Here is a 60,837-nt window from a genome sequence, read left to right on the forward strand (position 1 = left end):
GTATGTTTGTGTATAGATAAATCGTTATATTAAAATGTTTGCAACTGGCCTATTTATATAAAAATTTAAGAACCTAATCAAAATTAGTTCCACGTATGCATAAATGTTAGTACCCTCACTACGGAAACAAAAATGTTGTCAGTTATCTAAAAACTATATAGTTAAATGGGTTTTAATAAAAAGTAGCTTGCTGGTGGAGTGTATTTAAGATTCGTCATAGTCGAATATAGCACTCTTACTTGTTATAAACTCATTTTAATAACATAATGATATCATTTGACTTATAACAAATATTTTGTTAACTAAATGAGAATTATTGTTAGTATTCGGAATAATTCTTGTCCTTACAAGTTCAGAGCTTGCTTGGTTTAATCAATTCCGTTTTATATCGTCGCATAATTTTGAAGTTTTTTTTTTTTTGGAAAATTAGAGTAACTAATAGGGTGATCGACTCGATTTTTCAACCGTTTTTAAAACCGGTTTTTTCTGCTTTACCAGTGTCGGTTTTTTCTTAATGTTGATTTTTCGAATATCGAATAAACCGATTTTTTCACTTTTTAAAAACCGGGTTCGAATACTTTTATCTGCTTTGTATTTAAAGATTATTTAAATGAAATTTTTAAGTAAATAATAATACGTCCCGTCTAAATTTTAAAAATATTTGAGTCGATGAACTAGCGTATATTTTTTTACAGCTCCTTTGGTTAAACTTTTTTGATTTTCCTAATTAATTAAAAAATTTATTTGTAAAATTGATAACTGTTTGATAAAATTTTATCAATCTTAAGATTATATTCCAATTATAATAATTAATTTACGGCTGAAATTGTGTATGTAAGTGTTGGAATGCCTATGCAAATTTCCTAAACAGGGCTTTTAAAATAAGCTAGGATTACATAGTACCTTATGTTTAACAGAAGTGTCCCACTTTTTTCCTAATTTTTTTATATTAAAGAAATAATGTAAATCAGACAACTAGATCTAAAGTTATAATCTTTTAAACTGTTAAAAATCATTTCGGACCATGTTTTATTAATCAAATTTAAACATAAACATTAAGTTTTTCAAATTAAAATATATTTTTTTTTATTTATAATGGAAAACCGGTTAACCGGTTTTTGGAAAATGTCGAATAATCGATCACCCTAGTAACTAATCTCAAGGTTCGAAAAAGTAGATTGTCGGGACCAATTTTATAATGTAATCTTTACAGAACTTTTATTAATAACATATGAAAACTGTTATTAAAATCTATTAAATACTTTTATTTCTTTACAGATTCATCATACAAATCCTCTTGGGGATCCCATAGTTCAACACAATCTCAAGGTAAGTGATAATTTCAAAAACTTTTTAAAGTACCTTTAATATATTAACACAAAATATTGAAAATTTGCTAAGTTTTTACGATATAGCAAAACACACACCCAATTGAAAAGAACACGCTCCCACAAAATAAAAAAAACATATTTCCATTTCCTGTGTAGATTGTAATAAATGTTAAAAAAATAACATATAAAACTGGCTTCAAAAAAAAGAAGGTGTCAAAAAGTATGATTGGCCTTTTTTGGGTAAAAGTTAAATATGTGTAAAAAGGTGTTCCACAAAAAAATCCACCCACCAAACAAATACATAAACATAAAACCACACATATAAATGTATATATTTACACCTAGGAATGTATGATGATAATTCAGGATGTAAAGTTGTTGTTTGATTTTTTTGCGTTTTCTATATATTTCCCAGGAGTTAGGGGGTGTTAATAATAATGATGAAATGTAATGAAGCGTTAACATGTTTATGTTGAACAATATTCAACAATCAACATACATATTTATTTATTGATTGTTAACAACTCATAAATATTTACACGTATATTTTTATGTCATTTACATGATTATGAATTGTAAGTGCGAACAGGGGTCTATTACACATTTGTTACGAAAGAGAAAGGGCTCTCCCTATGTCACATTACCTGTTATTTCTTGTCGTATTTGTTGAGTTTTTGATTATTAACCACCACAAATATACACCAGTCAATCTTATTAAATATTCAATGATCCTTGATATTCAATGCATGAATAAATGATAGTAAATCAACAGATATTTAAACACGATAAATTATTTTGAAGGTTTCAAAGAATAAATATTAAATAAGGGTGTTTTAATAAAGCTAGACACAAAACAAATTGTTTGTTTTTAAATTTATTAAAAATAATGAAAATGATCTCTTTGATGGTTTTTGTTGAAGCATCATCCTTATCAAAATTCGTTTATCCTAAGGCTAATTTAAGAAAACATAATAATAAACAATTGAAATTTTCCAAAAAATTAAAAAAAATCTCACTTTGAGTTTAAAAATTATCGAAGTTGTGTGTTGTTGTTTTGTTATTTTTTGAAGTGTGTCCTTTGACACTTCTCTAACGTGTCGTTTAATTTTAAAAATTTCTGCTTCGTTGCGTATTTCAAGCTTATGGGCAAAATAACAAAGCCACCAAGAACAACCAAACAACTTCAAAAAACCCAAAATCGCAAAATGAAAAATTTTACACACACTCTCTGAAAAGTATAATACGATGAGTAGTGGTACAATGCGATTGTTGTAAAATGGTCTTTGTTCGTTGTATCTGTGTTATACATGTCGTTGATGCTATTTTCTTACACTTGAGTAGCATTATTACAATACAGAATTTTTACTTCATGAAAAAGAGAACTTATAGATACATATTCCAAAGGACATACACACACACACACACAAATAATCACTGATATGAATGAACATAATCAACACAATCAAACAAACCATACTCTCATCATCTTCCAACTCCTGCTCCTCCTTCAATATACTTTTTGCTCATCTTTAACACTTTAACAGTTTAATGTTTTTGTAAAAGTGTTGGTGTAACTGGGTGTTGTGTGTGTGTGTGTGTGCCTTTAGTTATGGTGTTGTTCTTGACGGGTTTATTTTTCGAAATACAATAGACCATAGATAGCTACGATAGCTATAAAAACAATTGCTGCACTGATTTCGCACCATAACCCTGAGGCTGTAATTTGTATGATTGTGCTTTTTTTTCCAGTTTACTCTCTTTTAGTTCTTGAGGACACAATTTAAAATTTTTGATTTTGCCTTTAGGCCATTGTTTTGATTTCTTTGTGTTCGCAATTCATTAAAATTTCACAATGAAATGTTTTATGAAGGACTTTTTTTCGAAAGTTTGTAGAAAAGGATGATATTAAAATTTTAAGAAATGTTTGTGGAATTTGACTGTGAATTTTGATTGGAAAGACAGCTAATGCAATAGTTTTTAAATAGTTCAAGTCAATTTAATAATTCCTAAAAAAGATTTTTGGGTTTCAAGGCATTTTTTATCATAATCTATTTTAAGAGATGATATGATGCTCCTATATTTCTTTACAGATGGTTCTGAAATGAACTGTGATATTGGTTCTGATGATTTCTGTGAAGAATCTGGGATAAGCATATCTCACCGACTTCCCAATAACTGTAGTGTCCTTCAGGCTGAAATATTCGCGATAATGTCAGCTCGTAGGGTACTACATGACCTCAATATTCGAGACAACATAGGAAATTTTGTCGATAGTCAAGCGGCACTTCTCTCACTTAATTCTTATACTACCAATTTCCTATTAGTTAGACAATGCAAGAAAGATCTGTCAAGGCTGGGTCGCCTGTCTGACATTACCCTTGTTTGGGTCCCTGCACATATTGACTATAATGGTAATCAACAGGCAGATGAGACGGGATCTGCTCTTGATATCTAAAACGCCGTTCCAGTAGCAATCCCGTTAGGTTTTATCAAGAGTAGTACTCTCAGATTCTATCTTCAAAAGGGTAAAAATAGATGAAATAACCTAGACATGTGTAAAGGGGCCAATATATTGTGGCCCTCCTTCAATGAGAAACTTAAGCTTAATGACATCCTGAGATTTCTCACTGCTAAAGGCTGGATCTAATACTATACAATACTACATCTGACGAGTGGAGTGGTCCGCTCAAAACGGAGTCTCTTCGACTCTACTTGACTGTTCGTGTGCAGTGAACTACCATGTTAACCAACCAACCTAGATCAGGTCAGAGGTCTCCCAAACTCTTTTGGGTAACCAACTTCGGCATGATTTTCTCAATCTAAAAGATCATTTTCCATGTAGCTTTCTCATTAAATTTGGAAACTAAAAATATGTTTGTCTCACGCACCACTGGTGTATGCTTAGTTAGATTACGATCAATATGTTGTACTCTTATTTCTTTCTATCTCTTGACTGATACTTTGGAATGATGCCGTAATCCTACAGGGTCCCTTGAACCATTACATCCCATGTTTGGACTGGGAAAACTGAACCTTCTCTTACTACGTCTAAGATTTGAAATCATTACATAGATTTCTTTCCTCCGGTCGTATAACCTGATATCTGAAACTCAATCTCAATATCTGAAACTTCAATCTTTTACATTTTTCAATCGATCTTATTTACGTCTCAAATAAAGTATGGTTTCGAGCTTAAATCAAACCAGAAGTTCTCAAATTAAGTACATTGTAAGATCACTTCGGTCCTAAAAAGACTTAAATTAGGTCTTAACGGATCCGTACTTGAATCAAGTATTATGTACTTGATTTTAGTAAAACCATACTTATTGCACTATTATCACTGTTCCGGACTGATACAGGATCAATCTGATCAATCTTTCCCACTTGTTCGTTGTGATTCAATCGATACAACTTAATTTATATCGAAAAGATTAAGAATATACACTGAAAACATCCAAGCATAATATATGTATAAGAAAACCGTCGTAACTATTACGAAATGTTTCCGAAAATTTTAACAAAATTTAAAAGGTTTCCTCTAATAAAATAATTTCGTAAAATAAAAGAAAGTTTCTTGAATATTACGAAATAATTTTACTTTCTTTAAAAGTGCATGTATTAATGAAGAAGTTTTCTACTACTTACGCAAAAAGAGGTTACGGAACAATTTCTGAGTTTAGTTAAAACAAAAACAATTAAAAATATTTCGTATTATTTCATTCAAGATTAATACATTAACTAATGATATTTAAACTTAATAACTATTCCTACTCAAAATATTTCTCTTTACAAGTTTCTAAATAAATTTCATTTTCTTATTCTTTACAGGATACAGTTCAAATGCCTTAAGTAGTGTTGGTGTCAGTGTTGGTAAATCCTCATTGGATCCACACACACATCTAAGACAACCTGGTAAGTAACAAGTTTCAAACTAAATAAATAACATTTTAACTAATTTTTAAAGAATTCTACACAAACTTTTGCAAAATTCAAACAAATCTATTGATTTTTTTTCACATTTCTAACTTTCCCCCTTAAAAATTTCTGCCACTTTTTATTAAAGTTTTTTTTTTCTTCGTAAGAAACTCCACAAAAAAAATGTAGTAGTATGGGCTTAAGTGACACTTGAAAAGAAACAAATAATGCCTTAAATACCCCCTTCAACAAAAAAAGAAGCAAAATTCACATTCACAGAAGTAGAAGAAGCAACAACAATACAATCATGTGGCACTTGAAACGCATTTGCGGCAATGACACATAAAAATAATACGATACTCGTACAAATCATTGAAAAAATTTTAAACAATTTTTTTGTTGTCATTGTTCTTGTTTAAAATCATACAATCTACAAATGTTTTGAGTTGTTGTAGTTATTTTTTGTATGATTATTGTTATTACTAGAGAGACTGACTACATACTTTTATATGGTTAGAAAGAAAGGACCTTAAATATTTATTTCTATACAATAAATGCGTTTGAATATTAGTATGAGAGAGTGTGTGTGTGAGCATATTTGTGTGAATGTATTGAATTGTAATGAAATGGCAATTGAGCTAGAAAATAAAATGTGGCAAAAAGAAATAGAAAAACCTTAAATACTTGTACATGTTTACAATGTACAATTAGAATGGTAGAAAATAGAACAAAATCGTGTAACAACAACAACAATAACAAAACAATTGAAATGAAATGAACACAATATTGTTTAATACTCTGCTTTTTCAATGTATTACATTTGATTTCAGTTTTTTTGTTTTGTTTTTGTGTTTTGTGACTTAATGTGATGTCGACCTGTCAAATTTTGACGGTCACGAGTAACTTTTTACAATAAAACCGTAAAACATACAAACGGCGCGGCGTATGAAAAAGTTATTAAAGAAATTATTGTAGTTTTTGTAGATATACACTCGGTGACAAAAAAAAATTATAATATACTATTACATATGTAGTTGTAAATGAACTCATATTGGTTCTTCGGATCTACTTTTGTAGTGACAAATAACATTTGATATCTCTTTTACACAAGTCAGTTCTGAATCCTAATAAAAACATAGACTCGTTTTGATCAAAGACAATTAAACTTTTACATTGAATTGTATTAATGTAATTGATGTAAAAGTTTCTTCATATCTAACAGCAACCATTCAAAAATATTTAGTTGTTTACATTACTTGAACATATCTATTCGAAATATTTCTAAAAACGCTTGGAAATACCAACGATCAGTAGTTTACTAAGTCACTTCTGAATCCTAATAAAAACACAGAGTCGTTTTAATCAAAGGCGATTAAACTTTTACTTCGAATTGTATTAATATTATTGATGTAAACATTTCTGCGTTACTGCAAACATTTAAAAATATTTAGTTGATTACATTATAATGGCAAATCTTTTTGAAATGTTTTTAAATTCGCCTGGATATACCAAAGATCAGTCGTTAACATAAGTCAGATCTGGATCTTAATAAAAACAGACTCGTTTTGATCAAAGGTGATTAAACTTTTACATCGAATGGTATTAAAATAATTGATGTAAAAATTTCATCGTGTTCAACTAAAACCATTGAAAAATATTTAGTTGATTACATTACATAAATTAACTTATCTCTTCGAATCGTCAACGATCAGTTGTTTAGTAGTCACTTAGGTTAGGTTACGTGGGTTACTCGCAACTTAGCAAGTCCACTCGGAGGCCATGTAACCTATTGTGATACTTCTCCCTTCTTCGTCCAAACAGCTTCTACATTAGCTATAACGTAGGTAGCCCATACGTTCCGACATAGGTATGTCCAGTTAGAAGCCTAATCGAGTTCTTACTACGAGACAAGAGAGTCCTAGTCCTATTCGTTGTCAGAATGGGCCAGAGCAGTCTCGGTATTCTACAAGTGGTGATATTTGACCACCTGAGTTCCGTCTTACTCAAAGCTCAGTCATCTATCAATTTCGATAGGGTCACTAAGGGAGTGTGAATATCCCTTTGCTCAAGGGTTAATTCTAAGGACGACCCTTTAGTTGCGCACTCATCAGATGCCCTCATGTCCTGGAACCCAGATCAACTCAACATGACGTTGTATTGGTTGTGCCAATGATTGAATACAAATGAGAAGACATTTCGTCTTAATAACATTGGAGTTAAGAGCCTTGATTGATGCAAGGCTGTCCAAGTATATATGTATATATAGTGGAATTTTCGAGATTTAGTTCCCGGATTCTTCTCGCGGCTGTATCGATGGCATATCTCTCTGCCTGCCTTGGTCAAAACACAAAACTTCTTTGCAATATCTCTTATAAATCTTTCCACTTGGCTGTTTTACAGTCGCCGCGTGTAAAATTTAATATTTACCAGAAATAAAAAAGTGTAACCAAAATATTATACACAAATCAAAAAACTGAAAAAGAAGTGTGTGCGAATATATGATGATGATTGACTGACTCATAAATGCAAGATTGTATTGTGTTTATTTTCCGAGTGAGTGTGTGTGAAAGTGAACAAATATGACGCGTGGCAAAAAAGTGAGTTTTTTAGCTTTGAATACACGCGACACATTAGCTACAGCTCAGCAGAAAACAAAACAAAACAGAAACGCACTATATTAAACAATGAAAATGTTTAACAACTCAATGAAAAGGAAACAAAACTAACTAAATAGAAAACAAAGAAATATTCATATTTAAACACAATTTTTTTTGCCTGGGCAGGATTATGTTGGAAAATTTGCTTAAAAAACTATTTTACACACAATAATATAGTTGTTGTTTAATTTAAATTTCAAAATCCAACACAAAAACACAACTTTACCTACGACGAAAAAAAAAACCAAAACAAAACTAAAATGTTAAGACGGAGACGGAAACATAGTCAACGCGCGTATTAAGGAAATATAACCTTCCTGTTAAGTATTTTTTGTGGGTTTGTTGTTGTTGTTTTTGTTTTGTTTTTTTATTTTGCTAATGTTACTGTTTAAATTTAAAATTTATTTCACTAAATGTTAAATTCAGACACTGAAACGAATATAGAAATTGAAATGTAAATGAAACGATGCACTTCAACTTGTGTATAATACATAATAAGAAAACATGCAAATGTTGTTGCTGTTGAAAACAATAAAATAAAATAAATGTGTGTTGCAAGTATAATTCTTGCCACGAGTAGGTTTCTGCAAATGTATAAGAGTGAATGGAGTGTGTTACAAATGTATAAATGAATGATTGTGTACTAAACTTTTTAATAAAGTACCATAAACAAACACATACATACAAATGTGTAGGTAAATATTGTTGATGTTTGTTTCTTTTTTTCTGTAGCAAGCTTTTAAAAAAATGAAACAAAACATCAACATTCGTTAAAAAACTAACGAAACATTACAATAAAAACACTCGACAAACATTATAATACATCTATAGCTAAACATATACTGATATACATATTCATATTCATACATTCATATATTTAAGCTTATATGTAAATGTCTAAATGTGTACAAGTGCCACGCCCTAAGTGCTCTTGAAATGAAAATAATGTGTAAAATTGCTAAAAATTATTATGATTATTATTATTTGGTAGTATTTAGTTCAGCTTGGTTTCTTCATTTATTCCTACTTCCTATTGTTATCCATTAAAATAAAACAATTCCAACAAATAGAAGAGAACACAAAATATCCATTATAACACATTTTGGTTAAAATATACTCGTGCCACCACCGGCCACTTGTACTTATATGGTACTTGTGGACATTTCAAGTTTTTTTTTTTTTTTTTGAAACAAATTCTTTATGATTTATTTTCTGAAGCTTTCAAATACTTGTGCGTGATACTTTTAATTTAAGAGAGCTCTTACACCTACGCCAAAATATATTTTTCTGAGTGAGTTGTAATCCTTGAGTTATTTGGTACTAAAAAGTATGTTACACTTATTATAAGTTTTGGGGAAATACTGTATAATGGAAACTTTTTTTTGTTGTGACTACATTTCCTTTTAAACTATTTCTATATTGTAACAAATAAAACTCAAGTGTTCGTACTAAATAAGATTTTGTTAAAGGATTTTTGAAACAATGATCAAAAATTTGCTCAGTACACACTTATCAATGCAGATGGCTATGATGATCTTCATGAGAAAGTTATTACTTCTTATAGCTTTACGCTTGTATTTATAAAAAAATCTTATTTTGCTTTTAATGCACTCAATAGTTAAAGCACACTTTAGCCTTAAAAACCAATTATAAAATTGTGATATTCATAAACAAATAATAAACGTATATTAACTATTGTGCTGATTTATGTTTAAGTTGGCAGCACTGTACAATATGGCTGTCATTTTATGTGTTAGTGTTGCGTACAATTAGGATAAAATATTCGTTGATTCGGTTTTCTTAATTTCATATTTTTGTTTATAATAGATTTTTGTCAATAAAAACAAACTTTTAAGAAAAATAAATATATATATGGCTTTAATAAATGTCTATTTAGTTCAGATGTATAAATATAACATATAATTTCTAATTATTATTAAAAGTATCCGAATAACGGATATTTTGCGACAAAATATACATCACTATGACACATTTTCTTATTTTTACTTATTTTCCTTGTAATTTTTGATAAATTTTTGCAAATATTGATAAATTTCTTTGATATTTGACTAATTTTAATGCCGGCGAATATATTTTGCATTAGTATAACACTAATCAATATAATTTACATGGTTAATTACTTTATGCCATTATATTTAACCAACAAACTTTGAAAAAGCCAAATCAAATGATTTTGTCCATCATTTGGTTGACAGACGGGCACTTCCAAATTGCCTAAAAATAGTGCTGGACAATTAGAATATTGTCAAATATTCATGCATTAATCCAATAATGCCTAGATTTGAGTTTTTTCCTCAAAATATAATCGTTTAAAAATTTTCTGGGATTTTATTTACAAATTTGTAAACGTTAAAATTAGAATTTTTAGATTTTATTTTAAAAGAAACCATAATTAGTTTTCGCAATCAACCTAAAATTACCGGAAAAATCTTTATCTGAGAAAAAAATTGTTAAAAATCAAGTTATTGTTGGCTTAAAGAAGGGTCGAGCCTACAATAAAATTCTTCTAATTGTCAATGGTTTATTGAAGGTGTTTTAAGCTATTTCACGTTTATAAATACGATTTTCCTGAATTTTGCCTAAAATAAGTTTTTATAAATACAGCCGTTAAAAGTTAGTGCCTTCATTCTTAGAAGCGGTATTCACTCATCATAATTGTATATTTTAAAAATCAACTGTCCATCGGACTTATTAGTATTGTACTAATTGATAAGTATAATTTCATAAGTTTTCTCAGTTCCCGATCTCCTATGATATTTGACATTCTTCTCATGTGCTATCTGGCAAAGAAAGATGGGAATCAAGCTGAGGATGAAGAGTGCCGTTGTTTTCCAGTTCTAAGATTAACGACTCAAAGTATTAAAGATATCTGAAAGATAAAGGTGATAGATGATGAGTAAATTCGGCCTCTAAAAATGAAAGGACAAAACTTTTAAAGCTTGATGCCGATCTTTCTTAGTCCGATCGCCCATGAGAAGAATATCATTTAAAAATTAACTTGAACTTTGCCGGTTGTGATCGAATAATGTTATAAATAATCATTTCTTTTGAATAGTAGGATTGTTGTTGTAGTGTAGGTATTAATTGAAGTCACGATACCTAGACTGATAGAACTAGAATACTACCAATTAGTACAATAATGCGTTCCAGAGAGAATAATTTGTATTTGACGTTGATGGGCAACAAATGATCACATATTCCGTACCCACAGTTCTATATTCAATCATTCTGGTTCAATCTGAAATAAATCACATATATATCATTTGAAACACCTTACATTTGCCGTTTATTTATTTCAATTTCAAAAATTCAGAATAATCTAATTTTTTCAGATTTGATCTCATTTTTCTTAACAATCATTATGATGTTAATGAAAACCTAAATCGGAAATTCTCATGACTGAATAATACCAGAAAAAAGAGACCACTCTGCGATACACATCGAAAATTAACGCACGAAAACTTTTGCCGATGTACAAAAGAAGTCGTATGTGAAAGCGTATAATATAGAAAATTTGTTGTTGTTGTTGTGAAAGTTCAACTGTGGCCGATAGTTCTTTTCTGGTTATAAATTGCCTCTGAGAACTCTGGTCATACGCCCGTTGTAGTGAAAACAAACTGGCGGAAATCGAACTCACGGGCCCCAGATTGACTGGCAATCCTCTCCTCTTTTTGGAGAGTATATTACCTAACAACCAATATGATGTTAATAATAACTTCAATCGAAAATTCCTATGACGTAAATGATAACCTAGACATTGTATTTAGGTTTTCAGTCTGAATATTAACAGAACAAAGAAACCAGTTCATTGATTTCTAGTTCTAGTTCTTTTCTGGAGATAAATTTACTCTGTCCGCTGTCATACGCCTATTGTAGTGAAAACAAACTGGTAGAAATCGAACTCACGGACCCCAGATTGGCTAGCAAACCTTTCCTATTTTGAAGACTATATTAACACATTGATTTATACAATTAGTATGAAACCATATCTGATAATATCAATTCCTAATTTATTCTTATAATGACTCATTCTAAAAAATTCCTTAATTTCTGTTCAAAATTAAACAACAATAGTATTTTATGTAAATTAAGTTCATTCCAACATAATTAATACTTTTTCTTATATTACATTACAGATCCATATCAAATGTTTGGACCAACAAGCAGTCGTCTAGCAAGTTCAGGTAAGTTAAATCATTACCAAAAACCAGGTGCTTGAAATAAGCAAAGCATGACCAAGCAAGCAAGAGGGACACGTGCTAAAAACACTTGACACAAGGAATTTAACTTAACGAGGAGGTCTTAGAATGATAAAAACAGATTTATAGATAAAGTTTTTTACAATAAAAATCGTATATTAGCATAAATATAAAGCAGCTCCAAAAACTATTTACATGATATTTGAATAATAAGTTAACAGAAAGAAAGAAATCTACCCTTTTTACCGGGGAAATAGTTTTAATTTTTGTTTTAAACAAAAGTTTATGACTTTGAAAATAACACCTTTTTCTGGCTGTCTAATACAAACTCTGAATAATAATCAAATTATATCCCTTTAATAGTTGGAAAAGAAAGGTGTTTTTTGTAGGGCTGGGAATAGAAATTAAACGTTAAGGGTGTGTAGCTGAAAATACAGGCCAACATTATTATTTAATATTGAAATAAATAAATTTGTATGTATTTTTTATTGTCTTGTTTTTTTTTTTTTCATTCGAAAGAAACTAAATTAATGCAGACACGTGATCATATATGGATCGGCTTATTAAAGGGTTAAAATGCCCAAGTATAATTTTATTTGCAAAGTCATCAATTATGTTAACTTTACATATTTTATTATTTTTAAGGAGTGAAATTAATGATTGTGCTTTTGTTGTTTTTTTGCTACATTAAAAATTCATTACACCTTTTAGAAAAGTAACGGGTTAAATATTGCTTAAGAGATTCAACAAATCCTGTTTAAAGTGGGCGTGATTAACGGAAAAATACCAGTAATATTAATCATAAATCAAATATATAATAATTTTTTTTTAGAATTTTAACTTGGGAATATATAAGGCATAAGAAAATTTTCCCACAATTTTGTATGGGAAAATTATGTATTTAATGTGATTCAGTTTCAGAGATACAATTTTTGTTAAAAATTAAGTGCTCTAACAATACCAGTTTTAAAAACATCTATTTAAAATTTACTATTACATGTAAATATTTATTATTATGTACAAATGTATGTATATAAAAACTTGTTTATTTTTGGCCGAATATTTTACACAAATATATAGACCGGAATTAGCATAAAAACCAAATCGCCCTCCATTTTCCGACGCGACATATAAATGGTTTATTTCTCCCACAACTAAATATTATTTTCCTTCTACCATATTTTATTCTATTCATTTTATTTACTATTTTTAAACAAAAAAGAAATACATACTTAAGGTAGAGAAAACATTTTTGTATATGATTTTATTTTTCCTTTCGTTTTACAACACATTTTACATGAACTCTACGTGCTTTGCAAAATCAGTTCCCCATATAACACGCGAAATAAAGTTGCAAATACTAAGTTGAAAATTTGAAGTAAAACTATGACTAAATCACCTTAACAAACTAAAATCCAAACTACTTTCATGATTATATACTTATGTAAAGAGTTGTTGTACGCTTGTGATTGTTGGGTAGGGGAGAGATTTTAAATGTTTTAGTTTTTTTATATTTTTCTGTTCACATTGTAGAAATTGCCACTGTTGTGTTTTGTGAGAAAGAATGATGGTGGCAAAAATGCTGTTTTGATTAATTATAGTTTCCTTAAAACACGGAACCGCTTTGTTACCTAAAGTCCGGTGCAACAATAATACATTGTTATAGAAAAAAATAAAAAATAAGAAAAATTTTGAACGGGAAAATAACAGCCACAATAACATACTAAAGATTCAGTGAAAATTTAAATGTTTTAAACATGCAACATGCAGTTTGAACATAAAGAAACAAAAATTTAAATTATTGCCATTTCAAATGTTTTTTAAGCACAATTGCAACTTTCAACATTTTGTTTGTGGTATTAAGGTATTTCCATTTCCATTTTATGTTTTTAATAAAGAAATTAAAAGAATAAATCGAAACATGTCAGTTTTAAGAATAAGATTTTACATTCACTTAAGTGATTGCTGTAGGATAATACTATATCGTGGAATATTCAATGATTAGCTGTTCAGAGTCGATTTAGAACTTCAGTGGCATTCACTCGAAACATTTCTGTGTTTGATCAATTAGTAAAATTTCTCAAACGGTACATTTCTCTCGAAATGTTGTATATTTGAAATATTTTCCCATTTTTATTGATCATCGGTTATTTAACTAGACTATAGCCTATAGTCCAGTCTATAGAATAGACTATAGACTAGACTATAGACTAGACTATAGACTAGACTATAGACTAGACTATAGACTAGACTATAGACTAGACTATAGACTAGACTATAGACTAGACTATAGACTAGACTATAGACTAGACTATAGACTAGACTATAGACTAGACTATAGACTAGAATATAGACTAGACTATAGACTAGACTATAGACTAGACTATAGACTAGACTATAGACTAGACTATAGACTAGACTATAGACTAGACTATAGACTAGACTATAGACTAGACTATAGACTAGACTATAGACTAGACTATAGACTAGACTATAGACTAGACTATAGACTAGACTATAGAACTAGACTACTAGACTATAGACTAGACTATAGACTAGACTATAGACTAGACTATAGACTAGACTATAGACTAGACTATAGACTAGACTATAGACTAGACTATAGACTAGACTATAGACTAGACTATAGACTAGACTATAGACTAGACTATAGACTAGACTATAGACTAGACTATAGACTAGACTATAGACTAGACTATAGACTAGACTATAGACTAGACTATAGACTAGACTATAGACTAGACTATAGACAGACCTATAGACTAGACTATACTAGACTAAGACTAGACATAGACTAGACTATAGACTAGACTATAGACTAATAGACTAACTAGACAGACTATAGACTAGACTATAGACTAGACTATAGACTAGACTATAGACTAGACTATAGACTAGACTATAGACTAGACTATAGACTAGACTATAGACTAGACTATAGACTAGACTATAGACTAGACTATAGACTAGACTAAGACTAGATAGACTAGACTATAGACTAGACTAGACTAGACTAGACTAATATAGACTAGACTATAGACTAGACTATAGACTAGACTATAGACTAGACTAGAGATAGACTAGACTATAGACTAGACTATAGACTAGACTATAGACTAGACTATAGACTAGACTATAGACTAGACTATAGACTAGACTATAGACTAGACTATAGACTAGACTATAGACTAGACTATAGACTAGACTATAGACTAGACTATAGACTAGACTATAGACTAGACTATAGACTAGACTATAGACTAGACTATAGACTAGACTATAGACTAGACTAGTAGACTAGACTATAGACTAGACTATAGACTAGACTATAGACTAGACTATAGACTAGACTATAGACTAGACTATAGACTAGACTATAGACTAGACTATAGACTAGACTATAGACTAGACTATAGACTAGACTATAGACTAGACTATAGACTAGACTATAGACTAGACTATAGACTAGACTATAGACTAGACTATAGACTAGACTATAGACTAGACTATAGACTAGACTATAGACTAGACTATAGACTAGACTATAGATTAGACTATAGACTAGACTATAGACTAGACTATAGACTAGACTATAGACTAGACTATAGACTAGACTATAGACCTAGACTATAGACTAGACTATAGACTAGACTATAGACTAGACTATAGACTAGACTATAGACTAGACTATAGACTAGACTATAGACTAGACTATAGACTAGACTATAGACTAGACTATAACTAGACTATAGACTAGACTATAGACTTAGACTATAGACTAGACTATAGACTAGACTATAGACTAGACTATAGACTAGACTAGACTAGACATAGACTAGACTATAGACTAGACTATAGACTAGACTATAGACTAGACTATAGACTAGACTATAGACTAGACTATAGACTAGACTATAGACTAGACTATAGACTAGACTATAGACTAGACTATAGACTAGACTATAGACTAGACTATAGACCTAAGACTAGACTATAGACTAGACTATAGACTAGACTATAGACTAGACTATAGACTAGACTATAGACTATACTAGACTAGACTAGACTAGACTATAGACTATAGACTAGAACTATAGACTAGACTACTAGACTAGATAGACTATAGACTAGACTATAGACTAGACTATAGACTAGACTATAGACTAGACTATAGACTAGACTATAGACTAGACTATAGACTAGACTATAGACTAGACTATAGACTAGACTATAGACTAGACTATAGACTAGACTATAGACTAGACTATAGACTAGACTATAGACTAGACTATAGACTAGACTATAGACTAGACTATAGACTAGACTATAGACTAGACTATAGACTAGACTATAGACTAGACTATAGACTAGACTATAGACTAGACTTTAGACTAGACTATAGACTAGACTATAGACTAGACTTTAGACTAGACTATAGACTAGACTATAGACTAGACTATAGACTAGACTATAGACTAGACTATAGACTAGACTATAGACTAGACTATAGACTAGACTATAGACTAGACTATAGACTAGACTATAGACTAGACTATAGACTAGACTATAGACTAGACTAGACTAGACTAGACTAGACTAGACTAGACTAGACTAGACTAGACTAGACTAGACTAGACTAGACTAGACTAGACTAGACTAGACTAGACTAGACTAGACTACTAGACTAGACTAGACTAGACTATAGACTAGACTAGACTATAGACTAGACTAGACTATAGACTAGACTATACTATAGACTAGACTATACTATAGACTAGACTATACTATAGACTAGACTATACTATACTATAGACTAGACTATACTATAGACTAGACTATACTATAGACTAGACTATACTATACTATAGACTAGACTATACTATAGACTAGACTATAGTCTAACTCTGGTCAGATTTGATGGGAAAAACGTTAAATTGGCAACATTGGAAGTAAATTATAATGCCCGCCTGAAGAAAAGAAACAGAAATAGATTTGAAGGGGAAGTGTCCTTCGAAGAACATTTTAATAGCCATTCTATTCCTCCGACAAAATCTGGAACCCTAAGTTCTTCGTAGAGTCTTCTTCCTAGCAATCTTAGACTGTATACTGACGCTATGAACCTAAATGAAGTATAAATTGTTAAAAAATAACAAAACTAGACTGGACTTATGTTCATTTCAAGTTTCATTATAATATATCGGAAGTTATTTACCCTTGGCCTTTTAAATATGTATGTAAACTATTATGGTACCAATTTTTAATTTATAAAGCTAATTACTTTGTCTTAAACTTAATCACTACATAATTTTTGGACATTTTTAGTATTTTCTTATAGTAATTATAAAAAAACCATTTAGCTCATGTTTTTAAAACACTTGGCAGGAATTAAACAAAAAATGCAAAAAATTAAAAAACGAGTCAAAATAGCAAGATTACAACAACTAATTATTTCCGTAAAAGCATTTAAGTTAAACAAGTTTTTTCTTTACTATTTTTCCATTTACTAAAAATTAAATTAACATTTTTTTCCTACTTCCACAAAGTTAAGATCAAAGGCAAAGCCCTCTTTTAATAGTTGCTACCCATTTCTTACAGCAAAGTAAGTTTCCAGCAAACAAAGTCTAAGCAGTAGGAGGTAGCTACAAAAATATATTGTATATCTACTACATACATACAATATTTATACATTCGTATATACAACTCATACAATATGCTAATTCTTGGTAGTATAAAGGCAAAACAAAATGGCGTTAGACGTCTGTATAATACTTTAAAATAACTAAAAAGTTCCCACTACTCTTTGCCAACAAATATGGCGGGTGTATGAAATTTTAGCTTTAAAGCTAAAAGAAAAATAAGGAAAATGGAAAAAACAATTTGCCATAAAGACGGCTGAAAGAAGGCAAATAATGTTGCATGTTGGTAATTAAAATATTACCAACATGCGTTTGTTAAGTTAAAATTACTTTCCGTTTTCTTATAGACTTTAGGAAAAAACAAAGTTAAATCTTTAAATAGCAACAAAAAGAAGAGAAACAGCAACTAAACTGTATAAAGGACGGAAATCAAAATTAGTGCAAGTGTTGGTGAAATATTTAAATGAGTCCTGCCGCTACTGTTGCTTAAAAAAGGCAATTGCTTTCAACACTTTCATGTAACGAAATAGGTTTTTTGTGTAAAATTAAATGTTAAAAATATTAAAATATTTTTCAGGCCACATTAGAAACCATTAAATAGCACGTGCTTTATTTTACAAAATTACAATTCAATTGAACTAAACTTTTTTTAGAATTTATATATCTTTGAGATTTCTACAATTAACACAATATTCATACTAATTTTGTTGAATTGCACACTTGAGTTGTGTTTCAAACTCATCTAAGCATTTAGAAAACACTTAATTCTTACTTTACACTCTCTCCTCTCTGTTTCTTGCCACATATTTTTATTTATAACTGGAAGTTTGAAGGGTTGTTTCAAATTTTGTCCTATGTATTCATTGTCTGTCTTCTGTGCCACCCTTTAGGTACAAACTTTCGTACTTCTAATTGCCAAATGATTAAGCGATTTATGATGTTCATCAGTGAAGTCTTTTGAAGTGCGTAACGAATCGAATAATGTTTCATCAAGTTGTTTAAAATTATTTGCGGTTGCCTTTAATGTCTTTAAATATGTGTGATTTATTTAGCCTCGGGCTTAATACATTCTGTTTATTACTACTCACAAGTGTTTTGTAATTTTGTTTATACAGATTTTGTAAATTATATAAAGAAATACATAAACAAAACTATGGGTGGTCCAGATTTTTGGGAACACTTGTTGAGAAGCTTTTTTAAATTTCTATCTTTTTGCGAAAATATCTAAAGGTTTTGAAAAGATTTTCTAGGTTTGTTAGGAAAATAACATCTGTTGGGTTTACTTCTTTGTAACTGTTTTCCTTTTACCTTAATGGTGGAACGAATCTTGCAACGAATATCCAATAGTTATCATTATCAAATAAAAAATTGTTTCAAAATTTCCTTGGGTTTGATAAAATATTACCAAACTTATAAAACCTCGAAAATTATTAATCCTTTTGGGTTTGAACATTCAAAACACGCAAGAGAGGGAAATAAATTTAAAATGTAGGAGAATTACTGGATAGTTTTCAGATTATCATTCTGGAACCACAAACAGCTTAACAACTTAGAAAATACTGAAGACAGATTGTCAACCTTTATAACTATATAACTTCTGTCGAGTTTATATCAGATCTTTTTCCTGCAAGTTATGCAGACTTACGGAAGAATTTTCGACTAACTATAATACTTATATTCCAAATAGAACAGATGGGGAAGTATGTACTAGGAGATTATGAATTAAACTTTATGAAATGACTTTTTGTGAATGAATTCTTCTTCTTGCTTTCATACTTTACGGGCATTTTTCTTGGATCGGAAACCTAATGAACTTATTTGAAATTGTTGTCGCTAGTTCATATTCCATAATCTATATAGGCTTTATTATTACCCACTATTATTAATGATGGGGGAAATTTTATATTGTAATTCAGTTTGTAGGTTAGGTTAGGTGGTTGTTCGCTAGTTAGCGAGTTCACTCGGAGTCCATGTGACCCTTAGAATTATCATTCGCTTATGTTGAGAGTTTGTATATAATGAATGGTTTCCCTCCCGAATTTCGTTGAATATATGGTTAATGCGGTCCCCGTGATAAAAAGTCGGTATTTCTAATAAAACCGATCATATTTACTAGTGACGACTCAGACAGTCAAGATCATGGAAAAGAGATCTACCAATATTAAGTAGTCTGTGCTTTTGCAACATAGATGGTGTTGTACCTCTTATGTTGAGAGTTTGTATATAAAGCAGAATGGCTTCCCTTCCGAATTTCGTTGAATATATGGTTTCTGCGGTCCCCGCGATAAAAAGGCGGTGTTCCTAATAAAACCGATCATATTTACTAGTGATGTATCTCTGAGACAGTCCAGATCATTGAAAAGAGCTCTACCAAGATTAAGTAGTCTGTGCTTTTGTAAGGCTGGATAATCATAATAATAATCTTATCCAAACAACTTCTGTAATAGCTATAACGTGGGTGACCCATACGCTAGTCCTATCCATTGTCAGAGTGGGCCAGAGCAGTCTCGATATTCTATTCTAGTGGTGATATTTGACCACCTGAGTTCCGTCTCACTCCATGCTCAGTCATCTATCACTTTTAATAGAATCGCCAGGGGAGTGTGAATATTCCTTTACGCAAGGGTTAAGTCTAGGGACGACCCTTTTGTTGCGCATTCATCAGATATTTCATTTCCCCGTGCAGGTGTCACATAGTCGAAGATCCAGTTTTTCGGAGAAAATTTAACCCCCCCCCCCCCCTTGTTGTCTTTGAACCATCAGTATATATTGAGATCTCGTTATCCCTTAGGATAGTGTTTGCGGACCAATCATCCCTTGTCAGTACTCTGATCTTAAATGAACTATTAAACATCAGTGAATTCGGTTTGTAACATATCGCAATATTGATCGCAGACCAATAGCAGTATACATATTCTGAGTCCTAACTATATTCTAAGCCAAGCTAGCCATGTCTTACCGTATTTATGTCTATATATCTTGCTATTAAAAATACGATAGGACCTTTGTCGAAATAAATGTCAAAAGAACAGATCTATAAAGTCCTAATATAGGTCCGCTTTCCAGAATTCTCCATCAATTCACGACACATATTTTCATTTAAAGGTTCTTACTAGTTCATTACTTCTCGAAATGATGACTATTTCAAAAACTTTATATAACTGATTTTTAACCTAAATATAATTTTAAACTCTTAAATACTTTTTTACCATTTCAGGTTCTGGTCAAATACAACTTTGGCAATTTTTATTAGAATTACTTTCCGATTCCGGCAATGCTGGCTGCATAACATGGGAGGGAACAAATGGAGAATTCAAATTAACCGATCCAGATGAGGTAGCCCGAAGATGGGGCGAACGTAAATCAAAACCCAATATGAATTACGATAAATTAAGTCGTGCTTTAAGGTAAGAGAACAAAAGAAAAAACTAATTAATTACTTGTAAATTTTTAAATAATTAAGTGTTGATAATTACAGAAAAACAAACAATACAATCATAATAATAACAACAATAAAAACTATTTATATTTAAGGGTTGTTTAAATCAACATCACTAGGACTTAAGGGTATAAACCTCATTTAATAGCAAACAAGAAGAGAAATCATGACATTAGATAAAAAATACAAAAGCAGAATATAATGATGATAAACACTTAATTAGACAAGTTCTAATTTTCTTTTCTGCTTCAAAGAAAATGCGGTATTATTGTGACCTGCATAAATAATAGGGCATATGAAAAAAGAAAATCGCAAAATATGAGCATTTGTTTAGTCAAAGATTTTCCAGATAATTGAATCCAACCATTGATTAGTCTTATTGATTCATAATAGTGATTGCTATCTTAGTTTACACCCAAACCAAAAAAAAATCACATACAAAATAACTAATAAAATCCTATAAATTTACCCAAAATATTAGCAAAATTTAAGTTTCAGCTAAATAATAGAAATCCACCACTATTAAAGATTTTCAAACATGAAATTAGTCTCAAAGGATGTGTGAGCAAAGGTATACAAACTGAACCAAAGGGGGCATGAAATGTCATCATATGTCACAGTTTCTGTTAAGGTTTATTTATTTTCATTATTTGATTTGATTTTTATTTTCGTTTTATAGGTTAATGATAACAAATGTCTGGGCAACGTTTACATGTTCCTTGTTTTCGGTATTATTTGTACAAATCAAATTAGGCGGGCAACTGCTGAGAATAGAACTGGCAACTAAATTGAAATTGTAATGAAATTGCAAATGTAATAAAAATGTTTGTCAATAGTAGTAAAAGTAAACGTGAAATGAAAATAGAAAACAAAAATATGTTATTATAATGTGACCATAAATGACAATTTATTAAATTGTAAATGTTGTAATTATATTTCGAGCCGGGCAGAGTGTGTGTCTGTCTACCCATACCCCCCTTGATTTTTTTTTTTTTTTTTAATTTTGCAACTTTTGTTTAAAATTGATTGTTTTTTGCAAAATTAAATATCAACACTATTTCTTTGTCAAGGAACAGAACAACAAAAAGTTTACAAAAACAATTTCACCCGTACAGCAGCAACGAAAAAACATTGACAAACTATTGAAAAGCTCAACCCAACAACATTGAATGATAATTTATATCTTTTTTCAAAAAAAAAAAAATATTTTTCATTCACTCATTCATTCATTTTTTTATACCAGAAGCAGCAGCAGCAGTACTGTAGTAGTTGTAGTTGGGGGTCATTTCCGGTCCAAATGAATGGTTGAATGCAAAAAACAAAAAAGTGAACAGAGAAAAATTGCCAAAGAATGACAATATTTTTTTTATTGTGCAAATGTTTTCTCGTTGTTATTGTTGTTTTTTATTCAGATTTTTCTGTTTTATTTGTTGGAGCATTCCACAAAATTGGCACGAATTTAATTTGACATCAGTGACAATTATTGTTTTTATTTATATTTTAACAATAATGAAATTTTCTCCCCTCCGAAAAAGAAAAAAAAGTATAGTGAAAAAAGTTTTGTTCTTTTGTATGCAATTTAATTAAAACTAATTATGGAAATATGTTTGTGATAAGGAAGAAGGAAAACATTGTTGTTTAATATTTAAATCATGATAAATAAATTTAAAAGTATTCAAGGTTTAGAGATGGGAATAACAGCATAATATACCAACAAGATTTAGCATTTTATCCTTCATTTGGGATAAATATCTAATGACGAAGAATTTCACATGAAGATCTTGTATTCCCGACACTTCTCGACCTTTTCTGTCTTTAATCTCCAACACACTTTTCGACCTCTTATATTTTGCACATCAGATCTAGCCAAGCAGTGTGTGACTAGACTATGAATAGATTATGACTAGACTATGACTAGACTATGACTAGACTATGACTAGACTATGACTAGACTATGACTAGACTATGACTAGACTATGACTAGACTATGACTAGACTATGACTAGACTATGACTAGACTATGACTAGACTATGACTAGACTATGACTAGACTATGACTAGACTATGACTAGACTATGACTAGACTATGACTAGACTATGACTAGACTATGACTAGACTATGACTAGACTATGACTAGACTATGACTAGACTATGACTAGACTATGACTAGACTATGACTAGACTATGACTAGACTATGACTAGACTATGACTAGACTATGACTAGACTATGACTAGACTATGACTAGACTATGACTAGACTATGACTAGACTATGACTAGACTATGACTACTATAGACTATGACTAGACTATGACTAGACTATGACTAGACTATGACTAGACTATGACTAGACTATGACTAGACTATGACTAGACTATGACTAGACTATGACTAGACTATGACTAGACTATGACTAGACTATGACTAGACTATGACTAGACTATGACTAGACTATGACTAGACTATGACTAGACTATGACTAGACTATGACTAGACTATGACTAGACTATGACTAGACTATGACTAGACTATGACTAGACTATGACTAGACTATGACTAGACTATGACTAGACTATGACTAGACTATGACTAGACTATGACTAGACTATGACTAGACTATGACTAGACTATGACTAGACTATGACTAGGTAGTATTCTGTTCAATCTTTTGAAGATTGTAAATGTCCAGTTAGTTTCATATCATTTGTCTTTAATAATTTAAACCATATGTTATCAATCATAAATCAAAAATTCCACAAAACATAACCCCTTCTCAGATATGCCACTCTCTATTACTCTGATAAAACAAACATTTCTAATAAAACAAAAACAGAATCCTTTTAAATCCAATCAACAAATATAAATGCTTCATCAATTGAAAATTGCCAATTGTCGAAAATCATTTAATTTGGCTCCCTATTCTTATTTCAAACAAAACAAAATTGGCAAACATAACCTCAAACATACCTCGTCTTCTATGTAAGTATATGTGATCAAGTACACACATTTAAGGATAACAATAGCTTAGTGTATAATAAATAAAGAAATAGGAAAAAAAGGATTAAAATAAACCATTTCGTTGACACATACAAGTGTCCATCAAAAGCACATAAAGATACACAAACATGACACTACCAAAACAAATATTCCTTGCAATAGAATGGGGTATGAATATTTATACGAATATGTTTATGTGTGAGTAGTATGCATGATTAAACAAACAAAAGATGTAAAGATGTATTAAATGAAGCATTAAAGGACTTTGTTGGGATAATGGTAATACTCTGACTAAACACAATGATAAAAAGCTAAACATTATCCTTGTAAGAATGATAATGGAAGATGTGTTGATGGTTGCTGATTGCCAAAGATGTCAATGTAAAAAGTATTTCAAGTGTTAAAATGAAATACTTGTCTATTTGGTTAATTTTAACATATAAGAAAAAAAAACATCAAGTTACTTTTTAAATAAAAGCATTTGGTATAGATAAAAGAGAAAATCCCCCTTTTTTTTTAAAGAAAATCTAGGTTATATTTTGTTCTTTTTTTTTGGATTTTTTGATTTTATTGTAATTTATAAGGGGTTTTTTCTATTTAACACTTCTCTCTGATTTTGTGTCTGTTGGCAAAAATATTTATACAAAATGGAAATGTTAAGATGAAAGCTAAAAAGTTACTAAATTGCCTTTAACAAAAAGAAATCTTGTGCATTTGATTTGTTCCGTTTTATATGCTTGATTTCATTTTTTCCATGTATGTATAAATGTGTAAGTTGGTTGTTTTATTTTTTACTTTGTCTGGTAACAAAATCAATTTGTATTTTCTTTTAAGTTATTTTGGTTTATTTACTAAGTTAGCAATTGTTGTTTAAATATCTTTAAATCTTTTTTTATAAGATGATTGCACAGTGACAGTTAAATAAACAAGAGTAAATTTAAAAGGGTTATTTTTTGAAAAAAGGATTGAATTTTTTTGGTAAATTGGCCATATATGTATGTATTTAAGCTTGTTTACACTTTTGCGATACATTTAACAAACGGTCAATATGTTAAAATTTGGTAGAGTAAATAGAAGATCAATTGAAAATTCTATAACTGGCAACTAACTAGTCCACAAGGTATAGCTTTCACAAACTATTGATTTCATGTAAAGTTAAAAGTGACTTCTTTCTAGATCATTTAGGTTTCTTAAGGTATCTATTAACTTACCGCTAGATTACCTAGGGACACTGCTGTGGTTAATAGTAAAGAGCCAAACAAATAGTTAAACATTTAATTTTTTGATTAAAAAATCTCCTTAAAGTAAACTTCCTCAAACCTAAAGATTACTATTTGGGTCTTTAAAAAACCACAATAAACTTGATTTTTAATTTCCGTGATTTGCGTTATAACAATTAAAAAAATAATTATACTATAAACAACATAAAAATTATAATTCCACGCTAATTATTTATAAAACGAAGAAAACGTTAAAAAGAAAAAAAGAAAACAAAATTTGAGGTTTACTGCGTGTTAATTTTGACTTGACTTTTATACAGAAACAAAGAAAAAACCTCCCTAATTTCTACAAAGGTTACGCTTATTGTTGTGGTTGGTAACCCTTCCACCAGATGACAGTTTTATTGTATTTATCATCTTTTCTTTATACACATCTTTCATAAAATACAAACATTGTTTCTAACGGTTAGTGGTAATTTTACTTTATAATATGTATTATTCGATTAGTAGCTTTCAAATAATAAACACCTTTTATTCTTATATATATTAAAACAAGTCTTTTTATGTTTAATACAAACGAACATAACAGTGGCGACGAGGATAGTTTTTTTTATTAAAAAAAAAAAAAAGGAAAACACGCTCTACAAATACTGTCGGTTGTGAATAGTTTTTTTTTTATTTTATTTTATTTTTTTTTTTTTTGAATCAAAAACAAACAAAAAAAAATAAGAAATGGATCAAACCCTAAAGCAAATTCTTGCTCAACAACAAGAAACATTGCAGCGGCAGCAAATTCAAATGGAACAACAGCAAAGGCTAATGGAACACTTAGTATCAATGTCTAGAAGTGCTTCAGCCACATCAGATGCTCCGTCAACAAGCTCTGATACCGTAATGGGTATGTTGTCCAAAAATATAAAGGAATTTGCCTATAATGCTGATTCTAACCAAACTTTTGAGGCTTGGTACTCTCGTTATGAACATCTTTTCGGTGAAGATGCCGACAAATTAGATGATGCCGAAAAAGTGAGGTTAGTTTTGCGAAAATTAGAACCTGATGTTTTCGACAAGTATGCCGACTATATTTTGCCTAAAGTGCCTCGTGATTTGGATTTCAGAGAGACAGTTTCTACATTGAAAACTATTTTTGGAAGAAAAGAGTCTCTTTTTAGTGCACGAATAAATTGTCTTCAATTTACTAAAAGTTGTGGTATCGACTTTGTTACATATGGTGCTATGGTAAATCGTAATTGCGATAATTTTGAGTTTGGCAAACTAAAGGAAAACCATTTTAAGTGTCTGATGTTTCTTCGTGGCTTGCAAAGCGCAGAAGACACCGATATCAGAGCGCGCCTTTTGAACCTTTTGGAGGGAGACACAGAGGGAGCATACACAATTGACAAAATGGTTACCGAAGTACATAGGGTACTAAGTCTAAAAAAAGATGCCGCCATTGTTGAACAAAAAGTACATGCCGTAAAATCAAAAGAGCACAAAGGTAAATTAAGAGAAAAGCACAATCCAAGTGAAAAACCGAAAAGGCCTTGTTGGCAGTGTGGCGCGATGCACTTCGTTAAAAATTGCACATACACTAAGCACTTGTGTGAACAATGCGGAGTAATCGGCCACAAAGAGGGATATTGTTCAAGTTTCTCTTCACAACGCACACAACAAAACGACAAGAAATATAAAAAAAATAATGCAAAATTTAAAGCGAATTTACATGCCGTAAACAGCGTCGCTGCAAACAGAAAACACATCAACGTTAAAATTAACGGCGTAAAACAACGTTTGCAGTTTGATACTGGCGCAGACATCACAATAATATCAAAAACTATGTGGTCGAAAATAAACAAACCTAACCTCACACAACCATCTCAAACACCAAGAGACGCATCAGGTAATGTTCTCAAGCTAATTGGACAGTGTAAAGCAGAGGTAATGTTTAAAGAAAAGCTAATAATAGCAACACTTTTCGTGACAAGCCTCAACCATTTGAATATTATGGGTGCAGATGTAATGGACCAACTTGGTATTTGGAGTTATCCAATCGAATCAATTTGCAACAACATCAGTGTTTCGGAAGTGCAGGAAATCAAAAATAAATTTCCGAAAGTTTTCGCCATGCAGCCCGGACATTGTTCTACTTTCAAAGTAAATTTAAAAGTGAAGGTCGATGCCAAACCAGTATTTAAACCAAAACGACCGGTGGCTTATGCAGCAGTCCAACAAGTAGATGATGAACTTCAACGACTGGAACAGGCCAATATCATTACACCTGTAAATTACTCCAGATGGGCTGCACCTATTGTTGTTGTTAAAAGGGCTAACGGGAAAGTTCGATTATGCGGTGATTATTCTACCGGTTTAAACGAATGCATGGAAATACACACCTATCCACTTCCATTGCCTGATGATATTTTTGTTAACTTCAACAACTGCAAAATCTTCACAAGGATAGATTTAACTGACGCATACATGCAAATTGAGGTAGACGATTCTACAAAAGAGATGCTCACCATCAATACACACAGAGGTCTTTTTACATTCAACCGACTTGCACCTGGGGTCAAGTCCGCTCCTGGCGCGTTTCAACAGGCAATTGATACAATTCTATCTGGTGTTCAATATGCCTATCCGTATCTCGATGACGTCATCATAGCAACGCCGTCAATGGAACAAAATAAAAAAGCAGTCTATGAAGTGTTTTCACGTTTTGAAAGGTATAATTTGACTGTAAATTTTGATAAATGTAGTTTTTTTTCTCGTAGCTGCACCTACCTTGGATATAAAGTCGATGGGACCGGCATCAAACCTGATCCAGGTAAAATTTCATCCATTTTAAAAATGCCAGCTCCAACAAATATCACAGAGCTGCGGTCATTTTTGGGTGCAGTGAACTACTATGGCAAATTTATTCGCAAAATGCGACAGTTAAGAGCACCATTAGACGAACTTTTAAAACGTGATTCTGAATGGAAATGGACTAAGCCTTGTGATGAAGCTTTTCAACAGTTTAAGGAGATTTTGTCTTCTGACCTTATGCTTACACACTACAATCCAAGTCTTCCAATTAAGGTGGCTGCAGATGCCTCCAATGTGGGCATTGGTGCTTACATTTGCCACGAATTCCCTGATGGTACTGAGAAAGCTGTATACCACGTTGCGAGGTCATTGACACCGGCAGAGCGCAACTATTCACAAATTGAAAAAGAAGGTTTGGCACTCGTATTTGCAGTAAAAAAATTCCATAAAATGCTGTATGGCCGTCGTTTTAAGCTGGAAACCGATCATAAGCCTCTATTGGCTATTTTTGGCAGTAAGAAAGGTATAGCAACACACACAGCTAGCCGGTTACAGCGCTGGGCTTTAACTTTAATGTCATATGATTTTGATTTAAGTTACGTCCCCACACAACAATTTGGTTGCGCAGATGTTTTGTCGCGACTCATAAACAATAAACAAAAACTCGAAGAAGACGTAATAATTGCTTGTGCAACACTGGAAGCAGAAGTGAAATATTTGGTTCAAAATAACATCGATGTTTTACCCATAACATACAATATGGTACGCTCAGCCACTCAAAAAGATGAAACAATACAAAACGTAATAAAATACATCAAAAGTTCTTGGCCGCACGCAAAGTCTGAAGAAGAGATGCTATTTTTTTTCCGTAAAGATGGATTATGCGTTATTGATGATTGTCTTCTCTATCAACATAGAATTGTGGTTCCAAAAAGTCTACGCCAACGTGTACTTAATCAGTTACACAAAGGTCACCAAGGTATAGTTCGTACGAAAGCTCTAGCCCGAAGCTATGTCTATTGGCCAAACATAGACAAAGATGTGGAAATGTTAGTACGTCAATGCACAGCCTGTGCATCCACAGCAAAAGCTCCACCAAGAGCAAATCTTCATCCCTGGCCTACTGCACAAAGGCCAATGCAACGTATACACATTGATCTGGCAGGTCCTGTGGAGCAGAAGACGTATTTATTGGTGGTGGATTCGTTTTCCAAATGGCCGGAAGTTTACCCTCTGAAATCGATGACGTCAGCAGCAGTTATCGATTGTCTTAACGATTTTTTCTCACATTTCGGATGGCCTGAAACATTGGTGAGTGACAATGGAACACAATTTACCTCACAAGAATTTTTGGATTTCTGCAGGGTACGTGGTATTGAACACTTACGTACTGCTCCATTCCACCCACAATCTAATGGACAAGTGGAACGTTTTGTGGACACTTTTAAGCGGGCGCTTAAGAAACAAAGTTCATCAAATTTAATTAATGGAATCCGTGATTTTTTACACGCCTATCGTGCTACAAACAACGATAATGCATTCCAAAGCAAATCACCATCGGAACTTTTTTTGGGGAGGAAGGTAAGAATCAACATGGATTTGATTCTAAAACCAAAACAAGTTTCTAGTCATTACAATGACAAAATGGCATTGCAATATAATCGTAAATACAATGCTAAAGATCGCCAATTTAACGTTGGAAGTGAAGTTTATGCCAAAGTATACAAACTGAATAAATACTTTTGGGCTCCTGGAATTATTAAAAATCGTATTGGAAACGTTAATTATGAAGTGGAGATTGTTACCTTCCCATATTTTAAATCGATGAAGTTGCACGCAAATCAATTGCGTTTACGTCACAGCAATTCAACAAGTATTAATTCGTTTTTAGATGTTTTTGATCTCAGTGCACCCAATAAAAATACATCAAGCTCGAATAGTGAACGTACACCTACTTCAGAAAATATAACCCTGGCCCCTGGTCGTTACTCTGCTTCACCAGTTACAACATCTGAGCAACGCCCTTCATCAGCAATGACACAGGATATGACAGCATATGTGCCACAAGCAACTGAAGAAGTAAACAATCAGGAAATAGTTCTTCCTGAACATTCTGACCAAGCACTTCGTCGATCGCATCGCAATAGACGGGAGCCGAATTGGTTTAGAGATTTTACAACTTAAAGAGGGAGATGTTGTGGTTGGTAACCCTTCCACCAGATGACAGTTTTATTGTATTTATCATCTTTTCTTTATACACATCTTTCATAAAATACAAACATTGTTTCTAACGGTTAGTGGTAATTTTACTTTATAATATGTATTATTCGATTAGTAGCTTTCAAATAATAAACACCTTTTATTCTTATATATATTAAAACAAGTCTTTTTATGTTTAATACAAACGAACATAACACTTATTTTATTATATTTTATTATATTTGCCTTTTGTAAATATACACAAAACAGGACAAAACAGTCTATATTTATTTTAAGATTTATGGGTGTTTTTAATTACACAACAAATGTCCAAACCACAAAGTGTTTTAAATGAAACTACCAAAACTGGCAAAAAATAATAATATAACAAAAATACAAGAAAACTTTAATTCAAATGATGGACATTATATTTCCAGCAGTTCAACAAAGAGTCAAAGCTTCCGAAAAAGACAGTCGTCTTTCGTCACGGATGTACTCTTAGTAAACGAGGGTGAAGATAATCGTCACTTTAGTTTCCCTTTGTAATCGAGAGAGTGGACACTTAGAAACCAAACTTAAGCATTTTTCGGTCTCTTCGTAAGCTGTGGGGTGGCGATTGACAAGCACATGTTAAAATAGCTAGTTACTGGGGCAGTCGGTGGCTAGCGGCCACCATAAGTGGTAGATTAAGTGGTTAGTTCGGGACTGTCCTGCCGAACTGCAGGGTTGTGATTATGTATTATTTTGTTATATGTTTGTGCATTAGTCCTGTGGCAAAATAATAGTCCTAAACATGACAACGCCATAAAAAAGTGTGAGAACTACAAACAGTAAAACTAAGTGATAAAATTAAATGTATTATTAAGATTGAGTGGGTGATGGAAAGATGATTTACGAAAATTATATTTCATTTTAAGGTTAATTTAATATTAATTTATATTCTTTCTTTTATTTTAGATATTACTACGACAAAAATATTATGACCAAGGTCCATGGCAAACGTTATGCGTATAAGTTTGATTTTCAAGGTTTGGCTGCTGCCACTCAACCAGCAGCTAGTGATCCCACCTATAAATATCAAAGTGATTTGTTTATGACACCATATCATCACAGCGCCAAATTAAGCTCATTTATGAGTCCTCATCATGGCATGACATCATCATCTGGTAAGTTGAGAAATATTTATTTATACTGAATATAGAAAGCAGGATTGGCCAAATTGGTACAATTGTAATAGTGTTGGTACAATTAGATCTTCAAAAGTACAATGGTACACCAACGACCCATTTTGTTTAACACAAAGTTCAAAGAACTACCGACTTCGGTCAAATTTTTACTGAACGTTCTATTATTTCAATGTCTGGTTATATTTTATCGTTAAAGGTTAAATTGACAGTTTTCATACAAAAAATATTTTAAACGGAAGAATATCTACAGGTTAAACGATAACCGAAGGTGGTGTTAACGGGCCTAAATGGTCTTATTTATTGACTAGTCTAATGACTAATCTTTAATTTTGAATACTTTTAACTAGACGTTTAAAGTATCTCAAGGACTATTCTATGAAGTCTTAGGATTAGTATAAAAATACTAGTTTATTGTCTAGTTATTGACTAGTCTCCCGTTTTTTCTATAGAATAGCCTATTGCCTAGTCAATGGTCTGGTACATTGACTAATGAACTTACTGATACATACAAATATTGATTAGTTTTTACTGACTGAAGAAGTCGGCTTGCTTTTGTTTTATATTAATTTGCAAAAATATATATTTTGTACAATCGGATTCAAAAAAGTGGACTTTCAAATGCTATTTTGTACAATTTAAAAATTCCATTTACCATCCCTTATAGAAAACTATTTAATTAACTATAAGTTTTAGTTTGAATATAATGATTTTAAGGGCTTAAAAGTTAAGTCTTTAAGCTTCAGTGAAAGATTAGAATTTCCTAAAAATTAATAGTTTACTGTAATAAATTCTGAGAGGGATTAATGAAAAATATTCATTGCATTTATATACACAATTTCATATTTCATTTTTGATAAGCATTATTTCAGTTAGTTAATTGAAATGAAGGGTCCTATGTTACATCAGATCTGTAGAAGTACATCTAGTTTACTGTGGGTCCTGCTCTTGTTCAGCAAAGTCTCTGTTGGGAATCGAAAGCACAACCTCCAGATTGATAGACTAGAACAATTACCGGAGGAACCCAATCACTATTTTAATAAAAAATTTATTTAATTGTATGCATAATTAAACATAATCATTTCATTCCGAACATAAAATTTTCATTGTATTAATGAAATTTTATATATTTATAATGAATATGTAATAACGCGTTTCATTGTCAATAGAACATTTACCGGAGGCACCCAATTACTATTTTAATAAAAAATTTATTTAATTGTACGCATAATTAAACATAATCATTTCATTCCGAACATAAAATTTTAATTTCATTAATGAAATTTTACATATTTATAATGAATATGTAATAACGCGTTTCATTGTCAATACTGAAGATATTTCTCTTAAGAATTAACAATAATTCCTTTAAAAGCACCACTTCAAATCCAACAATTTGTAATTGGATATACCATGTTGTCATATAATAAATGTGGTTGAAATGTTAAAACTTAAACAAAATTTATTCTCTAAGTACAAACTATAAAAGCGCCCTTTAGAAACACAAAACATTATTTAATAATTTTAATTTTTGATTTTCTCAAATAAAACATTTTAATAACATTTTTTCTCTTTTTTTTCAATCTATTTTTAGCTTCCATATTTCCATCAGCCGCCTCGTGGGGTAATTGGGGTAACCATGCCACCAACTTGTATCAACCCCATTCGATGGGTCATGTAACACCCTCTCATGTTGCTCCACATTTGAGCTCCTATCCCCATTACGCATGACCATCATCGTCCGGTGGTGGTTTCTAATATGAGAGTAACGCCATCGCTGGCAGCAGTGGGGCACATTCTATGCATTCAGGTGGTGTGATGGGTAGCTCGGGTGGCACGAGTACAAGTGCAGCACAGGCTGCAATAAATGTAGCCACTTTACACAATCTAAGTTCAGCCGTTAACTCCAGCAGCAACATGTCAACTGGTTTAGCCAACAACACAGCCGGCGGCTTAAATAGTGGCCTCAACTCGAGCGGCAGTATTAACCACAATAGCCTCAGTCTAACACAGAATAGCAACAGCGGTGGCACAAATAGTCTCATTAATGGAAATCACCTTAACATTGCAACAGCCTCTCTGGCCTCCTCTCATACGCATGGTGTGGGCATGGGTGTGGGTGTTGGCGGTGGCAGTGGTTTTGGCAGTATTGGCGGTTTAGGTGTGGGAGTAGGTAGCAGTAATTTGAATTCTTTGGTAGTTGGCAATCGTTTGATGAACTCTGGTCTAACTACCATATTGAAATGATAACATATGGCTGAATATGGTTTAACCATAGGTAATACAAACGAAACGCGACCCTCATCAATGGCAAATACAATTGAGCCCCTAAACGCCTCCACCTATAATACCACTTTCACAGATACTCCCTCCTTCTACCGACACATTAAGGGTGAACAACCATACTAAACGAAACCACCAGTTAATGAGCAAATCTACAAAACAACTAAATCTAAACAGTGTATTCTAATTTTAATCGTGCAACAAAATCCCAAATGAATGTGTTATATAATTTAGCTCTCAAACGGAAACCAAAAACAAATTGTTCATTGAGGCAACCAAACAAAATCTTAGTATTTCCAAATTAATGCAAATATAATTAAAATAATTAAAGTGAAAAAAAAACCAAAAACATTATCCTCATCTAAAGTTCAATAAAATACTAACGAATTTTCAATTGTTGTTTATTGTCTAAATGCAAAAAAAGGAAACAAAAACTTTAATTAAGAAAACCAAAATATAAAATAATGCTCTTCTTCTAGTCATAAATGTTGTTTTAAAACAAAATTAAAAAAAACTCTTGCTAGATTTAATTACTTGTAATAATTAAACTGTAAATATTTTAAAATAAACCAAAAAATAATTGTAGTTTTTTCCAAATAAATAAAACAAAACGTGTAATTGTAGCAATAATTTTAAAATATATTAAACAAATATTTATACATTTTCATTAATTATAATAAGAATGACAAAATGAAAATTGTATAAATTTGTGTTAAAGTAATTTTGACGTCTCTTTTTTCACAGTTTAATTTAAATTGACATTTATATTGAACTGGATGACTGTGATAGTGAAATGTACAGTTTATCAATAAAATATATAAAATAAATAAATTTATTAATTTTATTAAATAACAACAACATAAAAAGTAGAAAGTATACAAAAATATATAAAACCTTATTATTTTAAATATAATTATGTATATTTTCTACTAATTATTTGTTAAATTTGAACAATTCACAACTGTTATTGTAAAGTTGTAATGTGTTAGTGTTACATTAATAGTTGTAAGTTGTTCAATTTGTTTTTAAGTATCTTAAAATTGTAAAATATTAACCATTAAAATAATTCCATCGATGTTTAAATATTAATGTTTTATTCTAATTAATATAATGAAAAAAAAAAAACAAATTTCAATATCTCAATGTACTCGTCGTATTTATGTTTATATATAAAGAAACACACTTTTCCGAAAAGATAACTTTAACAAAAGAAAACAGATTTATTGATGAATGTATGTAAAATATTTTTAATCTTGTCTCTGTGTAAATTAAACATTAAATATAAAAAAGAAATTTTTAGACTAATTAAGTTCTTAAATTAAAAATAATAATAATAATAACAAACCATAAATAAAAGATAAAAAAGTATTTGGAAAAATTAAAATTTAAAGGTTTTATTTATTAAATAGTAAATGGACCAGATCTCAATGGATGGTTTTAAGTAATTGTTTTGGTTCTTAACCTTCTAACCCCGTCGTTGTCCAACTTTAAACACCGCCACAAAAATGTTATAAATATTAAAGAAACTTTATGTCATTCTCTATGTTCCTGCTGTTTCCTCCCCTTAGAGAGGTATCAGTTCTTATTTTTATGAAGAGTTAAAAAAGTAGCATTTGTACTATAAACTACTGTACTACCATTTGTAGACTAGACTATAGACTAGACTATAGACTAGACTATAGACTAGACTATAAACTAGACTATAAACTAGACTATAGACTAGACTATAGACTAGACTATAGACTAGACTATAGACTAGACTATAGACTAGACTATAGACTAGACTATAGACTAGACTATAGACTAGACTATAGACTAGACTATAGACTAGACTATAGACTAGACTATAGACTAGACTATAGACTAGACTATAGACTAGACTATAGACTAGACTATAGACTAGACTATAGACTAGACTATAGACTAGACTATAGACTAGACTATAGACTAGACTATAGACTAGACTATAGCTAGACTATAGACTAGACTATAGACTAGACTATAGACTAGACTATAGACTAGATAGTCTAGACTATAGACTAGACTATAGACTAGACTATAGACTAGACTATAGACTAGACTATAGACTAGACTATAGACTAGACTATAGACTAGACTATAGACTAGACTAGACTATAGACTAGACTATAGACTAGACTATAGACTAGACTATAGACTAGACTATAGACTAGACTATAGACTAGACTATAGACTAGACTATAGACTAGACTATAGACTAGACTATAGACTAGACTATAGACTAGACTATAGACTAGACTATAGACTAGACTATAGACTAGACTATAGACTAGACTATAGACTAGACTATAGACTAGACTATAGACTAGACTATAGACTAGACTATAGACTAGACTATAGACTAGACTATAGACTAGACTATAGACTAGACTATAGACTAGACTATAGACTAGACTATAGACTAGACTAGAGATAGACTAGACTATAGACTAGACTATAGACTAGACTATAGACTAGACTATAGACTAGACTATAGACTAGACTATAGACTAGACTATAGACTAGACTATAGACTAGACTATAGACTAGACTATAGACTAGACTATAGACTAGACTATAGACTAGACTATAGACTAGACTATAGACTAGACTATAGACTAGACTATAGACTAGACTATAGACTAGACTATAGACTAGACTATAGACTAGACTATAGACTAGACTATAGACTAGACTAGACTAGACTAGACTATAGACTAGACTATAGACTAGACTATAGACTAGACTATAGACTAGACTATAGACTAGACTATAGACTAGACTATAGACTAGACTATAGACTAGACTATAGACTAGACTATAGACTAGACTATAGACTAGACTATAGACTAGACTATAGACTAGACTATAGACTAGACTATAGACTAGACTATAGACTAGACTATAGACTAGACTATAGACTAGACTATAGACTAGACTATAGACTAGACTATAGACTAGACTATAGACTAGACTATAGACTAGACTATAGACTAGACTATAGACTAGACTATAGACTAGACTATAGACTAGACTATAGACTAGACTATAGACTAGACTATAGACTAGACTATAGACTAGACTATAGACTAGACTATAGACTAGACTATAGACTAGACTATAGACTAGACTATAGACTAGACTATAGACTAGACTATAGACTAGACTATAGACTAGACTATAGACTAGACTATAGACTAAAAAATTTAAAAGTTTGTTAATAGTAAATATCGAAAACTTCAAAGCATTTGGCGCGGAAAGTTTTTAACGGTCGGGAAAAGGAAAAATACTTTTTCGACGTATATTTTTATGCTCTATGTGGATAAAGCCGATTTGAAATATAAAAAATTTTATAAAAGTTATAACCCTACCCCATATACGGTCCCCTTCAGAAAATTACTTTAACGATCATGTTAAAAATACGATGATATTTAAGGTAAACAAGTTTTATATGAACCAATATCGGTCTACAACAAGTTATGAATAATTGACCCTACTCCTCATATAAAGTTCTCTTCAGAAAATTACGAGTACAGCGATGAAATGAACATAAACAAGTTTATACTTAGGAACATATATAATTCTTCATTCCGAATTTACTAAGGATTATTCTAAAACTGACCATAACCCCTATATAGGGTTCCTTTCAGGAAAGGGTATTCCTTAAAAAAAAAGAGTTTTCCTTATTTAAAAATATGAAATTTGACATAAACAAGTTCTATACTTTACAAAATCTATGTAATGAGAAAATTATTCTTACGCCCACAAAATTAAAAAAAATTAATATTTTGTTAGTTCAAGAGCTCTGTTCATTATTGACTTAAGCCATATTCCAAATAACACCCTGATGTTTATTGGAAGCATTGCTTTTAAAATCTAATTTTTACTCGAAAACACAAAATTGGCTTTGAAGTTAAATTCTCACTCAAAATAAGTAAATATTTAAACAAAAAACTTTTTATAAAATAATTTTAAGACAAATATTTATTGTTTTCTCTATACTTTATGATAAATTATAAAATAATAATATAAAAAAAATAATTTAAATTATTAATTACAAACTAAAATAAAACTAAATCAACAAAAACATAAATTTTCATTGGATCAGTAAAGTGAACACATTTCAAACAAATCTAAATATTCTTTCTATATTTTATGGTTTGTTTTCCACTCGTTTGCTTATTGATTAAACCACACGAATTCGTAATCTTTAAGAGTATTTTCTTTTGACTTGATTTCATTGCGATCTAACTTACGCCAACGTATACGTGGCTGATAGCCATTTTCATTTGCCACATACTCAATAGTACGTTCAACATCATCATCACCAATGGCATAATAACTGCCTTCCTTATTGCCATTGCGTTTACCGGTCTCAGTATGACCGTGATAGTCTAAAATGTATTTGAAACGATACAAATCACCATCACCGTTTGCGGATGTAGAAGAAGAACCGGATGTACTGCTAGGTTTTTTGCCAGATGGCACTGCTGTAAAAAGAGAAATTTTGCTTGTATTATAAAATTGTGTTTAAGTTTAGTTGTGACACAAACCATTTGGTTTATTAAGGGTTGTAGTTTGAGTTGGGGTGCCTGAAGGTGTTTTACCCATTATAGCAGGAAGCACTTTTTGCATTATTATGTCCATTATGGGTGGTGGATTTCCGGTGTTTGTCTTTGCTGTGCCTGCAGAACCAGGACTGCCTGCTAAAGGTTTTGTAGCTGTAAAGAAAATATTTGAATAAAGAAGCCTTTTAGGACATTTTAGCAGTATATACTTTGTTGGTTGGTGTCTTGGCTAACTGTGGGACTTGTAGTGTATTGCTTGTTTAATGTATTAGTGTTTGGTGGTGTTTGTATAGGTTGCTTTCCGGAGTTTTTATTCAAGGTTGCAGGATTTGCTGATGCTTGAGGAAATACTTTGTATTCTTTAGGTTGTTCAAGCATAAGCTTTAGCTGTGTGTCCTTACCTTGTGATGCTGGCTCTTCTACACTTCCAACTGAGCTTTTTAAGGGTGTTTGAGTTAAGGTGTTTGCCTGTGCTGTGGTATCAGTGTTTAAATTACCCTCAAATGGCGGTTCAAGAGTATTCTTTGTAGGTGTTTTGGTTAAAGTGTTTTCTTGTGCTGCAGTTTTTGTGGGTAAATTTAAATCATGTTTCAAAAATTGAATAGTTTTCGTTTTTAAAGGTTTAAGATTATTATTAATAATAGCTTTGTTTGTGTCCTTATCACCGACCAATGAAAGTGCTACCATTTGGTATTGTTGCTTAACATAAGGTGCATTGGGTTGTGTTGGTGTGCTCTTAATTAATTGCTGTTGTGTTCTTAAAGGATTTTGTAATGTTTTAGTAATTGATTTATTTTTATCATTTAATAAAATTTCGCTAATTTTTGTTTTTGGTGTAGTGTGTTTTTCACTTGATTGTTTATTTGCAACAGTTGTGGTAAACTTAGTAGGTGCAAAGATAGGAGGATTTGTGTGTTCAGTATTAGGTGTTAGATTAGAGGGTGTTGAAACAAATTTATTAAGTGCAAGTATAGAGACACTTGGTACAAATGTTGAAAGTGTCATGTCAACTTTAGGTGCTGCAATTGCTAAAGGTTTTGTATTAATATTATTAGGTGTTAAATAAGCTCTACTTGGTGCAACCGATGAAGGTGTAGTGCTAAATAATTGTTGATTCTTGACAGCATTTTGTAGTTCAACTAAATCTTTAAATGCTACATTTTCTGTTACTGGTGTATTTAGTTTTATTGGCTTTTTATTCGCATTAAAGGTTAATAAAACATTTTCACCATTTAAACTGTATAGTTTACCTGCGCCTACATTCTTGTTAGGAATCTTAGGATTAGCTGCTGCATTAGCACTGGGACTGGGCAACGACTTCGACAAAGGTCTTATATCATTCTTCACAGTTTTACTTTCTATGCCATTAAGACCTTTAGGTTTATTATTGCCATTGGTCAAAAAGCAGCCCGAACAGGCTTCGGTATTGAAATTATGTTTGGCTAAAGGTTTTGCGGTGGTAGTAGTTGTAGGTGCTATCTTTGGCTGCACCATTACCTCAACAGTTTCTATAACGAAAAGTTAAATATAAGATTAAGAAAACATTAAACACAAAACATTCTTACTGGGTGGTGATTCATAAGGATAATTTCTCATGGCCAGTATACGAAATCGGCCTTGCTCATCGGTGGCATATACAGTTACATGATAAATTCCATCAGCTGTTATAAAACCAAATTCTCCCATCACAATACCACGCTCATCTGAGAGAAAGAGAAATACAAAAACAAACAATTTTAGAAACAATAATGAAGCAGTTAAATTGTTAATTAGATTATGAATAAAATCATAATTATATTTAATATTCGGAATCTATTCATCTACAATAGTTCTAATCAGCTTGTTCGACTAGATCCATTTGAATTGTATAAATTATTATAAACAAATAAATTTGACTAACTTTAACAAGTTTATTTCGCTTTGAAAGTGTTCCTGATATAACGGAGTGAGTGTTTAGGCACAAACATTTACCCGTGTTCGGACCAGTTGGACTTTCTTATGACATAAACAAAACAAACATTTCTACATACATATATATATATATATTCCACAATTAAATGGCAAATATTAACCATATTATGGCTATATTTTTTCAAATTGAATTATTAATTAATTTATGTGTTATTATCACTATTGTTGTTATTATAAATTTTTTGTTTTAATTCTCCTCTAGCTGATATTAGACCATATTTAATATGACATTTAACAATGGTTCAACCATAATCAATTTGAATTTATGAGACTATAAACAGTCAGTTAAACAATAAATTTATATATAAATAAAACATTCATTTAAATGCTAGAATAAAATACACTTTCGTATCGTTAAATTATTTAGAACTATGTTTAAATATGGTTATTAGTTTTATGACCTTGCTTTTCATAATCATAATTTTAGGTGAAATGGTTTGTTTTGATTTGTTTTTGTTTGTTGTTCTTTCTATTTATTACGCTAAAGTTTAAATAAATTTTTTTTAAATATATACCTCTGCCATAAATAATTGTAAAAATTAACATAATTAAAAATTACGTGTGACAGTTATTGACTGGTTTTGTGTGTATTTTGTTGTTTTTTAATTTGGTGACAATGTGTCTTTTTCAAATATCGAGTTAAACAGGATAAATTCAAAATCGAAAGCTTGCGAATGGGGATTTATTATATGAGCTAACTACTAATTGGGGTTGTACCCTACAATATGACTTATTAAAGATATAGTGTGAACAGCATATTGATATGTATTGATATTTGCTCATATCTCCGTTATTTGTGGATGGATTTTGCTGATTTTTTATTGGAACCTTCTCGGAACTATGTCTGATAAAATTATTGAAGATTTCGATCTCGAAGATATCTGGGGTCGTCAGAAAGTTTATTTCAACAGACGCACAGACGGACAGACAGATAGACGGACAGACAGACGGACATGCCTTAATCTACTCCGCTATCTATATGGTTCTAGAATATATATGTATATGTTTTTTATACGACCGAGAAATTATATTCTGGAAATTACAAACGGACTGACAAACTTATATATACCCTTCTCACAAAGCTGAAGTGTATAAAAATACCAATAAATGATAATTATTTAAGAAATTATTTAAAACATCTGAGTATTAAAATTTAAACATTAAATTTTAATTAAAATAATATTTATCGCCTATAAATTAAGTCCGCATTAAAACAAATTTAATTTCTATTATTAAATATAATACTCATTGGATATATTTACAATAAATAACAATATTTCTGCGCAATTTTGGCGGGTAAAACTTGACAAAAATTTCGATTTGCTTAGTACGTGCCATATGTGTTTTTGAAAATGCTGATATACAATACTGACTGGTATCCAGATCGTGCAATAGTGACGCAATTTCCGAACAAGAATAAAGTGAAACGTAACAGCTTACTGATAGGTGAATGTAGAACGTCTTACTAGTTGGATTAAACATAAATTTTTAGAACTGCGTTTTGATAGCAATGATCTTGGAGGTTCAATATTAATGGACTCTGCGCTAGTGCTGTTAAAGTATTGAGTAGTGGGTATCGAGTATCGAGTATTTGCCCTATTTTTTGGGTACTTAATACTAAAAAGTAGTTACTCAATACTTTCAGACTTGTATATGGATTTAACTTATTTAAATTTAACGGCTATGATGTGAAAAAATACAGCTCTAAAATCTAATATAGACCATATCATTATTAGAAATGCAACTCTTAGCAATATCAAATCAATGTAAAAATTATTTAAACACTGCAATAATAGTTAAAAAGTTACAAATATTTATCGACGCTATCTAAAAAAATAAAATGTCTCAAAAGACGTGTGATGTCTGGTCTAACTTTACTTAAAAAAAGGAAAAATTCCTCGTTTTTAATTTAAAATAAAACCGTTAAAAGTATCGAGTAGTATTGAGTACCCAAACGAAAAGTATTGAGTAGTATTGAGTAATCAAAAGTAGTAGAATATTACAGCACTACTCTGCGCCTCTTCCCCCCATGTTTCTACCTTGGGAAAAGTTGTCTTCTTTAACTGCCTTTATTTTGCTATTATTGCAATCCATGGCTACCAGCACCATTAGTCCGCCGTAACTATAAACTGGTGAAGACATTCGATTCGCAGTGGTTCGTGATTAAATAACAGTCCGTTTCTATAGCAATATTATTAAGGGTCCAATATTCATTGACTCTGTGTCATCTCCCCCTTTGTTTCTTTCTTGCGAAAAGATGCCTTCTTTAACCGTCCTTACTTTGCTGTTATTGCTATCCAGGGCTACCAGTACTTTTAGTCTGCCAATACTATAAACTGGTGAAGACATCCGATTCGCGGTGGCTCGTAGGACATTGTTTCGGTCTTTGTGTTGTGCCAGTTATTGGAATGTTACATTTAGATTGCTTAAAGTAGTTGTGGTTGAAATCTAAATCGCTGTGAAGGGAATGTTGGTTTATGATGCACATTGAAATTAATATTTCGGCATAAATTTCCGGTTCTGATGCTGAATCGTCCTCACAGGGAAGTGATTATAAAGTAAGTTACCTCTTTTTTTGCTATCGATCAAGTTCCCTTCATTGTTGGGTTTGTTTCCGTTCCCCTTTGTTGATCCCTTAGGGCAAGTTGTATTCTTGAACCGCCGTTATTTTGTTGTTATTGCAATCCAGGTCTATTGAGAGAGGGTCTACCTTTAAACCGTCAATACTATAAACTGGTGATGTGTCCCTGTAAGGATGTAATGTCCTTGTTTATTGGTAGAGATCACACGAAATACGTTCTAGGTGTTGTTACCGAAAGAATAGAGGCCATTCCATCAGTGTAGTTGATTTTGTTGTCGATTAATCCTTTAGATAGGGTCTGAACACTGTCAGACATTCCACAATGGGACTTCCTATCGAAATGTGTGCTCTTTGAATTTCACATAAGGGCGTTGGGAGTCATCGTTTTGACAAATATCGTCAAAGAAGAAAGTGTTAAGAAGACTGGTAATTGATATTTTTGTGTCTACATCTAAATCCGTTCAATAATAAAACTTTACATCTTGATGATATCAGTGCCAGAATATGATAGTAACAGCACTTTACTATTGTGTTGCATTACAAAAAAGAATTACTTTTGAAATTTTGAATAACTAAACATGTACTGAAAACGTTTTCAAATCATTTGCTCAAAACAAGTTGTTGTGATCGTAGTGTAAAGGTTACAAAGTAATACAGGAAGCTTATACAAGCTGGGAAATAACTTACAATAATGCAAAAGTTTATTGTTATGCTGCTCATCAAGGCAAACTTCTTTTTTTTAGAGTCCATTTGAACATTTACATCTTTAACAAATTTCAAAATATATTTTATAAATTTAAATTCTTATATAAACATTTTGTAAATTATAATCTTACTGCATTTTAATTATAACAACAACTATTTATTATAGTCACCAAAATACCAATAAAACAGATGTTTAGTTATAATTAAAAATTAATAATAAATGTATAAAAATAAATCTCGTCGGTTACAGATTTATAAAATCATTTGAATTTAATGTAAATAAACAATTAAAAGAACATCTTCACCAATCAAATAGACAAAACATACTATAAAGTTATATGCATAGAACAAAATTTATGGAATAGATATTTAAGTACTACTTTAAATAGAAACCCGCCAATTGACAGCAATTATTTATATCTAATGGACAAAACACTATGACAGCAACCACTAACTATATACTTCTTTGGCAAAATTGTTGCGCAACTTTGCTAGCGGTTTAATAAATGTATATGTTGATATGTGCATAATTTTATTTGTTTGTTTTTGTTGCTAATAAAAAAAAGAATGCTTTAATCAAGAATTTTTTTTTAAATATTCTGTTGAAATCATGTTCCTGCATATGTTTTATGGTTTTTAATGTCAATATTTTTATTTAGAGAACAAGTTACTAAATATAAAAAATATATAAAAAACTGCAGTTGTTGCGACAATGATCATCATAATTCGCATAAGCAACAGGCTATATTTTACACTGGCAACCTGCTGGCTTATCCACTTGGTATTGTTGTTGCTATTTTGTTGTTATCCACTTGTTGCATTATTGATACAAGAGGTTACCAACAAGTGTCATTTGCTAATATTGACATAATGTGGATGCAACATTTGCCACCATGTGCCAGCAATTGCCATAAAATATCTTGACAATGATGTGCTATTGATGATGAGGCAGTTTTCAACTATCTGTCCATATTATAAAGCATTTATTGATATTTTATGTTAAATTATTAATAAATTCTTAAACATGGTTATTAGCTTAGCAAATGTGTGGCGTTAAGATTTTCACTATAAATATTGAATTTTTTTATAAATTTGATTTTATGTGAAAAATTTAAAACATTAACACATGATGTTGTTATGAAGCAGTAGTTAATAGTTTTAAATATTTCAATGATAATTATAATTATAACCAAGTGATAAGTAATATTATCTATAAATAGATAAGTACTTCGAAAAATTATGTTGAAAGGATTCAGCTGTCGGGAAATTTAACTTCCGTTTATATTTAAGTAAGTTCCGTAAAATTATATAATATTTGAATGATGACTAAAGTCATACCAAATAACCAGCAATTTTTAAGCAAAGTATCTGAATCTTAAAACTTAAGCATTAAATTTTATTAATTCAATAAATAAGGCAATAAATTTGGCCAGTATTGCAAGATATTCAATTACTAATATTACGTCTAACACACATTGTATACATTTTCAGTAAACAACAACATTTCTGCGTAATTTTAGCGGGTAAAACTTGTCTATAATTAAGATTTGGCTAGTACGTATTTAAAAGTACATACAAATGTACAGGCATCCCTAAATTTCAGCCGACTACTGGTATCAGAATCACTTTCAGAGTCGGTTTAACGATGTCCGTCCGTGTGTCCATGTAAACATTGTACGCAATTTCCAAGATAATTTAATGAAATTTTGAATACACGTTTCTCAAGGACGAAGCCTATTGAAAATGTTTAAAATCGAACCATTATTTCACCTAGCCCCCATACAACTGAACCCCCCGAAAATGGCTTTTGAGCTCATAATTATGTATAATATAAATGTATCTTGATAAAAGTTCACACAACTAAGTTTTATGCAAGCCTTGATGACCTTGCCGAATTTCGAAATGATCGGATCTTATTTGACCCTAGCCCCCATACAAAGCCCCTTTCGGAAAGTGACTTTATTTACCGCAATTCACTCATTAACACTGTTATTGAAATGAAATTTATCACAGACAAATATTATATAAATCTATCCAGCCCATTTAATCGGGATCGGTCCACATTTGTTCCTATCTTCCATATAAAGCCTCTTTCAGAAAATTAGTTTGTCGTCAATAAATTGCTTAAATTAATCGGAATCAAGGTAATATTCAAGATAAATTCTTTATTATGAAAAATAAATCACATTTAATATTCATAACTGGTGTAGGGTTTCATATGGTCGGCCCGACTATACATTCTTAATCGTTTTAAATTAATTTTGAGATTAATGAAACATCTTTCATTAATGCAATGACGCATGAACAAAATCATTAATATAACGTAGAAAAACATTGTATTTACGAAGGTTTTTCTATTAGTGCAACAATACATATTTTACGATTGAAAATAGGAGACTTCTGCTGATCTGATAGATTGAAGATTTGGACTTCGCTGATATTTAAGGCTTTCAGAAAATTGATTTCAACATGCATACAAACAAATAGACAGAATGTGAAATGTATTGTCTGTCTATCTAGACAATATATCGACTCCAATATCTAAAATTTGGATTTGAATCCTATTGTGTTTTCGCTATCTTGTGTCTCTGCTAAGTGTGGAACTTTTCCATGAACATCAGTGATCATTAAAGAAGTTTTTTGGACTCTTCAATTTCAAACAAACAAAAGCAGTCAGAGGGCATATATGACACGTTCTTATATCTCAAGTTTTCAGATGTGGACATACATATTTAGTAGATACATACGTATGTATATTATTGAACATATAATCATATGTGATCCTTTTTGGCACACTTGCAAATTATTTTCGTAACATTTTGTAAAATCGATTTATAAGTAAACACGGACAAATACATATATCTAGTCTTAAAAAATGTTCTGAAATATTGTTGCAAATTTTCTTTAATTTTCTATAAAATAACTATTCTTTATTAAAAAAAAGAAAAAAAGAAGAAAAATTTAAATTCTCTTTAAAATACTGTTCAATTGAACCACGTTCTTATATAAACATTAACTAAGTACTTATTTACAAACATAAAATAAATAAACATTTACATATGTATACTTGCCTCTTGATTCCGAACGATGTTGTTGTTCGTCTATGGTGAAACCGAATTTGTAGGGACGAACTGTTGTGCTTTGAGCCCAGCAACATTGTTGCAGACAGCAAGCAACAAACATAAACTTTAATGAGATTTTAATTTTATTTGTTTTGGTTAATAGAAAAATAAAACTATTAAAATTATGATTTATAAAACACTTACTAAACTTATTAAATATTTCATTTTTATAACTTTTAATGATATTATTTTTACACTAAGAAAACTGATATTATTTTTTGAAATTTACAAGATACTAAATATCACTTTTTCTTAAAAAATAAAATTCGTTTTTTTCAAGTGCGTTACAAAGTTTGCCAACTAATAATTGTTAATAATTTTATAACTTCAGGCTTAAATGTTGCAATCTAAGTATTTGGAAATTTTATTAACGTTTTTATTATTTTTCTCGTTTTTTAATTGTTTTTTTTTTGTATCTGTTTTTTCTGCCTGAGTTGGCCACTTGTGAAACACACCTTACGACGTTCTATTCGATATTGACTGGGCTCACAATACTAGGTAAACATTATAAAACGTTAGAATCGTTAAAAAAAAACAGATACAAAACAACTACAAAAATCTTCATATTATTAGCTTTAAAACACACATATATGATCAAACAGGCAAATACATACTGGACCTACAGATACATTCTCTGGTTCTCCAAGCAATTTGTTGTTTTTGTCATCCGTTTGTCAGAAATAAATATTTAGGCATCAGCTGCTTAGAACAGAACAGATCATCAACAGTACTCACCCAGCATCATCAACCAGTGAGTAGATAGATATTCAATCAACTACTGCTACTCACAGATACTTGTGCAAACATTATTCTATATTTGGTTATGGAGATATAAAACATATCATATATTTTGTATGTTGTTGTTGATTTGGTGCATATCGATCGTGGGTGTAGGTGTCGTTGCTTTATTCTGAACTATTCCTGCTGCATTTTCTATTCTATAAACCAACACCTATACACCAAGAGAAACTTCAACTTATCGTTTTCATCTTTTTTTAATTAAATTATATGTCTGCTTGTTTAAAAGAGTGCTAAACATTATATCGCCTATTTGTTATTTAGTTCTGGTCATTATGATTATTGATAGTATTAAGAGGGGTAATATAATGAATAACCTGTCGTTAAATCGAAAACAATTTGCATATTGCCATTTTAAAGTGTTTAGTATTTAATGTTTATTTGCCTTTTAAGAGATTTTTCATTATCCGCTTTATGAAAGTGAGAGTGCACTTTTATCTAAAATGTTCATTTTAGTTTGTCATTAGGTTTGTAACCGATTCGCAAACAGTTTATTCAAATTAGTTGTTAAAGAGATTTATATACACCTATTGCAAGCTCCTCTGTTCTCTGTTTATTAGGGATCCAATCAAAATAATTGAAAAGTGCTTCTGTTACTCGCTTGTCATTCAAAATCTTTCTACATCCTTACTAACAATATATCGTTGCAAATGTACTTTTTTAATAATTGTAGAGTATCTAAATAATATCTTTTAACACTTCAAAATCCCAAAAATAGCGTTAATAAAACATTAATTAATTCAAAATTTTAATACCTATTGTTTGCTGATTAATGGACTAGTACCATAATAAATAATTTGATTTATTACTACTGGTATACAAATATTGTTTTTTATTCTAATAAGAATAAAAATTTTAATTTAATTTTTATTATTGACATCAGGTTGTTGAAATGTTTAAACATGAACTAGTTTAGAAAGATTTTTGATATTGACCGACATATGTTCGAATGTAATATAATTATGTTCCATTTATGATGACCTATATAAAACTGAATTTTTAGTGCTACTGGAAAAATCTGTATGACGAATGCCTATTTTTCTAATCGACAAAATTTGAACTCTTGTAGATGAATCTGGGATAACTACAGGGGTTTTCAACAAGAACTTCTCTTTTCAACAGTGTCTAATTGGAATGTCATAAATTTTTTCGGATTAAAGCAAAATTTCAAAATATTAACGTAGTCATCTTTCTGAGACTTCTGTGGACGATAAGTTTTAGTCGACTTGTTCGTTAAATAATGCTAATTCCAAAGCCTGTTAGAAATTGTCGGTACTGAAAGAGAATGTACTTGCTATAAAAGGTGGGGAGCTGGACGAATACAAAATCGTTCGAACCGACTATGAGAACATGAGCGATATAATCCCATATGGTCTCTTAAAATCATGGAAGCGTGGGTAAGACCTTGCCCTAACTAGCAGTTCGGTGGAAAAGTTTCGAACTACTTTTTTAACCTACCACTTATGGTCACTTTTAGCCACCGACTGCCCAGGTGATTAGCTATTTGAACATGTGCTTGTCCTACGAGGAAGTCAATCGTTCCCCCAAAGATTACGAAGAAACAGATAAAAAGCTTAAGTTTATTTTTTAAGTGTCCACTCTCTCTCTCTCTCTTACAAAGGGGACACTAAAGTGACGATTATCTTCACCCTCGTTAACAAAGTGTACATCCGTGACGAAAGACGAATTAGAGCCAACCAGGTGGTTAGACGTTAGTGGAAATCACTGTCTTTTTTGAATGCTTTGACTCTTTGCGAACTGCTGGGTAGATCCTGGTTTCAATAGAATGCTGCCACATGTCAGATAACCACTGGACCAAAAAAAAAATATTGCTAAAGTAAATTTCCCATCGAATACACTCAGAAAAACACATTCTCTTAATTCTTCGGTAGATTTTCTATTTAAATATCGAAAGAAAAGTAAAACACAACCCAATTTTATTCAATAAATCAAATTAGTAGAACAATGATAACTGAAAGTATTAGTACGAGCTCCCCTAAAAAACTTCGATCCATATATGTACATGAGACTTCAATGGATTTGAAAAAAGTGTTTTAAAAATTTAACAATTTTTACTAAGCGTTTAAAGCTAATCGGCGGCTACAATCCGTCGTTTCTCAGCCGTTTAGCATACATCTCTGATAGTTCTATACGCGTTTAGAAGGAGTGAGAATCAGAGAATCGTTTATAAAGCCGATGCTGTTAATCGGAATATTTGCACAAACTCAAATAATAGCTTCAAACTTTATACTTGCAAATTGTACCTGAAAATATTTGTTTTAAATGTTTGATATGTGTTGTCCCGTTAGACCAGTTCGTGGTGTGCTAGCTTATCAGTCTAGGGGTTGTGGGTTCGATTCCCACCAAAAACTCATCCTGCACGGGTGATAGAGAAATAAATAAATAAACCAGTGAAGGAACGAATAGCTAAGAGTTCTATATTCGAGTTTGCCGAATCTTATATACCCTTTACCATAGTGTGTTAAAGAATAGCACGTTTTTTCCAAAAAAAAAATACCAGTTGTAAAAAGAAAAAGTACCAGAAAGTCCGCTTTTATAGATTCTTTAACACACTATGTGTTTCATTCTATGTTTCAAGGTTTAATATTAAAAAGGATTTAAAAAAGTAGCAATTGAAGAACGGAAAAGCACCAAAATGTTTACTCTTATAAATTTTCATTCCATCATTATCCCAAATGTATGGTTCAATAAATCAGAAAATCAAAAAAGTACCATTTGAATGGCGAAATAATACAAGAAAAGAAAAAGTACCTAAAAATCCCCTTTTATAGGTTCGTATTTACTCTGGGATCTATAAGTTTAGTTGGATGCTTCTAGGTTTTATGTATATTATAGAAAATTGTAAAAGTACCAGTTAAAGAATGAAAAAAGTACCACAAAACAGTCCTTCGTTTTAAAAGAAATAGGCAGAAGATTGAACTATAAAATCACGAAATAATTTAAGCAAAGTTGGTTCTATGTACGGATGCAATATCAAACTGCTCCTAATATTATTTAACATTACTATTGTGTCCTATAGGATTAATACTACCAACTACTTTCTACACATAACTTTAAATATGATGTTACTTATGACATGACAAAAACATTTATTAAATTATATTAATTTAATACTGGTTTGCAATTATTACTTATTGGAAAATATAAAAACGTCTAGAAACTGTAAACAGATTTTAAATTAAAAAAAAAACACTTGTTCATTGCAGCATTTACACGCACATTTAACCAAAATGACAACATTTATTTACATATCTACTTTTAAAAAATTCTAAAAAATAATATCAACATAATCTAAAAGATCTACGTACGATGACGTTAATAATAATTGAAATATGACACAACAACGTCATCTCTGTCAATTTGTATGGCCAAACGTATAAATAAATTGGCAATTTGGTCGTAATAATAATTTATTAAAAATTAACTAATAATAAAAAACAAATCAGGAAATTGATATTGAAATTGATCAATTGCTATTACTTAGCTAATTTTATATTTCTATTTAAAAGTTTCAGAATTATTAACAATTAAGTGGTCATCGCATCTAATAACGCTCTCACCTCCCTCGATTTATTTGATTTATGAAATATTTTAAGTGTCACTTAATATGTTTTACATTATCAACACAGACGTGTGTCTAATCTGTGTGTATGAATGTTTATAATCTTGTAGGAGTATATCTACCTCTAACATCTATCTGTATCTGTTGTTTGTGTGAATCGAGTAAAAATATTCAAGTGTTTGAGTCATTGAGCAAATGCATGGCAAAATATGATGTAGTGTCTTCTATCTTATACTGACTGACTGGTTATTGGCAGTGTAGCATGAAAATGTGTAAATAATTCTAGCCGGATCCACGCCAAGCTTATTAAGTATTTTGTAAAGAAGACGAGAGAGTTTGCATATTGTTAAATGCATGAATATTGTTATTGATTTTTTTTTAATTTTTTAAACTTTGTGACACTGCTTTTTAAAAATTTTTATTGTTATTTTTATTATGTTTTATTATCTTATATAATATTTATGTTGTTAAATGGTAGTATGTTGTAGTAAGTATTTAAATCTTCAACAACATTCATCTGTTTAAAGATAAACAATGTTTAACAGACAAAGCTATCTGATTTGACATATAATTCTACACTTCATTAGATTTTTAACACTTTAAGAAGTAAATTTACAAATTAATTATTAACAAAATAAAAACATTTTTAATATCATTATTTAATAATTAACATTTCCTGTTCCTCTATCTCTTGTAGTGGTATGAATTTCAAATCCCTTAAGAATATGTTGTTGGTAAAAATGTTCAGATTATTAATAATCATTATTTATAATTAATTTGTTTGTTATTTATACTTATTAAGTGAGTTATGTCTGTGTCTTTGAATGGGTTAATTGTGGCTTGTTGTTTAATCATACCCTATACCATGAATGTATGTATGTTTTGCTGTTGCGTTTGATACTTTAACATATTGCTGCAACACCCATTTTAAAGTGAATATAGGTCTATATTTTCTTTTGATCACCATTCCAGTTATACTCATATCTTATATTCAGGTTCAAAACCCAAAGATCAAATTATACTTTTCCAAACGTTTGAGCTGTTCTAAATCTGAATCTGATATAAGACTTTAAAATTAATATTTATCATCTGTTATATCTTCTCTAATAATTCAGAAATATTGTAACAATTTGGGTCGCGGCATAGGAATATATGTCGATAGTCAAGCGGCACTTCTTTCAATAAACTCTTATACTACCACTTCCCTATTAGTTAGGCAATGCAAGATGGATCTGTCAAGGCTGGGTCGCCTGTCCGACATTATCATTTTTTGGGTCCCTGCTCATTGGGACTAATGAGCTTGCCAGAATGGGATCTGCTCTTGATATTTCTGAAAATAGGTGGAATAACCTAGACACATGTAAAGGGGCCAAGTAATTGTACCCCTCCTTCAGTGAGAAACGCACAAGACACCTTTTTAACCGAAGTAGGTGGAACATATTGAGGCTGATAGCAGTAATAACAGTACACTGGGTGATAGGCAGACATGCAAGTCGGCTCCCTTTCAACGATCGCTGTCGCAGTTGCAAAGACAGGGAAAAGGAAGAAACGGTCTTCCATCTACCCTGCTCTGGCCGTAATGAGAAACCACTTCCTTGGCAGTTACTTTATATATAACTTTGGTGAGATATCTGGGTCTAAGCTTAATGATATCCTCGGATTTCTCACGGCTACAGACTGGATCTAATACTATAAATACTACATCCGACGAGTGGAGTGGTCCGGTAAAAACGGATTCTCTTCGACTCTACTTGACAGTTCGCGTGCAGTGAACTACCATGTTAACTACGTGGTATTTAAAAGGAATTTTCTTAAAGAAGGGTTATATGGCGGCAGGGGTTAACATGGTCCTATCGTTATAAATTTTGGTAGAGGGATTTACGTCAAAATCTGTTATTTATGCAGAATGTCATCGTGATGTTAGTGTTTTTAAATTTTTTTTTTTTTGAAGGGGATAAAGTTAATTAAATGAGGCCCAATCATTACGAAAATCAGCGGAATCATTAAGACTTATATAAAACTAAGTTTTGCCGATTTTTGAAGTAATACAAGAACTTTTAACTTTTATATGGGGGCTATACGAAATAATGGACCGATTTTAAACATTTTCAATAGGATTTGTATTTGGGTCAAAAGAGGAGTATGTGGACCTAACTAAATCAATTCCGACAGTGATTCTGAGCCGATTGGTATACTGGTGGGTGCAGGTGCAGGTTATAAAAACTTTATTGTCGGTCAGTCAGTAGGATTTTATTAAAAAAAAAAACAATACCAGTTTAAAAAAAATAGTACCGGAAAGTCCTCGTTTTATAGATTTTCTGCAGTCAGTAATCCGCGTGTTTAATTCTATGTTCAAAAAGTACTTTTTGAAGAATGAAAAAGTACCAGGAAGCCCCCTTTTATAGATTTTCATTCAATCAACACTGTGTGTGTTCTAGGTTCAATATTATATTTAGTTCAGAAAGTACCTTTTGAATAACGAAAGAGTTCCAAAAAGTCCCCTTTTGTAGGTTCTCATTTACATCGGGCTCTACATGCTTCATTTCATGTTTTTACTTTCAATATTATAGAAAACTCAAAAATTAAAAGTTAAAGAACGAAAAAGTACCAAAATGAAACAAAACGCATCTGTTAAGAATCGAAATTAACGGACTTTATAAAAAATATTAGGATATTGTAAGGTACCATTGGATCGGACTAGTCTCACAACACCTTCACATCTGTTAACTCACATAATCACTGATATTTCTATTAAAAATGTCATATATTTTCACAACGCTGAGAACTTAACAAGAGTTTAAGTAAAATAAATTGTATAATTAATACCAGTATGTGATATTTTATTAAGATTTAATAAATTAAATAAACAATTTTAATAACAAATGTGTTTCTTGTAAATTTATTTAATACGAATTTAAATACTTTTGTATTTATTGAGTCAACTTGTTAAGAATAAAAATATACCTTAAGAATTTTCTTTGTTATAATGCATCTTTTATGTTTAAAAACACAAACATTTAGACAGGCTACTTGCTGATCATTTCCTGGTTTCTCAGGGGATTATGATAATATATATTTTTTTTAATTTGATTTAACTAATCGATTAGCTAATCTTAAATAATCATCACTTTCACAAATCATGCTCGATGATTTGTAGTCTTTTAGAATTATACTGAAAATATTTCATTACAACTGATGTTTCGAATAATGATTGATAGCGAATATGTGTTGGATGAAAATCATACATGAAAACTATACAGATTGTTGTTTTTTTAGGCTGTTCATGGATATATGATTGCAATAACTATAATATTGATTTATAACAAGTGATTAAGTTAAAATAATTGTTCTACTCATGCTTAAACAAAAGCCTGTGCAAATCCCCAAAGTTACCTAATTTAATATGTTAAAATTTTCCTATAAGGTTCACCCTAATAGATAGAACTTAGTCTAAAAATATCTTAAAACACGTATCTGATTTAACAAATATTTTGTCAATGTAAGATGAGATCGTAATCTAACAATTATATTGTTGGTGTATAATTGCTTTTTGCCTTAGCAATTAACGGTTTGTTTAGGTTGATAAAAATCCTATAAATTCATGTTGCAAATGACAATGAATTGCTTTTATTTATTTAGTTATTTATCATAATTGCTTATTCTTAATTGTAGATAATTTTCCGGAGAGCGGAAATTTAGCCACATAGGAATTAGCTTTGATTTATTTCTATTGAAAGATATTTTCGTGATTAATTATAGGTTTTTAAACAATACGATATGTTTATCGTGTAAAATTAATTCATTGAATGCACTTAAATTCACTTAAATCTAAAGACATGCTTATTTTGTGATCACCCATATTTCCCATCAAAAATCGATTCTTTAGTCGAAAACATAAAATCGGCTGTAACTCCGTTAAAACACGTTTAAATTGAAAAACAAGCTTATTTTGTGATTACCCATATTTCCCATCAAAAATCGATTCTTTAGTCGAAAGCATCGAATCGGCTGTAACTTCGTTAAAACGCGTTTAAATTGAAAAACAAGCTTATTTTGTGATCACCCATATTTCACATCAAAAATCGATTCTTTAGTCGAAAACATAAAAACGCGTTTAAATTAAAAAACAAGCTTATTTTGTGATCACCCATATTTCCCTTCAAAAATCAGTTCTTTAGTTGAGAACATAAAATCGGCTGTAACTTCGTTAAAACGCGTTTAAATTGAAAAAAAAGCTTATTTTGTGATCACCCATATTTCACATCAAAAATCGATTCTTTAGTCGAAAACATAAAATCGGCTGTAACTTCGTTAAAACGCGTTTAAATTAAAAAACAAGCTTATTTTGTGATCACCCATTTCCCTTCAAAAATCAGTTCTTTAGTTGAGAACATAAAATCGGCTGTAACTTCGTTAAAACGCGTTTAAATTGAAAAACAAGCTTATTTTGTGATCACCAATATTTCCCATCAAAAATCGATTTTTTGGTCGAAAACATAAAATCGGCTGTAACTTCTTTAAAACGCGTTTAAATTGAAAAACAAGCTTATTTTGTGATCACCCATATTTCCTTCAAAAATCGATTTTTTGGTCTAAAACATAAAATCGGCTGTAACTTCGTTAAAACGCGTTTAAATCGAAAAACAAGCTTATTTTGTGATCACCCATATTTCCCATCAAAAATCGATTCTTTAGTCGAAAACATAAAATCGGCTGTAACTTCGTTAAAACGCGTTTAAATTGAAAAACAAGCTTATTTTGTGATCACCCATATTTCACATCAAAAATCGATTCTTTAGTCGAAAACATAAAATCGGCTGTAACTTCGTTAAAACGCGTTTAAATTAAAAAACAAGCTTATTTTGTGATCACCCATATTTCCCTTCAAAAATCGATTTTTTGATCGATAACATAAAATCGGCTGTAACTTCGTTAAAACGCGTTTAAATCGAAAAACAAGCTTATTTTGTGATCACCCATATTTCCCTTCAAAAATCAGTTCTTTAGTTGAGAACATAAAATCGGCTGTAACTTCGTTAAAACGCGTTTAAATTGAAAAACAAGCTTATTTTGTGATCACCCATATTTCCCATCAAAAATCGATTTTTTGGTCGAAAACATAAAATCGGCTGTAACTTCGTTAAAACGCTTTTAAATTGAAAAACAAGCTTATTTTGTGATCACCCATATTTCCTTCAAAAATCGATTTTTTGGTCTAAAACATAAAATCGGCTGTAACTTCGTTAAAACGCGTTTAAATCGAAAAAACAAGCTTATTTTGTGATCACCCATATTTCCCATCAAAAATCGATTCTTTAGTCGAAAACATAAAATCGGCTGTAACTTCGTTAAAACGCGTTTAAATTGAAAAACAAGCTTATATTTCACATCAAAAATCGATTCTATAGTCGAAAACATAAAATCGGCTGTAACTTCGTTAAAACGCGTTTAAATTAAAAAACAAGCTTATTTTGTGATCACCCATATTTCCCTTCAAAAATCGATTCTTTAGTCGAAAACATAAAATCGGCTGTAACTTCGTTAAAACGCGTTTAAATTGAAAAACAAGCTTATTTTGTGATCACCCATATTTCCCATCAAAAATCGATTCTTTAGTCGAAAACATAAAATCGGCTGTAACTTCGTTAAAACGCGTTTAAATTGAAAAACAAGCTTATTTTGTGATCACCCATATTTCCCTTCAAAAATCGATTTTTTGGTCGAAAACATAAAATCGGCTGTAACTTCGTTAAAACGCGTTTAAATCGAAAAACAAGCTTATTTTGTGATCACCCATATTTCCCACCAAAAGTCGATTCTTTAGTCGAAAACATAAAATCGGCTGTACCTTCGTTAAAACGCGTTTAAATTGAAAAACAAGCTTATTTTGTGATCACCCATATTTCACTTCAAAAATCGATTCTTTAGTCGAAAACATAAAATCGGCTGTAACTTCGTTAAAACGCGTTTAAATTGAGAAACAAGCTTATTTTGTGATCACCCATATTTCCCTTCAAAATTCGATTTTTTGGTCGAAAACATAAAATCGGCTGTAACTTCGTTAAAACGCGTTTAAATTAAAAAACAAGCTTATTTTGTGATCACCCATATTTCCCATCAAAAATCGATTCTTTAGTCGAAAACATAAAATCGGCTGTAACTTCGTTAAAACGCGTTTAAATTAAAAAACAAGCTTATTTTGTGATCACCCATATTTCCCATCAAAAATCGATTCTTTAGTCGAAAACATAAAATCGGCTGTAACTTCGTTAAAACGCGTTTAAATTGAAAAACAAGCTTATTTTGTGATCACCCATATTTCCCATCAAAAATCGATTCTTTAGTCGAAAACATAAAATCGGCTGTAACTTCGTTAAAACGCGTTTAAATCGAAAAACAAGCTTATTTTGTGATCACCCATATTTCCCAACAAAAATCGATTCTTTAGTCGAAAACATAAAATCGGCTGGAACTTCGTTAAAACGCGTTTAAATTGAAAAACAAGCTTATTTTGTGATCACCCATATTTCACATCAAAAATCGATTCTTTAGTCGAAAACATAAAATCGGCTGTAACTTCGTTAAAACGCGTTTAAATTAAAAAACAAGCTTATTTTGTAATCACCCATATTTCCCAACAAAAATCGATTCTTTAGTCGAAAACATAAAATCGGCTGGAACTTCGTTAAAACGCGTTTAAATTGAAAAACAAGCTTATTTTGTGATCACCCATATTTCACATCAAAAATCGATTCTTTAGTCGAAAACATAAAATCGGCTGTACCTTCGTTAAAACGCGTTTAAATTGAAAAACAAGCTTATTTTGTGATCACCCATATTTCACTTCAAAAATCGATTCTTTAGTCGAAAACATAAAATCGGCTGTAACTTCGTTAAAACGTGTTTAAATTGAAAAACAAGCTTATTTTGTGATCAACCATATATCCCATCAAAAATGGATTTTTTGGTGGAAAACATAAAATCGGCTGTAACTTCGTTAAAACGCGTTTAAATTGAGAAACAAGCTTATTTTGTGATCACCCATATTTCCCATCAAAAATCGATTTTTTGGTCGAAAACATAAAATCGGCTGTAACTTCGTTAAAACGCGTTTAAATTGAAAAACAAGCTTATTTTGTGATCACCAATATTTCCCATCAAAAATCGATTTTTTGGTTTTAGTCGAAAACATAAAATCGGCTGTAACTTCGTTAAAACGCGTTTAAATCGAAAAACAAGCTTATTTTGTGATCACCCATATTTCCCATCAAAAATAGATTTTCTGGTCGAAAACATAAAATCGGCTGTAACTTCGTTAAAACGCGTTTAAATCGAAAAACAAGCTTATTTTGTGTTCACCCATATTTCCCAACAAAAATCGATTCTTTAGTCGAAAACATAAAATCGGCTGTAACTTCGTTAAAACGCGTTTAAATTGAAAAACAAGCTTATTTTGTGATCACCCATATTTCATATCAAAAATCGATTCTTTAGTCGAAAACATAAAATCGGCTGTAACTTCGTTAAAACGCGTTTAAATTAAAAAACAAGCTTATTTTGTAATCACCCATATTTCACTTCAAAAATCGATTCTTTAGTCGAAAACATAAAATCGGCTGTAACTTCGTTAAAACGTGTTTAAATTGAAAAACAAGCTTATTTTGTGATCAACCATATATCCCATCAAAAATGGATTTTTTGGTGGAAAACATAAAATCGGCTGTAACTTCGTTAAAACGCGTTTCAATTTAAAAACAAGCTTATTTTGTGATCACCCATATTTCCCATCAAAAATCGATTTTTTGGTCGAAAACATAAAATCGGCTGTAACTTCGTTAAAACGCGTTTAAATTGAAAAACAAGCTTATTTTGTGATCACCCATATTTCCCATCAAAAATCGATTTTTTGGTCCCATATTTCCCATCAAAAATCGATTTTTTTGGTCGAAAACATAAAATCGCCAGTAACTTCGTTAAAACGCGTTTAATTTGAAAAACAAGCTTATTTTGTGATCACCCATATTTCCCATCAAAAATCGATTTTTTGGTCGAAAACATAAAATCGGCTGTAACTTCGTTAAAACGCGTTTAAATTGAAAAACAAGCTTATTTTGTGATCACCCATATTTCCCTTCAAAAATCGATTTTTTGGTCCCATATTTCCCATCAAAAATCGATTTTTTTGGTCGAAAACATAAAATCGCCTGTAACTTCGTTAAAACGCGTTTAATTTGAAAAACAAGCTTATTTTGTGATCACCCATATTTCCCATCAAAAATCGATTTTTTGGTCGAAAACATAAAATCGGCTGTAACTTCGTTAAAACGCGTTTAAATTGAAAAACAAGCTTATTTTGTGATCACCCATATTTCCCTTCAAAAATCGATTTTTTGGTCGAAAACATAAAATCGGCTGTAACTTCGTTAAAACGCGTTTAAATCGAAAAACAAGCTTATTTTGTGATCACCCATATTTCCCATCAAAAATCGATTCTTTAGTCGAAAACATAAAATCGGCTGTAACTTCGTTAAAACGCGATTAAATTGAATAACAAGCTTATTTTGTGATCACCTATATTTCACTTTAAAAATCGATTTTTTGGTCGAAAACATAAAATCGGCTGTAACTTCGTTAAAACGCGTTTAAATTGAAAAACAAGCTTATTTTGTGATCACCCATATTTCCCTTCAAAAATCGATTTTTTGGTCGAAAACATAAAATCGGCTGTAACTTCGTTAAAACGCGTTTAAATTGAAAAACAAGCTTATTTTGTGATCACCAATATTTCCCTTCAAAAATTTAATTTTTTAGTCGAAAACATAAAATCGGCTGTAACTTCGTTAAAACGCGTTTAAATTGAAAAACAAGCTTATTTTGTGATCACCCATATTTCCCATCAATAATCGATTTTTTGGTCGAAAACATAAAATCGGCTGTAACTTCGTTAAAACGCGTTTAAATTAAAAAACAAGCTTATTTTGTGATCACCCATATTTCCCATCAAAAATCGATTTTTTGGTCGAAAATATAAAATCGTCTGTTAAAACGCGTTTAAATTGAAAAACAAACTTATTTTGTGATCACCTATTTTTTCCCATCAAAAATCGATTTTTTGGTCGAAAACATTAAATCGGCTGTAATTTCGTTAAAACGCGTTTAAATTTAAAAACAAGCTTATTTTGTGATCACCCATATTTCCCATCAAAAATCGATTCTTTAGTCGAAAACATAAAATCGGCTGTAACTTCGTTAAAACGCGTTTAAATTGAAAAACAAGCTTATTTTGTGATCACCCATATTTCCCATCGAAAATCGATTCTTTAGTCGAAAACATAAAATCGGCTGTAACTTCAATAAAACGCGTTTAAATTAAAAAACAAGCTTATTTTGTGATCACCAATATTTCCCTTCAAAAATCGATTTTTTGGTCCCTTATTTCCCAGCAAAAAACGATTTTTTGGTCGAAAACATAACTGTAACTTCGTTAAAACGCGTTTAAATTGAAAAACATGCTTATTTTGTGATCACCCATATTTCCCTCCAAAAATCGATTTTTTGGTCCCATATTTCCCATCAAAAATCG

General features: G+C 30.9%; 2 protein-coding genes across 7 annotated transcripts; one reads left to right on the top strand and one right to left on the bottom strand.

Annotated features, from left to right (window-relative positions):
• Positions 1–1,265: 1,265 nt before the first annotated feature.
• LOC119603875 (DNA-binding protein D-ETS-3-like) lies at positions 1,266–33,487 on the top strand (the record flags this gene model as incomplete). The annotated part of the gene is made up of 6 exons (XM_037956136.1): positions 1,266–1,329; positions 5,160–5,243; positions 12,061–12,108; positions 20,998–21,187; positions 31,399–31,607; positions 33,220–33,487. Coding segments are annotated over 6 exons (732 nt in total), but the record flags the coding sequence as incomplete, so codon positions are not given.
• Positions 33,488–37,889: 4,402 nt separating this feature from the next.
• Positions 37,890–47,357, bottom strand: LOC119603871 (protein lethal(3)malignant blood neoplasm 1). Of its 6 annotated transcripts, XM_037956103.1 has the most exons (8): positions 47,018–47,357; positions 46,823–46,937; positions 40,060–40,197; positions 39,745–40,002; positions 38,896–39,051; positions 38,704–38,829; positions 38,480–38,647; positions 37,966–38,416 (listed from the first exon to the last, which is right to left on the bottom strand). In XM_037956103.1, the coding sequence occupies exons 1-8, from the start codon at positions 47,036–47,038 to the stop codon at positions 38,106–38,108; spliced, it is 1,293 nt and encodes a 430-aa protein (XP_037812031.1). In that variant the 5' UTR covers positions 47,039–47,357; the 3' UTR covers positions 37,966–38,105. The 6 variants fall into 6 exon arrangements, with proteins under 6 accessions (XP_037812026.1, XP_037812031.1, XP_037812030.1 ...); XM_037956102.1 differs by having other exon boundaries at positions 38,704–39,051; XM_037956101.1 differs by having other exon boundaries at positions 38,896–40,002.
• Positions 47,358–60,837: the final 13,480 nt, after the last annotated feature.

The sequence above is a fragment of the Lucilia sericata genome, unplaced genomic scaffold (assembly GCF_015586225.1).
Source record: "Lucilia sericata isolate MDLA Ls3-8-SP2 unplaced genomic scaffold, ASM1558622v1 Contig000344F_arrow, whole genome shotgun sequence".
Lineage (NCBI taxonomy): Eukaryota > Metazoa > Arthropoda > Insecta > Diptera > Calliphoridae > Lucilia > Lucilia sericata.

Coding starts and splice junctions, on each gene's coding strand:
- LOC119603871 (XM_037956098.1), bottom strand. CDS start 47,038: ATGAAATATTTAATAAGTTTA. Junction 40,198..46,822: donor ACATCGTTCGGAATCAAGAG/GCAAGTATACAT, acceptor TCTTTCTCTCAG/ATGAGCGTGGTATTGTGATG. Junction 40,003..40,059: donor TCCTTATGAATCACCACCCA/GTAAGAATGTTT, acceptor TTTTCGTTATAG/AAACTGTTGAGGTAATGGTG.